The sequence below is a fragment of the Corvus kubaryi genome, unplaced genomic scaffold, assembly GCF_017639235.1.
Source record: "Corvus kubaryi isolate FWS band 111438036 unplaced genomic scaffold, C.kubaryi_AGA036_p1.0 64868, whole genome shotgun sequence".
NCBI classification, from domain to species: domain Eukaryota; kingdom Metazoa; phylum Chordata; class Aves; order Passeriformes; family Corvidae; genus Corvus; species Corvus kubaryi.
The window spans coordinates 1-65,920 of NW_024581572.1; the positions used below are offsets into that span (position 1 = coordinate 1).

Sequence of the window (65,920 nt, forward strand, 5' to 3'; positions counted from 1 at the left end):
GCGCTCGTGGTTGACTTCAACGTTCCTCTGGTGGCTTTTAGAAAAATCTTTGATATGAGGTTACCCTTAATGAACGTTCTGTCTGCTAATACAGGTAGTTTGCAGTTGTGTGGACTAATACAGCTGAGCCCCTTTCTCTTCTTTATCCAGTATATTTTTAATTAAAACAGCGTATTAACAATAATACATTGGTATGTAGTGTACATGTATTCAATATCAAACTGTTCTACAGCTTTTACTCTGTGATGAAGCAAATTTGGGTTGTTTTGTTGGGTTTTTCTAATTTTTAATTGGGTATGGGTTTTCAGAGATTTTCCTAGGAAATTACAGAGCTCTGTATTAGGTGGAGTACTTCAGCAGGTTTGCCTAGTGAGTTTTTCATCAGAAAATTACTGAACTCTTCCAGAAGAAAACTTTAAGCTTGGACAGTGTAACTGTAATGTAAAACAGCTGTCTCAAGAAAAGGAAAAACAGAAACAGGATGTTTAAAACAAAAGGAAGAGTAACCTTGCCTTAAAATACACTGTCGTTTATCTCCAAATTTAAGATTTTGTGTGTGTGCAGGGAATGTCTTTAGCCAGTGTAAAAATCTAATTAAATCTTCTCATGGCAGTGATTCAGGGCTGACCCTCTCTTTACTGGAGCACCTTATTAGAATAATAAACCACTCCCTGCTGAGAGCCACTGGCATTGACAGACAGGCCAGACACTGGGGCTGCTGATCAGAAAGGGTTCATCAGGCTCCTGTTGTCTGCAGGGTCTGCAAGAAATGTTTTATTGGCCCTTCCCTGGCAGCACTTTCGAGATGTCGTTTGGCAGAGTACAGATGCTGGCTTTTCACCAAGTACAGTCCCAGGGACAGGTGGATTATTTTGTACCACTCAGTCACATTACAGTGGACAGTCTTCATTTTTTCTTTGTTTGTTTTTAATAAAGGACTGTGAATGCATAGACTGTCCTTATTTTTTTTCCTAATCTCTGCCTATTTACTGTTAGAAATTATCTGACAATTTAGAATTTTTCTACTTTGAATAACCGATTTGACATTCCTTAAAGGAATTTGCTCTCCACGAGTTTTGAGCTCGATACTCATGAAGTGGATAGGGAAACGTATTTAGGAACTAAGCTAGGCACTGTTAATTATCATATTTGTACTTACCTTGGGAGATCTTCATTCCTTGGATTTCACTTGGGCACTTCTCTCTCTTAGTTTACCTACATAAACAGAATCATGTTATTTTTTAGTAGGCTGAGCTTTTCTCCCTGATTGCCCCAGACATGGTAGTTTTGCAGGGCTTATTCTACTTTAGATATGTTTGGCATTAATGCTAGCTTAGGTTTTACTTTTTAGGGAAGCTCTGCAGGTGATGTCAAGCGTTGCAGGTATAGGACTACACTTCTGAATTTCTGTATTTCTTACTGTGGTACTTGGCTTTAGTCCAGCTCTCAGCCCCATGAAGGACTTTAAACTCCAGCTCAGAGGCTCCAACATTTCAAAAGCCACAGTGAACTTAAAACCTCTCTGGTCTCTGCTGGGGCTGCACATGATCCTTGTGTGAGTGGAAATAACAAATGAGAGGGAATCTGATTACAAGAGTGGGAAAATGGCCAGAAAGGTGCAGTGAATTTCTGCTGTCGCTTTGCTGCCATGTCTGGACTGTGTTCACTGAGCCCAGGAGTTACAGCCATGATGAGCCCTTTCCTTTAGCCAACTTTCTTGTTCAAGGAAAGAGTTTTTCTCAGAGAATTTCCTCAAGGGAATTCGCCCTCCTCCCCCACGTTGACTTTCAGCGGAAGCCACGCAATTAATTTCCATAAGCCCTATAAAAAATCTCAACCTAAGGAACAGCTTGTCATGCTGGAGGAAGAAGTGATGAAAGCGTATTTTTTATAAAATAATGTTTTTGAAGGGCTTGTCTCTCCTAAATGTTTGTACTGGGAGAGTCTTAAGTTTATAAATGCCTAATTGTACTTGTTATCTTCAGTTTTTCTACTGAAGTGTGAAGATGACCTTGAAGGAGTCTTTTGATAAACCTCTGAGTTGTAAGATAGATTTTTATCTCTGTAGTATCACAGGCAGATCGAAGTACTTGGTCAGAGCATAATTCTGAAGAGCTAAAAACCAGGACTCGTTATGAAATTCCCTCAAGAAAACTTAAAGTAAGTGTTCACAAAATTTGAAATGGGTAAACGTTTGTGTAATAAATTGCAGTGGGCTGTACAACGTTTATATCTCATCTTTTCTGCTTTCTTCTTCACCTTTGCTTCCCTCTTAATTACAGAAGAACAAATTGATCTTAAGGATCCTTAGAGGCTGATATCAAGTATCCTAAGTACCCTTAGAACTAGCGATATTAAGACTTGCCTGTTCATACCACAATTTATAATTTTAACAAAGTGCTAGATCTTGAAGTGGATGATTTTTTTTTGAGTGGCCGTTTGAAGTCTATTGATGAAGCCTAAAATTTGAGTCTTTACTGGCTAGTTCTGTGTATTTTGGTCCTGTGTATGAAACGGTCTGCTCTGCTCTCCTGTTTTGATATATTAGCTATTCTCTATATATTAGATCCTTAATCCTCCCTTCCTCCCAGCCTCTGGAATTTGTGGTGCCTTCACTAAGTTCTGGGAGTTGATGTGCCTAGGAGAAGTGATCACTAAGATCTCTTCCTGCCAGCAGTGTCTGTCATGGTCAAGCCCAGTCTACTAAAGGTCTAACTGGGCACAACATCCTGTGTTTCCTGTTCATCAGTTGCTGCACCCAAAGATAAAATCTCTCTGCTTCTCATAAGTATAGAATAAATAATAGGTATCATGCATCATCTGTTGCTGTTCATAAAAGGAGGTAAGTACTGTAATTTCTGCTCTGTTGAGGGAGAAATAAAGCACACAGAAAGAGAGTGAGAAGGCTTTGCTGTTGCAGTAAATCTTCAGTAGCAGAGTTGAAAATAGCATGTTATAAAATGCTGAATTCTAGCTTGAGAAGGCTGAGCTCAAGTTCAGTGACAGTGTGGAGTAATGCACAGTGTCAGGATCCCATCAGGTGGTCAGTCCACACAGCGGGGCCTTTCCCAGATGGCAGACAGCCCCACTCAATTCCCTTGGGAATCTGGCTGGGCAGGTGGGCTAGAAACCATCCCAGCCCATCACATTGCCTCAAAGCAGGACTGAACTTGATGCCTTACTTTGAGGCCCTTGACAAAGCACCGTCTGGTGTTTACTGAGATCAGCATCAGCTTAACCACCCTGTCCCTCACTGCAGAACTCTGGGAGTGCAGGAGAGGGGGGTTCACCACAAAGCACTGACCCAGCAACCCCAGATGAACCCCAAGAGGGTAGAGGGGCATTATCCAGCTTTGGAACACCATGGGGAACAGCTCTGTGTGTATGCAAAGGCTGTTTTTCCTTTTTAAAGGACTCTGGCTGGGTCTCTTGGCTTGAGTTTCTCCTGAGGAATTCTGAGACAGCTCTGCTGTATGGAAACGTGTGTGCATGTGCAAATTTAGGCTGATGTGTGGGGCACAAATTGCTTGACAAGTTAGGAATAATTCAGGAGCAATCTTTGTAGATAAACACTGATGTAATAATTCTGATTCTTACCCAGGCCCCTGGAAATTACTTCTGTTAGCATTTATTGTTGGGTTGTGGTGCAACATTGTGTTTCATGAAGAAGTGGAAATATAAACAACACGTATGTGCTGTGGAGTTTTGGTTCTGAAATTACTGTACCACTGATGCTGCATGGTTAAGGGAGGGCTGGTTTTCCTCTCAAGGTGTGTATAAAGGAGTTAATGCTTTCTATAAAGCACAGACCAGTGCAGGCTCAGGCAGGATCCTGGTGATGACTGTAAAGTAGATGCATGCTTGCTTTGTTAACCAGTTTTCACACATTCTGATATCTGTATTCCTCTCATGATTACTGCTGTGAATTAAAGGCATTTTGAAGAGCATTCCACATAAGTACAAGGAAAGCTATTTCAGTGCTATAATAAAATAGCCCTGGGAATTGGACTGCAAGGTCTCTATTTGTAACTCCAAGTTTTCCTCATGAAAGCTACGTGTTTTAAGGTGGTGCACTGGAATTCAGTGTTGTGAACAGATGTCTTTTTGCTCTGTCTTAAAAAGCAAAGTATGTACCGACAACGTGTGTTTTCAGAGTGTGTTACAGAGGTGTGTGTTCATATTTAATGTAAATGTACAGATGTCCAGAGACTGTTTGATTCAGCGGCAGGTTTGCATTCCAAAAGCCTTCAGCAGCAGAATCTGTGTTCATTTGTGCCATCACTGTCAGCTCAGACTTTGAGGACATTCCAAGCAGGTCTGCACCACGTCACTTAGCAGTGGACTCACGGTGGCACTGAAGAATTCAGAATTGTGTTTGCTGTATAAACAATGCCGTTTAAGTAACAACATTTTACCATAAACCAATATTTTATTGTTGTAATAGAATGACCCCAGTGTACAGCATTCCTGGCCCATGATGTGTAGTGCCAGCAAGAACTGTGCTGGCACACGGTGCGTGCAGCCACACAGGGAGTTGAATCATGAAACTGGCTTAGATTTAAACTAATATGTCTTTTTTTTTTCAAGCCAGCTCAGTTGTGAGCTCCAGCTCCTACAGCACAGTTGAGGGGGCTGAATGCTGTGCAGGAGGGGATGTGTCAGTGCCTTATGTCACTATTGGTGCTGAAGCCTGAAAATAGTTGAATCACAGCCTCAGGTTTCTAAATGTCTTTGTAAATCCAACCCTTAACCACTCTGTCTTGGCTTCTGGAGAAGTGTCCAAACGATTCCACATGCATCCTTAAGTGCTGTACCAGGTTTGGCCTTTTGTGAGTGAGAAGTGCAGATGGCGAGTGTTTGATACAGCTCTGTGTGCATATGCTTTTGCAGCAGACCACCCTGTGTTTATGTGTAAACACTGCTAGACTATTTAGGCACATAACTTAATCTTTTGCATCCACTCAATAAGAAAGCATAATTCCTCTATGACCGAAATAACATCCGTAGCAAAGTTGAAAACAAGCGGATTTGTAAGAATCCACGGAAGTCTCCCTTCTCTCAGGTTTGGATCTTTCAGTGCTTTCAAATGTGTGTTGTCTTCCTTCTCCTCTGAAGGTGGAGTGGAGTTGGGCACAAATTTGTTCCTTAGGACCTTTGTGTCTTAGCAAATTAATTCCTTGCAGCCCACACATCCTGACTTCTTCCCACACCTGTGGATTCATATTGCCAAGGCTCTCCAGTGCTGAAACTCCCTCCTGCTCATTCTGTGGTTTAGCCTCAAGACTGAAGAACTGTGCACAGCTCAGATTTGCTCCTTCTGCCCTCACCTCACCTCCTGGTAGTTAGAAGTCAGGTAATTATTTGAAAGAACACTTTGCCTTTCTGACATGTCATGAATAAAGATTTTATAGCAGGAATGGAGGCATTGCAGGAGTAGCAAAGACCAAGTCAGTGTACAGATGAGGAGGGAAGAGAAAGATGAGCCAAGAGGATCCTGGCTGGAATCTTCCACCACGAGAAACTTGGAAATTGGGTGAGAAGAGAGAGGAAACTGCTGAAGCAGTTTGTTCAGAAAGGACAAGAGGACGGTGTTAACAACTGTATGAGAAAACAGCCTGGCAAGGAAACTCCTAGCTGGAGGAGAAGTTGCTCAAAACAAGCAAGTTAGTACTGGAGCCAGGAAACCGTGAGCATTTTATAGAGGTTCTACAGAAGTGAAAAGCAAGGGCCTGTGTTAACAATAATAAAAAAAAAACCAAGAAAACCTGTGGAATTTGGAGAAGGAGGCAGAGACTTCCAGGATTGTTGTACAGATGTCAGGGATGGTGCCAGCTGTCTAATTTAGTCTCGAGACATGAAGTCACTTTCTCAGCGTGAGTGGTGTTGAATTTCTTTTCATGCTCTTCATTGCCTATCCAAGCAGGAAGTGTCATCTCACCAAAGCTGGCAGAGGTCACTGTTTTAATAACTATTGTTAATTGATGCTTCTGAGCAGCCTTCTATCAACTTGAATTTGCTACCTGCAGAGACTTGCCTAGCAGGTAGCTGAATCAAATTAAAACTTAAATTCCATGATGAATAAATCACACTAGAACTGTGATTACCCTGTATGTGTGAAAATGTACTATTTCTCTAATCAGGCTGCCTGAAAACTATTAAGTCTCTTTATAAGTCTGTAGTATTTTAAATCCTGCTGCTGCTAAAATCTTTAAGTTGTATATTAAGTCTTGTTTCTGCAAAAAATAGCTGTTCCATAGGTCTTGGAATGAGTGCAGGCAAACGCTGTCCCCCGATGCCTCCATCAACCAACCCAACATGTGCAGCAGGGCCAGCTCATGCTTCTGAAATATCACACATGTGAAAAGAAATTATTAACTGGATTGAAAATATGAACTGAAAGCCAAAAAAAAAAAAATTAAAATCTGTGAGCAAGTAAATACTATGTTAGTAAGTGAGAGGATGTGTGGAGAGTTTCCCCTGTTCCTCTCCAGAATATCATGAATCCAGATTCAGCAGAATTGTAGAGTTTATTTTCATCTTATGTGTGGTGTTCTCCACTGAGTGTATAGGAAAGATTAACCTCTTTCATGTTACAAATGTGTATTTTTCCCCCCTTCTCTCTTTTTCTCCATCTTCCCAAGATCACCTAGCAAAATCTTCTTTCTTCCAAAATAAAATTATTATTATAATACCTATATTTCTAATCTTTAAATTGTTGTATTGAGTGGAAAAAATGAACAGCATGCAAGTGAAATACTGTGTGGGATAAATGCTATTTAAGTCTTGTCTGAGCTGCTAAACATCACGCTAACACTGGATTGCTGGATCTAATCCAGTAAAAGTAAAAAAAAAAAGGAAAAAGAGAGGTCACATTAGAGAGCGAAGCCATCTGTCCAGTGTGGAATTGAAAGGCATTTATAATGAATTACTTTCCTATATTGCTGTCTTTTGGGGGGCCTTAATGTGAATCAAAGAGATGGTACAAGACTATTTATCTACAGAAATGGTTCCTGAATTATTTCTGCATTGTCAACCTGATGTTTTAGCATGAAACTTCTCGGTGAATGTTTTGCATAGATAATTAGGCCTTTCTAAACAGTATTTTCTAACTGGCTTCAAAGGTGTCTTCTGCCTGTTCCAGGCATTGTTAATAGGGACTAAAGGATTGATGTGTACACTTACTGGCAAAATGGCAGAGAGATTTTGCAACTAATACTTCTATTACTTTGTTCTAGTGTTGAATTTTCTGTGTGTTCATAACAAGGCTTCATTTGAAGTGCAATGTTTTGAATTAATTTTAGTTATTGCTGATGTTCATTAAGTAGATTTATTTTGTTTTGACTTTTGTACTATTAATCTGGCATGTTTGGAAAAAATCACTCTTCTACATTAAAATAAAAGTACTGATTTATAGCGTTGACAGCCTTTGAGAGCATCTGATGGACTGGCTGGCTCTGCACATTCAGATGCAAACCCCTGAATGATACTATTAGCATTTTCTAAGTAAAGATTTTGTGTCTAAAATACAATTTTAATACCTCCTTAAAAATCATGAACCTCTGTCATGAAGGAAAGAAGAAGGAAAAATGGGAGAGGGAAGTTGGTACAAACCTGCTGTTGAAGATGTTTTAAAAATCTCCTCTCAGACCAGTAAAATTACATTGGGGAAATTGTTTCAGTGCTTGATAAGGTTTAATGAGGTGAAGTCCTGTTGGCTGAGTCTGTTGTTCTTTTCTGAGTAGGATGTTTAGGGATCTGGATTAGGAGGTCCATATGGATCTGGATTAGGATGCAGGCATTGATGAAGTTACTTAAAGCCTTTTTGAATAGAATGGGACTAACTCAGAATGTTGCAATGAGAAGTTGTTAAATGTTTTTTGAGACCTTGGATAGTTCACAATATGAAATTCTGTCTATAAAGAGTTTAAATTCTGTGCTGTAAAATGGGGATTACTGGCTGCAATCTTTTGCAGTCTGACTTCAAACCTTTCTGAACAACCTTTGCGTCCTGGAGAAGCGATGGGGAGTTTGTCTAGACACTATTCAGCCCTTCATAGGTGGAACAATGCCTGTTCTAGGACATGAAATTCCATATTGTGTGTAATTCTGAGAATTCCATTAATTTCTTAAGATGAAAATAGGCAAAGTGTCTGAGCAAATCAATTGCCATTTGCTTTTCCCCGCTTTGCGTTATTTCCTCTGGGTTTGTAAATGCTCATTCCAACCATCATCTTTTGTATGTAGGAGAGAACTGAGATGTGCAAGGGACGTCAGAAGTTAGGAGTGCTTGTTGGCAAAGTAAAATTAGACTTTTCTCCATCCTCAAGTGCTTTGCTTTTCTGAGACTGGGCAAGAGGTTCTGTAACATAAATAGGAACTATCGTATTTTGAGCTAAAACTGGACAGAGATGTGTAAATTTTGTAAGTGCTTATTTTGGCACTAAATTTATGTATTTCAGTTCTACAAAATAAGTTCCAGACAGCAGCTTTTTCTCTGACCCTCTTTCCAGACAGCCTCAGGAGTGCACTTTATCTCTTCTTTATCATGTGTTTCTCAGTTTTCTCTGAAGTCATCACCAGCTACTCTTTTACATTACTTCTCTGTGTCTGATTTCTCATGTCCATCCCTTCACAAGATGTCTTACCAGATATCCTCTTGGAAGGGCAAATCGACAGAAGAATTTTGCCTTAGATTAGGTTGCTTGTCATTTTATATTTGAGGGCCCAATGCAGTCACACTAATTGAGTCATTATATGTATGTTGTTCAAGAATCTTTCTGTTCTGATGAGTGCTCAGAAAAGCCTGATGTCTGCTTGAAAAAAGGCATAGGGGCACAAAACAATTCTATGTGTGTCAATGCTCTTTTATTCCATTGGTCTGGGATCTTCTCTGACATCCCATTGACTGGGAAGAGAAGCAAAGGCTGCCTGTGTGGATGGTCCTGACAGAGTTCCCAGAGTAAAACATCACATTTCCTGGAGCATGTGGTTTTAACTTTCCTTCTGTCAACTGGTCTATGAAAAGCAGTACAAAATAACAGACATCTAAGCCCAAAAAGTCGTAGTAAGTCACCTTTAAGTGCTTTCAGAAGGTTGTTAATGCAAATTAGAAGATTTCTGCTTTGCTGTATGTGTGATTTCATTTAAAGGGAAGATTTCACAACCCTGTGAATTCCCCGTTCTGTCTTACACTACTCACAAAGTAAAAGGTGACAGTTGGGTTTGAGTCAGATTTTAAGCCTCTTGGTCAAGACAAGTTTTGCATTTAAAAATAATCATATCTAAGAAAGGCTTTGAAGAATTGATTACCTCCAGCCAGCCTGGATCCCATTTTCAAAGGATGCGTGTACGTGTCCACTGGGATTTTCTGAAGGACGTAAGCAGATTAAATGCCTGAGTCCAACTGTTGTTCACATGATTTAAAATTACTTGCATTTTCCTTCCTTAATGCATTGACTGTGTCAGTGTCTTGTTTGCTGCAACTTCTTATTGCGTTTGTTTTTACCTTCTTACTGCCTAAAGCTTGGCAAATTGGAAAACTTAAGCTATGCAAAAATCTGCATCACGACATGTTCAGAACCACAGAATCTCTCCTTGCCTGTACCACAGCCAGTCACCCCTGGTCCCCCACAAGCAAGAGATTAATTTATTTGCAGAGCCTGGAGTAATGGCATTTATGAAACAGTATAAACTCTCCTGCTGTATGAAATAAGTCTGGGATTCAGCAGTGTTTGAAATGAGTTGGGTTTGTGCTGTCCATGTCTAGCTTCTTCCTCCTGGAGCAGTGTCTGATGAGCCTCCTCCTTCCCCGTGCTGAGGAAGTTCTTGGCTTCTGGATGTTTTTGGCTTTGCTTATCAGCAGCAAGTGCTAATGAGTCATTGCAGTGAATGGGGGAACTTTCTTCTGCACAATGACAAGTGTGGATTAAGGTTTTTGTGCAAAATTGTCATAACTCATTTCATTCTTTGGTTACTTCTAAGAGCTGACTTTACCAGCTGTGGAGGTGTAGCTTTCCTGATTTGGTTTTTTTTTTCCTGATTGTTTTAATCCTTTGCAAAGTAGCAATTGGAGCATAGCACCTCACTGTTGTTCAGGGGGTTTTAGCACTAACATTAGAACCTAATTACTTGGAAGAGCAAGAATTCAACATTTTTTTGCCTTTGTTTAAGCAGATTAAAGGGAAATTATTAGCTTTTTTTTTTTTTTTTTTTTAGTTTTACTGTTAATCTAACTCAGGCAACCAATTTTTCCAAAGTCTTTTTATTTTTTCAGAGCACATATGTGGATTAGCATGAAATCACTTTCATTTAAGAATTCATTCATGGATCTGATTGAGTTGCAGAGTTTGTAAATGGAGTGCACAGATGATACAGACTGTCCTGAAAACACTGCTAAAGCAAATACTTGGATTTTAATGTGTCCAGAGGAGTGGCTGAAGGATGGGAGGCATGTCCATGGGTTGGGGCGATGTGTCCTGGGAAACAAGGTCTCTGTAAGGCCATTTTCAGTGTTAATGGAGGTCAGCTCTTAATTTGATGCCAGGGAACAGGACAACTGTGTGCCAGCTCACCTTGGCCTGCAGAAACAGGGACTATACCCAGCAGAAAGGATGTTATTTTACCTTTGTGTTTGATTGCTCCGGAGAAACATCTGGAATTTACCAGCCAATGTCAGAGTCACCAGTGCATGAAATAAATTGGAACGATTCAGGGGAAAAAAACACCCCTAAGAATCATCCAAAGACTTTGATAAAACCTTTATCTGTTTAGTTTATCAAAGAGAGAGTAAGGACATGACAGCCTGTGAATTCCTACACTGGAAGAGTAATTTTAATCATGTGTCCTTCAACCCCCCGAGGAGAAAGTATAAAAATGCAATGGCAGGAGTTTGAGGCTGACAGATTTGGACTAAAAATTAAGTGAGTGAATGTTTTTAAGGGCAGAGTAATTGATTTTTTTCGAAACAACTTGCAGAGGGCTTTGGTTTGTTTCCTCTTATCAATAACTTTTTGAATTATTGCTTGCATGTGTTTTTGAAAAATATGCAGGTATCAGAGAGAAATTGATTCAGGGAAGTCCCATGAACAGGGTTAAAAAGGGTGATTTTTAAAAGGATGATTACTAAAAAGGATAAATGTTTTTTAAAAGCATAGTTTTTATAATCTGAGTTTGTGAGAGAGAGCCTGTGTGTTAATGCTGCTGTTTGCTTTGGTTGGTAGATACGTTGATGATGTGATCAATCGGATTGATAGGATGTTCCCTGAAATGTCTATCCAGCTCTCCCGGCCAAATGGAACCTCTGCAATGCTTCTGGTAAGTTGGATCATTGAATTCCTTGAATTCATTTTCTTAACAAATTGAATTACTGTCCCAAAAATGCAGGTTATTAAAGATTTTTTTTTCCAGAAACATACCATTCTTCATTTGTCACAGCAATGCAGCATCTTCCTTGCTCTTAGGCAAATAAGTGATAAAAAGAATTTCCCCTTTAAACAAGAAATCTATTGCTTTTTTTATTGTTTTTTTGTGATTGTAGAAGTATGAGCACAAACTCAAATATTCACTGTGGTTTTTGGCAGACTTGGCAATGAGTGAATCTTAATCATGATAATTAAGAAGGAAGAGAATGTTGTGAGGAAGAAAAGAAGAAGGAAACCAATATGATTTAAATTTGTTCACATTGCTCTTGGGTCAGTGAATTTCTGTTGTATGATGAAGTTAAGAATTTGCCTTTGAAGTAAATGAGCAGTAAAGGCTGGATTTGAGATAAACAAGTCCAATACATTCCACTTATTTCTGCCTGACCAAGCAAGATTTCATTGAAGAGGAACCTATTGTTCACATCCATTTTTACAGCTGTTGTGCTTACAGCATAAGAAGTCTTCAAAGCTCTAAGACAGCAAAGTGGAAGAGGAGTCCATGGCGTGGCTGCTGGGAGCTGATTTCCTTCTAGGGAAAGGCAGAAGTCACGTATTTTGCCAAATTTTAAATAAAACTAGAAAATAACACCACATACACAGATGAAGAACTGAGGCCAGTTCAGTCTTCTCCATCTCACATTTCTCATGGAAATTTCGCTATAGCAACTATTGCTGTGATTATTTTTAATTTTCAAGTATTTTAATTGTATTTAGTTTTAATTAATCAACTGTCTAACATCTCATTATTAACTTTCTTTGAACAGCCACAAACTCACAAGAGATTAACTGAGTCAGAGGTTAAAATAAACAGCTGGCATTAAAACATTTAATCTGCAATTGTTGGATTCACCAAGTGGAACAATATATTCCAGAAAATAATGGGATTCATCAGTGCAGTCCTAAGAAGTTATAAGTCTTACAAGTTTTTGCATTTCCTCTTAAGCTGACTTTGTGTTTTATCTATTTTGCTATAGAAAAAATGTCTGGTTTTGCTTCCTAACTTTGAAACGCTTTCCATTCTCTTGGAGCCCTTCTTTGCATACTGAAGTACCTTCCACTTTTGGTGGCTTTTTGAGGCGGTCAGGAAATAGATGATGTTTTTCAAGACTCAGGCACACTTAGGCAATAAGGTAAATTATCTTGGATGTGACCGCCAAGGAACAAGGTTAGGTGGTAACTAAAGGAAGCGCCCTTCACCAGCAGCAGTAACACAGTGAATTCCATGTGGCAGTTGCTCTCTAAATCAAGGACATTTTTGTTTCTACAAGATCCCAGCCCCATGCTGAACCAGTGGTATGTGTATTTTCCTTGGATCAGAGATCAAAAAGATTGTTTTTAAAGTATTTTTGTATGTGATTGTGTGATGGGTTTATCATTTTTTCTTTTAGCCAGGTTTTCCCTCTTCCCCATCTGTCTCAGTTGATGTTGCCAATATGGCACTTTCCATCTGGCCCTGACTGCTACAAAAGCTTTTGCTGTTTTCAGCCACAGATCCTTTAGTGAAAGAGGTGCTGCGGGATGGGCAGTGAGAAGAGCACCTCCCCCAGAAGGAGGGAGGTTTCTTCAGCACTTGTGATTTCTCACTCTGAACTTAGCCCAAGTTACATCTGGAGCTGCTCCCTTGCAGCAGTGTGCTTTACCACAATGCCAAAGGCTCCAGATAATGCTCATTTTATTTAAAAATACTTCACAGCCACATTGTTTGCCCAGAGTTAATTACCTAACTGTGTAATCTCAACCATGCTCATCCTTGAACTGTTCATAGCACACCTGGTGTCTTAGGAAGGTCCTTTATGCAAAGGTCCAGTTTTTGTAACATCTTTAAACACACTCATTCCATCTACCAGAAAAAAACATGCATTCATCTTCAAATACACTGGTAAGCACTATCCATATCTTAAAAATGTGTAAATTATTGGAGGGAGATGGGGAAGAAGGGGAAAGGAGGCCTGGGAGACTCTTTGAAACTTAAGAAACATTGGGGCCTTTGCCAAACAAATTATCTTTAGGAAAAAGACCCAAGAGAGAAAGTCTCAGCCCAGACTCTACAACTTCATGTGCACATGGAAATCAGTTTATGTCCTAAGCTGTAGAGGTGGGACCTGCACCGCTAAGATTCATTCTGGAAGAAGATGTCTTTCTCTTCAAGAAGGACATGGGGCTGCTGGAGAGGGTCCTGCAGAGGGCACAGAGAGGATTTGGGGGCTGGGGCAACTCTCTGACAAGGAGAGACTGTGGGAGCTGGGCCGGGTTAGTCTGGAGAAGAGGAGGCTGAGAGGGGATCTCATCAATCCATGTAAATATCTCCAGGAGGTGTCAAGTCAGTGCCAGACTCTCTTCAGTGGTGCCCAGTGACAGGATGAGGGGCAATGGCCATAAACTAAAACACAAAAAGTTTCACTTCAGCATGAGCAAGAACCCTGAGATGAGCTCCCCTGGTTAGGGCATGGTGCTAATAATGCCACAGTTGTGGGTTCAATCTCTTTAGGGGCCATTCATGTAAGAGTTGGACCCAGTGATCCTTGTGGGTCCCTCCCAACTCAGAATATTCTGTGACAAACTTCTGTCCATGGAGGGTGGCAGAGCTCCGGAACAGGTGCCCAGGGAGGACATGGAGTCCCCCTCTCTGGAGACATTCCAAACCCACCTGGGCACATTCCTGTGTCACCTGCTCCAGGTGACCCTGCCTTGGGCAGGGGATTGGATGGGATGATCTCCAGAGGTCCCTTCCAATCCCAACAATTCTGGGGTTATGATCTCCAGAGGTCCCTTCCAACCCCAGCCATTCTGGGATTCTGTAATAATTAGGAGCTGTGTGAGCCTGTTGGGCAGACTCCACTGGTGAGTAACCCTTGTGCTCAGCTGGGCTCTCTCTCCCTGACCAGAAGCTGCAAACTTCTGTGAGAAAATTTAACTGCTTCCTCCAGACATTTGAGGAGGAAAAAAAATGAGGAGGTTTTTTATGCTTTAGATTTATACACAGCAATTGTATCTCATTAGTCTGGATTTATGCTACACAGGCCAAACACATAAATAATTGAAACCTTTCAGAGCCATGTGAGATCCTCGGCTGATTTTAAAAACAGTTTATTGTGGAATTTCAAGGTGCTGTTTAATCCCAATCTTCACCAGTGATTTTTCAATTAATCTTTTAATAGTACTATGGATAAAATAGACTAAACATAGAATTATATCAGCTCTAGTAACTGTGTTATGCAAAATTAATTTCCAGCAGCAGCACAGGGAACTGTGGACTCCTTAAGGTTTTTGTGAGATTTTGTTGGTCAAATGCCAGGAATTGTAAATAGATAAACCTTACCTTGTATATCAAGAAAAAATTAACTAATTTTTAATGAATGAAAATACCTAGATTTTTCTCCTTGGATAATTAGTTGTATTCCTAGATACATTATTTTTTTTACTATAATAATAGAATTATTTTATGATTATTTCACACACCTTGTTTCCGTTATCAAAATTCAAAATATTTTTTGCGTGAAACAAATCCTATGTACAATTTATTCATTAATACCAGATATATTTTAGAAAACAGTAAACTTTAGCCCTACTTTTTCAGCTGACAAATATGAATTCCTTAGCATCATTTACTCAGCCAGGCCTACTCAGAGAAGAAGCTTATTTTCTTATCTACATCTGGGAACTACTTCATCTTTAAATTCTTTTTATCCTCAATATTTGTAAAGAACTACTACAGAAATTACAATCACTGGGTAAATATTTTTGCAGATACTGTTTTGCAGGAACCATTTTCTGTAATTTCTATTTCTAAAGCATAATATGTACAAGTAACTTTCAGTCTGAAAAACGGAATTGTTTCTGCCAAACTTAGGGCATAAATCATGATTTCTTCTTTCCAGGTTATCTTACAAATTTTTGCTTATAAAATTTATAAAATGAATAAAATTTATAAGTTTTTACTGCTGCCTAGCTTTTTAATAGATCTGTCATAGAAAAATATGAAGCAGGATTTTATAAAGTTTTATTCATTCTCCTTAAAACCAGGCACATTTGCATTTGAACTTTCAGATCTTGTTCCCGGCATTTGAAGCAGTCTGATTGTGTGGCAGTGGGTTGTATTAACTGCAAATAGGCCAGACATCTGTTCCTTGAAACTGAATAATTCCTTGTGTCTTGTTTTTGTTTATTAGTGTTTTACATAAAACTATTATTTTTTTTGTGGGGAAAATGGATGCTGAAATTTATTATTTGCCCATTAGGAAAGGCACCAGACTGATTTCTGTGCATGATGTTGGAGAACTGGGAGGAGGGGTTGGAATTTGCAAGGTGATTTGAAATCAGTATCGATGTTATATTGATTGGAAACAATTCAGTGGTGTTATTTCCAAAACAATTTCTCATTTCCAAAGTGCTTTGCAGTGTAAGCCTTCCCTCTTGCCTGTCAGGTGGTTTATCAGGAAACCAGTGCTCAGCAGGCACTGGATTAAAAGCAGGTTCATGGGAGGGATGGTGGTCACATTTGGTGGCTTAGGCACCTGATTTTTAGGCCTGTAGGATGAATATTCATTTAGGGATTTACTGCCTTGGAGACAGTAGCTTGGTTTTGGTGTTTGATGGAACTCCTGGGATGTTTCAGGATCTCCTGTGAGCTCGAGGAATCACTCCTGAGCTCACAGTGGGACTCATGACTGCAGTGGCTTCACAGTTTGTGCCTTAAGATGGAGAACCAGCATTAAAAAAGCATTAAAACCAGCATTTAAAGGGCATTAAGTGTTTGAGGTGACATAGGCAGGGGAAGAATGTCTTGAATTAACAAAGTACACGAGCAAGGGTTGGCAAGTAAATTGAACAAGTATTCTCTGCTTGTCTAATGAAGAATGAGGAAGATGAGGAAGAGTCTTTTCCCTGGGGAAAAGGGAACAAGCATAGAGAAAAGTAGAGGAAGACTTCTGAGAAATGGCCTCAGCTTTGCTTCCTCCACAGGGTTACTGTGCCCAAAGCTCCCAGGTGTGTATTGATATTCCCATAGGTTTATATTGTGGAAGATCAGACATCATTTTCATCCGTGTAAAATTCCTGGTGTGCTCTAATTGAGAAAGGAAAAAAGAGACAAAATCCGTTTGATCTTCTGTAGAAATGCTGGACTGGTGTGACCCTTCCATAAGTGTGACTGGCCACTGGCAAAATCTGTCCTTGAACCTTTGAACAATATTCCTGTGCCAATTTTTTGCCTTATTAAGAGAATAGGGAATGTTACTGAGGGAGAAGAGCCAGCTCATCCTTAATATGGTGGAAGCATTTAAAGCCCTTCATTTATGTTGACTTTTTATCAGGCACTATTGCAATTAGGTTAGACTAATGAAAGGTAAATTCCAGCTCTTGCATAAAAAAAGAAATCCTTGTAAAGAACCTAATTAGTATGTTTGTTTATTTAGACTCTAATGGCTTAATTGCATCTTATCTTGCTATTTACAAATAGGCATCATTAAAGAATAATGAGCATGTGAGGGAAAACGCAGCCATACCAGCAGCAGATGAGACATAAAAAATGAGGGAAAAAACCTCCAGTTGAAAGTCTGTGTGTGTTGGGGTTTTTTTTAAACTTTATTTTTAATGCAAAACCTTTTTTCCCAGCATATATAAATGTGATTTCCATGCATTGTACTGATTAGTAAGAAGGATCTGCGAGTGGGAGGCCGAGCTTATGGCTGGTTCCATGGCAAAGAGCAGGTGTCTGGCCTTTTGCTGGAAATCTGTAGCTTGGTTACATCTCTGGTTGGGTGTTGCCTTATTTCTGAGGTGAATAAAAACCCCCCACACACTTGTGCTCCTTTTTATAGAAGCGAGGAGGTGCCCATGTTAACGGAAAATAATGTTTTCTTTCTTTTAGCTCTGCATTGCAGAGCATCTGCAGCTCAAATCAGCAACAAATTCCCTGGAATGCTGAGGGGAAATCTGCAGCTTTGGGAATTTTTCACAAAGTGTTGGAGCTTGGCGTTGTCAGCTTACGTTTTCCTGATACCAAACTTAAATAAATTTTAAGAAAGAGCATTTGTTAATGTGTTGCCTAAATGGTTCATAAAAGGGCTTTGCACTTGATACTAGTTTCAGTGAGGAGGCAAAATTAAAGGGGGGATTTCAAACTCTTTCCTCCAGGCAGAGTTCTGGCATGGTAAATTAATTTTGATCCTTTTCATTTTGGAAACTCATTTGGACCCTGCTTCTGACTTACTTGGAAAGGTACTTTCTTCTTTTCCGATTATAATTGGTGTTAAATGGGAACTTTTTTTAGCAGTCGTACAAGAAATTATCTAAGTCATTCTCCCTGATTATTCTGTTTCCCCCTCTCCCTTTCTTGGCATACTGTGTCTGTCAGATGCTCCTTGAGATTTATCTTGGTGATAGACAAAATATTTTTAAAACTGGGATATTTCAAGAAGATTTTTATTTTATATGTCTTTGTCAGAAAAGCTGCATAATATTGCAGATTTCAGTCAGCTGCCTGTCCTACCTTCTTCTGGGGCTTGCCATTTTAGGAAGCAGGGGATTTATGAATAACTTAACTGTCTGAATTTAGTATACTTTAGTTAAAAGGAAGTTAGAAGTACATTGTTATTACACAGCCCAAAACAGAAGCTGCAGAAGTATTTAACTTGCAACTGTTCCATTTTCAGCTCACAGAACTGTGGGGCATATTTTTTCATTCATATTAATTGAATTTTAAAGTGACCTTGTACATGTATTGATTTGAATTAAAATTTTCTACATCAAGGACGAGTTGGCATATATCCTTCAGGCAAAATATTAAAAAGCCAAGTGCTGTCTTAACAGGATATCGACAGGAGAAGTCAAAATTTAATAGGAAAACTTGGCTTAGAAAGGAAATTGTTGCCTTTTTGTCACAATTGAAAGGTATCTTTTCTGTACAAGGAAAGAAATTTCTTTCAGCTGGTACCGTGGAAATGCAGTGCCCATTAAATAGGGACCATCTGGGTGAGTCTGGACCTCCAGGAGAGACCTGCACTCTTGGAGCTTGGAGTAAAACTATCAAATTACTGGTTTACCAAAGCCATTAGGTTTTTATTACCTTCTTTCAGGTGTTCTGTAGGGACACAGTTGTATGACTATGAGTGTAAATTACATTCCATACATAGAGCTTTCCTGAACACAGACTCCAAGTAGCCAAGTTCAGCAGGGATTGGAATAAAATGGTCTGCTGAAAAACATGATTTGTAAAATACAGTGGAGTAGAACAAAAACATTAAGCCCTGGAAACAGTTACAAATCTTGATTACTGGAGGAAAAAATAAAGGGTATTGCATTTACTGTGTACAATATGGAATGTGCTTCACCCTGAAAATAGCTGTGGAGCATAGTTCTGGCTTCCACATCTAACAGCACCCTCCAGTCTGGTGACAGGCTGTTGTTCATTCTTTGTACTACTACCCTCATTCTTTCAGTGCTGTTAAAATGATGAACTGTAATTTCTGTGAGCTACTCTTTTACGAAATTCTTGCTTCTGTCAGACTTAACTAATGATACAGTCCTACAGAAATCACCTGAAAGTCCCGATCTCTCTTCCAGCCAGAGTAAAATCTACAGGAATCTCTTGTCAAAACAAGAGTGGTACAAAAGAGGGAAGTTTTTGTTCCAGTACCAGGGCACTGTAAGAGCCATTTTAGACAACCCAGCACCGACCCAGCCAAAGTTTGGATTTCCAGGGTGCCTGGGTGCCCCCTGTAAAGGGGGGGGTGCAGCAGTAAGACCTTTCTCAGGGAGTTCACTGAGGTACCCAGCTATGGTTGGGTTTACACAGCTCCTTACACACGTGGGAGACAAGAATTTGGAATTTTGATGGTCAGGCAAACAGGTGATCAAGATATTGTCCTGGACATTGTGCAGGATGTGACATTTCAGTGCTGTGTTGGATTCTGGAAGTGTGGAGTGAACCACTGGAAGGGTATGAAGTCAGATCACCTGGAACAGGGCAGGGAGCTAATGCAGAAGCATTTGTGCAGGTAAGTCATGTCGGGAGGTTTGAGGCCAGCAGTAAGTTTATTCCAGCAAGCTGGAGTGCCACACACAGGATTTTTCAGCTTGTTACGTTCCACAGATCACTCTGAGGATTTTCAGGAACATCCCACACAGGCTTCAGATCAACCTCAGATTTATTTCTACCTGGCAGCAAAGGGAGATGCCATGAATGCACAATGTAAAGAGAAAGAGGAAAGAAGGGAGCATCAGCTGAAGTGTGTGAAGGCAATGGGAATAGGAAATATTATACATAAAGCTGGATCTGGGTGTTTGTAGGGCAGCCTTATCCTTCTTCCATTAAGATTTCTTTTTCTTTAAAAGGTCTTCTTTTCCTCCTTTTAGTTTTATTATGTATGGTTGATATCTAGTGCGGAGTTATAAATAAGAGTCTGTTCTCTCAGCAGACCAGTATCCCACTGAAGTGCCAATTTTAATAAGGTAGAAAAATAAATTGAAAACTGTTAACTCTAAATGTGCTGGCAACTTTTCTCAAAATTTATTCATTTCCTCCTCTTAGCAATTATGACAAAACTCTGTGATTCCAGTGGATGATCGGCATCATAGCTTAGGCACCTCTGGGTCATGACTTCGCATTTTTACCTTAATTAATACAGTGTCAGGTGCTGAAATAACTCTGCCAATTTTCCATATACGCAGACCAACTAGGTCTTGTTGAAGAGTACCCTGGCAAGATACTGCATTTAAACCAAAACTCAGAGCACCTGATAGCACAACATGGTGTTTCCATACATCTTCACGGTTCCTGGTGTGTGCATGGCTCAGGCCCTGATATAAGTTTCTGTCCTTCAGCCTGTCACATTTTTTTCTTCAGAAATAACCCATTCTTCTGACCCATTTTTTATGTTCTTGCAGTATTATGCCTGGGAGCCTGTCTTTTTGAAGTCTCTCATTGCCTTCCCTTCTTGTTTCCCTGTCCTCTCTCTTGCCCTGAACTTGTCCTGCCCTGTTGTTCAGACCCTTCTCTGCTGGAGTTCTCCGTGTCCCATGCCAAAGGCTTGTCATCAGTTCTTTCCAGGGTCTGTGGCTCTGTCCAGCTCTGTAGTGATTAGAGTTAGCTCAGGTTGGGGCTGCTGGTGTTGGAACAAGGTGATGGGTAGGAGTCATTAACAGAAGTTAGAAAGGAATAACATCCAACAGATCAATAAAGGTGCGTATTGACTGATTTCTTTGGGTGCGGATTTGTCTGCTGAGGTCAGCAGTAAAAACACATTTGTTTTAGTGTGTGTTAATCTATACAGGACGAAATGTTGGGAGACAGGCAGAAAATGAGCTGCTGCTGGTTGGGAAATATTAAAATGAACTAATTGTTTATTTTTTATGTCTGTTTTATGCTTTTGTGGGTGAGGAAAAACTCTAGTAATCTCTGCATAACAAAATACAAAGACAGGATTCTTGTTAGACACACAGCTGTATTGAAGTACAAGTTCATCTTTGAAATGTAAATTGATTTCTAGATTAAAATGCCTTCATTATTGCATTTGTGTCAATAAGAAAATTTAGGCTTATTTCTGTTGTTATACTCTGACTGACTCTCTATATTTTCCATTATACTAGTCTTATTCTTTTCACTTTAACACTTTCAAAGAAGGAAATGAAACCTTTGAAAATGTAACATTTTCACTTTAAGCTGTAGTTTCCTTTGAAATAATTTTACATTTTTATTGGACAGAAAATGTTTTCCATTAAACTCATGGCATGCTTTTACAAGCCAGCATTAGGAGAGTCCGATTCTTCTTTCAAATTGTTTTCCTCTAAATCGACTTGTATTGGAGAATATCAAATTCATCGAAAATAATCACATTTGCCCATTGTTTTTGACAAGTTATTGAGTTGTGGTGTTAATAAAATGGAGAGAATTGCTTGGCAGTGTCATGTCTGCACAAGGGAATTCTGTGAACTCATACATTTTCAGTTGCAAATGAATGTTTGTTCTGCACTTTATAGTCTCTCTCCTCCTCATAACACACACTGCTTTTAGATCTTTTATTTTGGTCTCTTTACAAAATATTGAAAACTGAAATTGCATCAACTTAAGCTGTTAACTCGATGGTCTTACAAATTCAGACACAGAATTCAGACACCATCGACTCACCCTCAGCTCGTTTTTGTCCTTCTCCTGTTCTTCACAGGTTACCTTAGGAAAAGTGTTGAAAGTGATCGTGGTGATGCGGAGCCTCTTCATTGACCGCACAATCGTCAAAGGGTACAACGAGAACGTCTACACCGAGGATGGCAAGGTGGGTTATGGCCCATCCAGCAGCACCCTATTGCGTTTGTACCACCTACTTACATGGCAGAAAACTGGGATCCCATTGCAAGTACACTGGAAACATAACACTGGCAAAAGACTCTGGATGTTTGCAGAATGTTCCAGTTAAAATTTGTCTTGCTTTGCTTGGATTTTGCATCCCCAAATCTCTTGACTTCTTTCTAAGCTCTGAAGCCTTTGCTTGAATTTCTGATTTATCACCTTAGACCCCAGTTGCTGTGTTTGTAGTGTCTGCTGAGAAAACATTTTAGCAGTGTACCAGCACATCAACAGCCCAAGGTTCAGCTTTCTCTCTTCTGAGAGCCATTGAGAAATCTTGGGCTGGTTTTTTTTGGCTTCATAAACAACCGAGAGGATCATTGGTAGCTGCTCCTCAAGAATTCACTTGCCAGCAGCAGCACATCTTGAACAGCAGCTACTACAGCAACTGTTACCTGTTCCCACAAGTGATTTGTTTTGTGAACAGTTCACCCTGCTTGAACCCTGAGATTTCCTGTACCTGCACACACTCCATATGGCTCTCCTCAGCACATCAGGAGATGTTAACGGGGCCTGACGGCCTTAGCTCAGCTTGGGTCTCTTTCCAGGGTGGAATGGTCTCTGTTCCCAAGACATCCTCCAGGACTCTCCGTTGCCAGTAACAGCACTAAATACCTCCATGTTTCACATTGTCTCTCTGGAGCTTTCTCTTCTGATTATGAAGCCTATTAAAATAAAAAGTTCATGATATCAAGATGAGTATTTGGCACCCATAGGCCATGTTATAATGAGGTGAGACTTCTTTTCCTTTCAAAAGTGATAACTGTGTTTCAGCACACAGAAGCACGTTGTGTGCTGACCCAGAGTTCAGCTGCTCTGAGTCTGAGCCTCAGTTCTCTGGGAAAGGCCAGGAGCTGAGCTGCTGAAGGAAATAGTGCAGCTCTATTTCCCGGGTGAGACATTCTCCCTCAAAGGGCGGCAGATTGGCCTAAGAAGTAGTAAAATAAAAATTGCTTAATTTTGATTTGCCTTTTTCAGATAGGCAGGTTTAAATACCAGTTTGCCGCAGAAGCAGCTGCTCTCTACTCCCTGTATATTTGCATACAAATACAGAGTTGCAGCACCAGCCCCTCTTCACCCCAAGTTCTGCATGGAAGTGAAATGATGGTCTGCTGAGAGAGCACTGACAGTGTGTGATGGATTCCTGTGTCACACTTCATTTGGGTGTGCTCGTTTTCTCTGATGAATCCAGTTTCCTTTGAAGCTCCCTTGAAATACAATAATGCTATATATGCTGAAAAGCTGGGTAAGGAGTTCCTTTCTGAAACTCAGCATCTGGCATTGGGATTCTGTTCAGCTCAAGGTGAACTCTCCTGGGAGCTGCACATTGTTCCTCTGCCATCGTTTGCTGCCAGGGGACAGCAGGACTTGCCAAGGCCAGCTCTGGGCACGGGGCACTAACCTTTGCCTGCTGTCAGTGGGGAGCAGTTCTGCTCCTCCAGAGCATTGCTGTTAACACCTGGCTTATTTCTTGCTTTAAGCCAGTCTGCAGGGGAGTCTGTTCTCTACCCATTTAGCTTTCTGTCCCAGCCTGGGCTCTGTGACTGCTCCTGCAAGGCTGCACAAACCTGTGACCTTTACGTGGCACTTCGCTGTTCCAGTGGGCATCCCAGAGATTTTGCAAACCTGAAGGTCTCCGTTTTAGGTATAAATAGGAACATTTCATTTGACTGAAGTAGAATTGGAGCTGGAGCCACTTAAATCATGAGCAAATTTGGCTTGGAAGATTAAATAAATGCGTAGCTTGCTAGTTTTGCCAACTGGAGCACATATTGACAAACAGTGAGCTCCTTTTTTTTTGTCACTAATTAACTACTCTGGTAATTGCAGAATAAGAATTAAGATTGTGCTCTCACAATGATTTGCTTTCCTTATTGTGCCTGCTAGGAATGAGTGATTGCAGTCAGTTATGAACAGAGTCCATTGCAATTCCTTCCCTGTCACAACAGATGCTGTTGGGAAGGTACTTCAGTGAGGTTTCTACACGATTCTGGCTTCTCAGTTGCTAGCCTGATAGCATGAAAAATGCACTAGCATTGAGGAGAAACACACGAAAAAGTAAGAAAAAGATCAGTGAGTATCATCTTTATTAAATAACAGAAATATGGAGAACCCTCAGGAACACAGTAGGAGGTGATGGTTTTTCCAGGGAGCAGTTTACACCGTCATTGTTGATTTGGGACTTAGCTTATGTATTCCTAAGAAACGTTTAATATTTGTAAACAACAGGGAGAAGAGGAACTAGGTGCTAACATGCAATTTGACAATGCTGAAGTGCCTCTTTTCTGTAAGGCACATTGAAGAAGGGACACTGGATAAGTCATTGTACTTTCTTTTCACTGAAATAACTGGATGAGGGTCTGTTGAGTCACCCTCCAAACTGCACACGGTGAAAGTCCTTTAAGTACAAAAAAGGGAAATTCAGTAGGAGACTTTTTCCAAGAAGAGAGGGGCTTGGGGCAACCAAATGTGTTCAGGGGTATTTAAAAAAGGAGAACTGGTCATTACTGGGAGAGTGGTCACACAGACAATAAGTGAGAAACAGACTGTGCACAGAAGTGGCCAAAGATTTACCCTGTGATCAGGGGAGTCATCATTTATTACTGGTTTTTAGCAAATTCTGCATTACTGGGAGGAAAAAAGGAAGAGACAACTGCAAACAGCAGGGCTGTTGAGACTCTTCTGGTCCTTCAGTCAGGCAAGTCTAGGAAAAAAGCCCAAATCTGTGTGTTTCTCCTGGTTGTGGAGCTGCACAGTGGCACACCAGCAGTTACCCAGGGAAGCTGACACTGCATTTTCTGGGTTGCTTTATCTTGCTGTGTGCTCACACGTTGTGCTGTACAGGTTGACAGGTGCTTCCCTGAAAGCCTCATGTGGTCTCTGCTGAAGTCTCATTAAATTGGGTGCCCCCTCTTGCACACTTAAATACTTTCAAAATTAAGGTGAAAAAGCAGAAGTTTTAAGCCTGCAGTGAGTAAAACAAGACACGCCATTCTGGGCTTTTATTTTCAAGCTTTGCTTATACAGACAGAATCACTGCATTTCTTAAGTGCTTCGTGTACCTCTCGTGAATTATTCACAGACCCTGCAGAATATGTCTTTGCCAAGCTGCCAGCTGCGTAACTTGGACATTTTTGGTGACACTTTGCAAAAACAATGAGTGAGATCTGGCACACTGACATGTCGTGGGTGCTGGACCTGCTCACAGTTGCTCTTGCTCACCATCCTAGCCCTTCATGTCCACCACAGACTGATGCATTTTAATTACCCTCATGATTTTAGTGGTGGCACAGTGCCACCCTTAATTTCAGCCTGTGACATGCTTGTTGTGCATTGAAATTTAACCATGGGTAGTAATTAATTACTTGTGTTTTCCTGATTCCTGAATAAATGAAGCTATGCAGCTCATCTCCACAGGGCAGCTGAGCCATTGGCCTGTGAACAAAAAACCATATTGGGATTTTTTGGCATAATAATACCATGCTTTTCCTTGGATGCAGAGACCGAGAACCACCTTGACAGGGCATGTGGGCACATCACTGCCTAGCCAGATTCCTATTTTGCGTCCCTTAGACTTAACTAAAGAAACATAAGTGTCTCTGTCGAATTCTCATGTTCAGGAACTTGGGTTATGTTAATGCTATGGCTTCATTAATTACCCCATATCAATAAGAAAAGGCAGCTTTTAGCCTCCTAGAGTAAGAGAGGAGAAGAAATGGTAGTATCAAAGGAAAGCTTCAAAGACAGGCAGAGCTGTCTCTCGGGTAATTTCTGATCCCTGCATTCTCACCACTTCAAAGCTGGATGTGTGTGTGTTTGGGTGAAGGGGGGGCTGAATCCGATTTCTCTAATAAGTGTTGGCACCGGACCTGTTTGATATGGGATGCAGGGAACATTCTGATTTGTTATCGCCTTTGAAATCGCTCAGACGACCTTCAGCAAACGGCCTCTTGTTCCAGCTGCTGGGGGTGGGTGGAGAGAGGGGCACTGGGGAGAAAAAGCCCCTGTTTAATTCACATGCAAAGGATGCCCTGAACTTGTGCTTTCAGCAGTTTTTTAGTTACAAATGTGTGTCTTGATTGAAAGTGAAAAGTTGAAGAATAATAGACCTATAACGATGCATTCTTTAATCTGCCTCTGCCTTAATCCTCAGTTTCAGGGGGAAAGGTGGGCACTCATTTAGGATGTATGCATGGAGCAGGGGCTAGTAGCTTTTCTCTTTTTCTTTTCTTTCTTTCTTTCTTTCCCTTTTTTCTCTTTTCCTTTCTTTTCTTTTCTTTTTTCTTTTCTTTTCTTTTCTCTTTTCTTTTCTTTTCTTTTCTCTTTTCTTTTCTTTTCTTTTCTTTTCTTTTCTTTTCTTTTCTTTTCTTTTCTTTTCTTTTCCTTTTCTTTCTCATGGATAACATCATGTCTGCAAGACAGACGTTCATTACTTTTTCAGCTTTCCCATCTCCATGACAGCTAATGAACATTGTGAACCTGTTGGACTCAAAGCAGCATCTGAAGTGGACTTTTTTTGAGCCTAACTAGAGAGGATCACATACTTGGTTTGATCACTGGAGATTAGCAGACCATCTATACATTCCAATTAAAACAACTCTGCAGTCAAAGAAAGCTGTAAATTACATTAAAACAAGGGTTTTTTAAAATATACATTAATTTTTTATTTTCAAATGTAGACTTTTCTAATCTGGAAGTGCAATGCTGCCTTCCCAGCAAACACAGGTGGGATAATACCATGTAAATCAAGCTTGGGTCCAAGTCTGGGCTGCACCTTATGAGTATTGGTTCTTGATCCCACCCCAAGAGCCAGGAAATGTTAAACGGTTTGTAGGGAGGTGCCTCAGGGTACTCGTGTCTGCAGCCTGGAAAAGGCATTGAGACCTCAGCTGCCTTTTGTCTCACGGCAAGGTCAGCGGTGCTGAGCCGTGAAACATCGATCCTGGACTGGCTTTTGAAGTTTTAGCATCACAACCTGTCCACACTGAGCACTGGGGACTCAGGAGTCACTGCTGTGCAGGATTTGGACATGGGCCACTTCACACTGCTGCTCCTAAAAGAATGAGAGCTTTTAGCATTCTGACCGTTTTTAGCATGGTGAATTAATCACTTGGATGCAGCATCCTTCCCCCTCGCTTCCCTCACCTCCCTTTAATGTGTTTTACTCACTTCATGTGACTTCCTTAATTTCAGGCTCTTTTTGTGCCTTTGAAAAGTCTCATACTGTCAGTTGGAATGTATGGGCACGTAAGGCAGAACTAAAATAATCAGTTGTACCAGCAGAAGAGAGAACCCCCCCTTGTGAGAACATGTGTGTCCAACCATGGTTTCAGGCACCAGAGGAGCTACCCCTGCTTCATAAATTCACTCAGAAGTTCTTCTGTCTAGACCAAGATTCCTGAGATTAATGCTTTATCAAACACCTTTCCCGTGACAAGTTCTGTGCATACAGAATTGTTGAGTACACTGGGATCTGTTGAAAAAAAAAAAAGTGATTTGCAAGTCCAGGATTGATGGAAGCTCCTCTTGTTTTTCCCTGCTGCTTTTCCTTGACAGAGTCCAAAATGTTCCACAGGGCTGGGCTAAGAGAGCATTAACATGTCAGCTGGAATTGTTAAACACGAGAGCCATTGGGCAAGGCAAGGACAGCCCTACCTTCTGGTTTGGGGGCTAATAAAACTTAAATTTCAGTTTTGTCCTTTTACTTTGTATGTAGGTGAGCACACATTTAAGTCATGGATGTGTGCAGTCATCTACAACCTTAAACTTCTCTCCGTATGATTTTTGTCTGCAAATGTAAATGCAGTTTCCTGAGGGATGTTTTATTTAGCCCCAGTAGACCCAAAGCTTTGGCTTAATGCAGCTAAATGCTCTTTGTGTCGTTTGTAACTGAATCACTTATTCAACACAAGACAAGCATAAACTTATAAAAATGCCTTCATTTTAGAAACAGACTCAAGCTGATGAATATTTGCATAGATCAGCCACAACCCCATACAAATGAAGATTTTGCTTTTTTAAAGAGAACTCATTAATTCAACAGGTCTTGTATGTATTTTTTTTTTATTGAAACTGTGTTGAACTATGTTCATTTTTCATTGCAATACAAAGGAAATCTTGTGTTATTAATTCCCTTTCTTGGAATCAAGAGGTGAGGGCAAGGGGTCAAAAGAGTGAACTCAGAGATACATCTTTGTTGATCCATTTTCTCTCCAAAGCTGCTTCTTTATCTGTAGTAATATATAACTTTTTTTTTCCTACTGTAGCTTGACATATGGTCTAAATCCAACTATCAAGTTTTTCAGAAGGTAAGTCTCACATCATTTCTCTCTACCTAAGGCACATATGTGGAATTGATTTTAAATATCTGGGCCGTTATTTTAAGTAATTCAGAATTTATTCTTTGTCATCACAACTTGCAAATAGCAAACAATAATCTGTAATGATGGAAAACTGTGAGTAGAAAAGAAGATCACTTCTGGTGTTATTTAATTTGGATTTATTTCCCATCACAGTTCCAGTCCATGGTTTGGAATAGGGAATTGGAGATTATACTACACTAGTCTTAAAATTTCATGAGGAATCTTTGAGCATTCTTTCTTTAGTTTACATCTTTTGGGGTGGAAAGGACTGTTTCACGTTCATTTGTATTTTGCTTTGTTGTTTTCATTGGGGTTGGTTGCCTCACATTCCTGAGGGCTTGAGTTTAATAAATCACTGGAACCCCCTTTCCAAAATGAGTTTGGAAATATTTTCCATGCTGTTATTTTTGCCTGCCCTTCTTCCCATGATGGTGTAAGCAAGAGGAGGGACTTCCTGGAATGAATGTTCTGCCATAAAGTGAGAGAAGACGGATGAGAGAATGGCAGCAATAAAAATATAACTGCTAGGAAGGTTAAAGTGTATTTTAGAAAGATCTATATCTTGCTAGTTTCAAGGAAGGGAAGATTTCTCTTTGAAGGCCTCTTGTCAGAATGCTGTAAGTTCAGATTGATCTGAGGTTAAATTCCAGTTTCCCTACCCTCAAGCCCCAGTTCAAGGAGCTGGAGGCTCCAGCTGCTTCACTGGCTCCTTTCATCCACGTTTGTAGTTTGTGAAACAAATGGGGGTCAGGGACTCGAAAGGGCATAAAAACAGGGGTCAAAAATGTGGTATCTTAGCTGTGTTTATGCAGCTCCCTTCCAAGATTTCAGATGCAGTCAGGAGGGGAAATGTTTGACCTGGGATATTAACCTGCTGGAGAACAAAGGACAGCTTTTGGGGAGCTTGGTTGCTCTCCCTTCTCTGCCTGGCATTAAAGTGAATTTGTGCTTCAGTTGATTCTTTACCCCAGAGATTAGTGGTTTTAATATTCTTTCTATTTTAGCATCAAGTAGGGTAATAGAGCAGGAAGTAAAACCAGCATTTGTTTATCAGCCTGCTTTAAAGTGATTTTTGCAGTGGAATAAATGTAAGGTTCTGGAATGACCTGCATCATCTCAATTTCCCAATGTGTGTGTTTGGTTGTATGCTCATTTGGGCATAAGATTGTCCTCCTGGATGTTTTGGTTTAGAATAATTTTGAAGGGTAAAGTCATATTGCTGTAATTTGTGTTAAATGATAACCAGGTTTTGATGATACAATGGTCTGTAGCAAGATAACAGAGTAGAGTAAATGTACAGTTTGCTGAGATGTCCACATTAAGAACTCGGAGTGCATAAATAGGTGGAGTAAATCTCCCTTCATGTGCAGGTGATGCTTTCAGAGCAGAAGCTGGAGGAGATCAGTGAGAAAACATAAAATACCCCTCTTACTGCTGCCTCTGTGGCTGCAGTATGGATAAATGAGAATCTTTGTTCTCTTCCTAAGTTCCTGTTGTCCAGTTTTCTCTTGATAAATACCAAAGTGTTAATACTTACCAAAAAATTAAAACCAACCCAGAAAGACTTCAGGGAAAAGGTGTCCTGTAACCAGTTTGAACAACTGTCTGTGGGGCTTTTTAATAGTAGTTTTATAGATTTTGTTGCTGGCTCTGTCACTTTGTTACCTTGGACAACTTCACCTCTCTTTGGATGTGTTTCTCATCCCTTAGGCTGGGGTAATATTTGCTGACTTCACAAGAGTTCTCACTGAATTGGTTGCATAGAGCTCTCAGATTCTTGCCTGAGAAATGTGATAAAAATGCAAGGTGATGGCACCTTCTAATCAATAGATTGTGTAGATTGAGCATATAGTTGAAGAAGTTAAGGCTGGGACCCACATCAAGTTTTCAAACAGGTGATAGGAAGCGCTGTGGTTCAGCATAGTAAATTCTGTGTGGTGCAGTGCTTGGTTTGATTTTCTCTTTATTGTCTAAAGCTGCACTTGTGTCTACTTGTAATAGCCAGGAGCAGTGATTTAGCAGTAGCAAAATGAAGGAAATAGATAAAACAGTGTTACAGAAACTATTATACTCTGTTACCAGGGTAGGATCTGTACTGCAGGATCTTCAGAACAAATGTTTTCATGCCACTAAAAAATCATGAGTAAATGTGTCAGAGCAAATCTGAATGTTCTTGAAATGTGTTTGTCATGGCAGTCACCAATATGGCAATGTGGAAGAAGGAAAAATAGGGATGAGTAACTGCTCCTCCCAAGGAGGAGGCTGGGAAGCCCTTTCACTGCTGCCTCTAAGTGTAAAATCCATTGCCCCTCTGAAGGACAGGGCTGTTCCTCTTTAAAACCCTGAGCAAGTTCCCAAACTCTGTCTTCAATGATACTATAACAACATCTGGAGCTCCCCAGATCCGTGCCTGGGGGAGCTGCAGGCCTGTCAAATTCTCCCAGGGCTGCAGCATGACTTTCTAGGTTAAGGACCTGAGACCTCTGATCTTCAATCCAACCCTGTCAAACGAAGCTAAATTTGTCCTGACTTTTTGTTTGCAAACGTTGGCTGTGTCAGCAAGGCTTTTCTCTCTCCTTTTTATTAGGCAGGATACCTGTGTGTGAGTTGATGGGGGCCACTCCCAGAGGGCCCGTTACTGTTCAAGTGTACAGTCATTTTCCCAGTTCCCTGGAGACTTCCTGAATCTGGTCCTGGGGTGAATAAGCCTTACAGGCACTGAATACACCAGCAGGGTTAGATCCAGAGAATGGAGCTGGGAAAGAAGGGAAGGGAAGGCTGAAAGGGCAGAAGCACAAGGAGCAAAGAAAAGGTTTTTCAGACTTCCATGTTGGCGTGACATTTAAACTCCACAGGAGCAGCAACTGTTTTCATCTTAAACCTCCTTATTTTAACACCTCATGTCTCATGATCCACTAACACAAGAAGAGGAATAAAACAGGAAATAAGGAAAGATTTGGGGGCTTAAAGCTTGGTATACGTGAAGGCTGCATAATTCCAGCCATTGTGCAGAGGGTTCAAAATTCTAATTGTAAAGCATGGTGCAATGTTCATAACTTTGCATTCAAAACAGAGGGAAGAACAAAGAATTTTGGAACTGCTGTGAATGAATCAAACTGGGAGATGGTATCAAACAGCTGCTCAGTTAAGAGCAGCATAGCTGGTGTTGCTGGGTACTATGATGAGGTTGGCTATTTAAATCATATGCAAAGGCTTTAAACCCATATATTTCGCTCTGATCTCAGAGTCCCATCCTTATTTTCACCTAGTCTTACCAGTTTTAGCAGTGCCACAAACTGGTTGTATTTTGGCTTGATCTGCTTCTCCCCAAAGCACATTTTAACCAGAACTTTGAGAAGCTGCTTGTGAGCTGTGTGATCCCAGAGTGATGGCATTTTCACCACCACAAGGGCACATAAGTATTGTAATGTATGAAGATGTATTCTTGTCAATAATCTCAGAGTGAGATCATATGCAGGATGAATGCATGCATGAGACAAACCGTGGGCTGTGCTGCTGCTGCTCAAGGAGAGGAGCTGGGCTGTTCCAGGGTCACCTGCACGGCTGCTCCTGGGCAGGATCAGTCCCTGCCTCTCTTCAAAGACCTCCCTGAGCGAAATGAAACTCTGTGACTCAATCCAGATAAGCAGAACAAGCGAAATAATAACTAAACACTTTGTGAGCTCTGAAAACAAATGATAAATCCTATGTTTCAGAGAAGTGTGGTGGTGTTTTCCTGAACTGGGAGTGGGGAAGGGTGTGTAAAGATTTGTGTGGAGTTCATCAGTGCCTGTTCCATCCATCATCCTTCCCAGCACCTCTCGGGGACCACATTCTGTGCTCTACATTCCCTCCAGAGAGACTCAGATGTGTTCCTGGAGAGAAGATTGAGTAATGGGAATCCTTGGAAATGAACAAAGGCATTCATGCAGTTTTCCATGCTATAAAAGATCTAAACACTAACAAAATAACTTCCTTTTTTTCTTTCCCTTAGTGCTGTGATCAGCCTCCAGAGCTCATTGCTACAGGCTACTGTTACGGCCATGAACTTACAAGGGTTTAGAAAAAGAAAAAATTAAAAACCTTTCAGGGGATTTAAAGAATCCCTTTATATTAGATGGAGTTGTCAGTGCCATGCTTGAGGGAATAAACCAGTAAGTGGCAAGGAAAGTTGTGGCTCTTAAAGGAAGTTCTGCACCTACTTTCCAAAAGGGTATTTCCTGGCAGTGAGATGGAATACATGGGGGGAGGGAGAGCTTTTATAATATAGTCATGTGATGGTTTTATTAGGCCAGGTGTGTAGCTATGTTCACCTGGTCTGTGGTGGAGCAAAGCTGTGCCTTAGGTCTTTGCTTATCCCAGTTACAGGAAGTACTTGCTCAGCCTTCTCCACCTGTAAATTGTATAACTTAATTTTTTTTAATGGATTTTCCAGCTTTGGAAATGCTGTATGACTAAACAGTGTCATCAAAGCCCAATAAAGCCATTTTTGGATGTGTCACCTTTGGAAAACTCATTTCAGCAGAGCAGTACTGTTCCAATGCATTACAACTCTTTCTGTGAAAAATTGAATCTCTTTGCCAGAATTTGTTTTTCCCATGTAACTGAAGTCTCTTTTCCTCAGTCTCCAAGTGCTTAGTTAAACAATGGCTATTTTATTTAGCAGAATTTTGCTGCAGGAGGTTGCCTTGTTTTACCTTTTTTTCAGACAAGAAACCCATATGTTTTTCAATAGATGAATTGTGAAATATTGAGCTCTTCTGCAAGATCTCTTGGAAATCCATTTCAAGGTCCAGAGCAGAGCTATCCCAATCAATGTGTGCTCCCCTGAATATGCTTCCCTGTAAAAAGAGGTAGAGAAATTAGAAAGTGACTGATAACTTAGATAGCAGTAGGTAAGGCACCACAATAAAAGTGAAGTTAATAAAATAAAATCCTGAGATGTACAAAATATCATCCTATAGCCAGAATAAATTAGTTTCTGATTCCAGCTTGGCTGGAAGAAAAAGTGTGTCCTTTAAGCGAGCTGGCACATACACAGTTTGTTTTGCTTTGCTTTGGTGTGAAATTGTATTGCCATTAGGAAAGCTGGGTATTGATCTTCTGGGATTTTTTCTTTTCCCCCTCCTCTTTTTTTTCTTTTTCCTCTTCTGTTTTAATCTTGGTCAGTTTGTGTTTTCTCTCATCGTCTTGGGGGGTGTTATTCTCCCTCACTCCCATGCCCTGAGCAGTTTATCCATGGCCCAGCTCTTTTCTGTTTGACATCACGTTCTTTGCTGGGTTAGGAAGGGGAGGGAGGTCATTTCCTTACTCTTCTTCCTCAAATTTGACACCCACTTTGATCTTTTTTAGATACCAGCTCTTGCTTAGGGTAGAAATCGCCTTCTTTTCGCGCAGAAGGCATTATTAGTGTTCCAGCAATGTTGGGATGGCTTTTATCTCCCCAAGGAATCTCATTATCTTTACATTACAATAGGAACAGCATATGGGCAACTTTGCCAACGTGGCCAGTCAATTTAAATTTGTTAATAGCAGTATTTTTTAAGCAACTTTTTTCAGTACCAAGAGAAAACAACTTTGTTGTTCAGGATTAAAAAAAAACAAAAACAAACTGCAGTTTGTTAGAAGTAGAAATACAGCAGAAGGAGAACGGCTGCTCATAAATATCTTCAGAACTTCCTATTCTTTGACATGTCTGCTACTATCCTATAAAAGCACCATCTTAAAAAAATTCAGATAGCTGGTGGGGCTTGGGTTGGCTTCTGAGCACCACATGAGATGTGTTTAAAAGAAATGGCTGGTTTGAGTTATGCTGTGCTATTAATGCACAGTTCATCACATTATTTCTCATATTTATTTTTACATGGTAACACATAAATGGCTAAAACGGGCCGAGGTCCATTTTGTGAATATTTTTGCAAACTCACCAGAATGTGCAAAATCCTGAAAGTTTTGCCTTCCAAATGTCAGAATCACATGTCCCTGCTCACGCTGAACGGAGCCGCTCTCAGCGCCGGGAGTGTGCGAACGATGGCAGCAGATCCTGGGTCTAAAATAGCAGGAAAACTCAAACAGGATTCGGTGTGGGACAGCCTGATGTGATGCACTGTTCTGTGGAGGAAGTTTGTACAGTGTGAATGAGAGCCTGGCTATTCATGGATTTATTCAGGAATATATCCTTTGGCAGATTCACCTCCCTGAATAGCGTCGAGCGTGAGCCTCTCTTTTCTCCAGTGAAACTTGGAGTGTTCCAGCTCCCAGTGCTGAATTAGACTGAACTGCAAACAGGGAACAACTGGAGTTAGCTGGGAATAGCAATGGGAATTTCAGTTCTCACTTTCTCTTACTCAAAGTTTGCTGCAGTCTGTAGACTGGCCCTGAGAAGAGCTCCACTTCTCCATGTTAGAACTGGAAAATACAATTTAATCACTCCCTATAAAGTCATGTATTTTGTTGGAAGCTTTGACATTACTGATGAGGACCATTGAGGTTTAGGAGTTGAAATCTGTGAAAGAGCTCTTTGTGGTTGTGTTGTTTTGAGTTCTTTATTGTCCAGCCTAAAGAGTTTTTCCAATAATTCTTGCATTCAGCCTGGAATTTTTAAGAAGCAGTAAGCTGTTGACTGTGCTGGTAACAGTTGACAGGCTGAATACTGCTAGAAAATTGTATTATACCTGCCAGAAACTGCCCCTTCAGAATAATTTTTTAAATGGTAGTTATTTAAAAAAAAATCTGTCAGCACTGGTTAGTTTTCCTGATTTTTCTTTAATTATTCTTGTTACTATAAATACACATTTTATATGTATTGTGTCCACGTGCAATTCCCAGATGTATGATCTTGTTATGGCTCTGTCTGGGAAATTAAAAGGCTTTTTATCAGAAATCTTCTAGTAAGGGAAGTACTTACAAACCGTAATCGTATTAATTGATTCCTGGTTTCAGAGGAAATGAAACTGAGTAATCCTTGTACTTCCTGGTTTGCTGCCTCTCCATGGAATTTACAGTTTTCTTGCAGGTTAACATTGCTTTGTCTGAAATGGGGAGTGAATAAAGGTATTTTCTTTCTCCTTTGGTCTGATGCAGGTGACAGATCATGCAACCACTGCCCTGCTGCACTACCAGCTGCCCCAGATGCCAGATGTGGTGGTCAGGTCTTTCATGGTAAGTGTGGTGGAAAACACATTTTTCCAGTTATATTTGAGGGTGTTTGCAGTGATTGACATCAGGCAGTTCTGATGCAGTTGTAATTTCCCCAGTTCAAACAAGCTGGACAGTGGAGATTGTGATTCTTGGTGTCTCATACCTGGACAGGGATGAAGAGCTCATTCCCATTTCCCTGGGGTAATTTGTGTTGGAAAACTGAGCTGTGAACAGCTCTTCTGTCCCAGCTCTCAAAATTGGCCTGATGATTCCTGTCTGCAAAGGTCTGGGTCATCTGTCACGACAGGAGGAAAAACTCCCCTCAACCAAACTCTTTCCTATGGCCCAGCCCTTTGCCTGTTCCTTCTGTGCAAGTTCTGGATGGACAAAATCTGCTCCACTGGAAGTTCCCTGGTAAGAGGAAATTCCCAGTTGGTGTATTCCAGCTGAGGCAGCTCGGCCAGTTTGGGAAGGGCTGGGCACTACTTCCAGAAGGTTCCATTTTGCTGTATCCAAACTTTGTTCCTCCAGCACATCAGCAGGTGTTTGGAGAAGCAAGGAAATACTGGAGTATTCAGATCTTTTCTTACTGAATAAAACTAATCTAATACTATTCTACCTTGATACACAGATTTAGGTTTATCCCCTTTAATTCTGTTTCTATTTAGAATCGTATTTGTGCAATAAACTTGTATAAGAAGCAGCCCTGTTAATCAGAGGGTGAGAACAAGGAATTATGATTCAGAATTCCTTCTACCAAGATGAATTTTGGCAGTGGAGGCTCTTGCTGTTCTCTCTGCCACAGTCTCCCAGTGGAGGATTTGGGGGGAGATTTTCTCTGCAATTCAGGCTTTTTCTTCCATTTCCTTCCCTTATGTTGCCCCTGCACCTGGAGCAATGCAACTGAGACTGAGAAACAAAAATCTCATTTTTCCATTCACTCTTTTGCATCCTTAATTTCCAGTGTGTAATTTCAGAGCAGTCAGGCTCCCCTCCCTGCTGTGCTGGATTGGTTATTTAATAAAAAGGCCACTAAGATGAGAGATTTGCAAAGTGCATCTTAAAATAATAGGTTTTGAAAGGTGAAAGCAACCATTACTGGTCAGATCCATGTTCAACATGGTCCTGAAAATGAATGTTTAATAGAACAAGTCGTTTGTGTGAGCCAAGGCCCTGCTGTATTGATCAAAGAAAACACCAAAACTTCCAACAAAGCAAAACCAGCACAAGTGTCAATATGTTGGGCCTTTCACCTGTCTCTTGTGCAATCCATGTGACAGGATGTTCTAAAGCCCTAATTTTCTGATGGGAATGAAGAACCCATTCCTTTCTTTTCTGTCAAGAGATGTCTCAAGTGCACAATTTAACTTCATTTACCTATTTTTGTATTATGGTTATTATGGCTCAGAAAATTCGATTTCTCAGTAGTGCAAGCAAAGCCCATCCAAGCTGAAGTAAATAACAGCAATTTACTTGTAGAGTTGTGTTGCCCTTGTCCCCATATTTACTGCTCAGCCCAGACAAGATCTAGTTCTTCTGGAGGAGAGTTATTGACAGCCCAAGGTTTGGTTGCTATAGAGAAAACTCTGATGAAGATGGAAGGATTTGTTTCAATAAACTCAGCTGACCTCTTCTTCAGAGAACAATTTTCTCTTATCGATGTAATTCAATAGGACTTTATATGACAAGATTCATGTGCATCCTTCACAGGATAAATCTGCTGGTCTGGGGCTTTTTTATCTGTGTATCTCCTTGAGTGGCGAATTGGGTTATGTAATGCTCATTGCTGCGTGTGACAATGGGAACAACCCATTTCAGAGGCAGGAGCTTCATGAGGGAACATCTGAACTTACACCACTGGCCTTTTATATATATATATATGTAGTCATCAGTGTAATCAGGTTTAAAATGGCTCCGTGTTTTTATGACCAGTGAGTATTGATCCTAAAATCGCATTAGAGAGGAAGTTCATTAGCTGGATGTGGGAGTCCTTCTGTCTTAGCTCTGAGGAGCCCAACCTGCAGTGGGAGTGCAGCAGGGGGTGATAGATGGCCATGGCAAGAGACAAACCATTGCTCAGCTGGAGAAGGCACCATCAGGAACAATCATATCCCAGTAAAAATAGGAGGCATTGCAGCACCCGCCTTCCCTCACGATTCTGGAGCTGTGAATGCCTGCTGCTCACAGGGCAGGAATTTCTATTAAAAAATTTGCTTAAGTGACTAAAAAAGCAAGAGATGATTAATAAAGTGGAGAATTCATCTCTACAGTGACCTTGTAATCTTCAGTGTGCTTGTGTTTATAAAATCAACCTGCGCCTCACTGGGGCCTGGCCAAAGCACATCCTCTGTCCTTGCTGCTCCTGTGTGACAAGAATGATGACAAAGGGAAACATCCACATCCAGTTTTCTTTAATTTCTCTCCCTTTTCCTTTTAGACCTGGTTAAGAAGTTACATAAAGCTGTTCCAGGCTCCGTGCCAGCGCTGCGGGAAGTTCCTGCAGGATGGCCTGCCACCCACATGGAGGGACTTCCGAACACTCGAGGCTTTCCATGACACCTGCAGGCAGTAGGAGCCCAGACCCTGCCACCACGAGGACTCAGCACTCTGGAGCTTTGGGACAGCACTGATGGTTCCACTCCTGAACCTTTCTGTCCTAAGCAGTGAGATTGCTCTGAAACATTTGACTCTGGAGCAGCCATCTGCGAGGCACAAGTGAGACTGATACATCTTGAAGAAGATGGGAAGGAGCTGTGTGTGATCTGAAATGATCTGCCTGGGAAGATGTGGCAGTAATTATCATTATGCTAAGCTTTAATGAAAATATCCATTGTACAGTTTGCATTTTGTGACAGAATTTGCAATGCTGAAGACTTTTATAAGTTTGAAATAAATTTTGTATTCCCAAAATTTGTGCTGTTCGTTTCGTTACTTGGTCAACAAAACCCTCGGGTTTGGTGTGGATTTTTCAGTGCTGCTCTTTCCTTTAGGAAAACTGGAAACATTTAAACATGCTGAAATGTTGTGGGGGGGTTGTTGCAAGGCTGCTTATATGAGTGCTGGGATTTTTACTGTGGAAGAGAAGATTATGGCATTGATTAAACATGGAATTTCAAAGGCATGTGGCAGCTTGGAAGATGCAATGTAACTTTCTAAGGCAGGGGGGAAACAGATGTTTTCCTTTACTAAAATTGTAATGAGAAATGTTAACAAAATCTGCATGTATTAAGTGGTTAGAAAACGTGTGATGAGCAGTGACAGTCGTGTTCTACAACTGAAAGTAGTGAAATAATTCAGCCCTAAAGCAGTTTCTGCAGCACAGACATCCAGTGTTTCCTAAATGATTTAAAATGTACATGGAACACGCTGGAGAAGAGCAGGATCCCTCCCAGCAATCCCTGAGCTTGGAAGGGATGGGAAAGTTCATCCTATGAGCCTTGGCTGGTTTTGCTTCCCCCAGACACAGGGAAAGGTCCCTGGTCCTGTCCCAGCCCTGGGGCGTAGTGGGTGAAGTGTCTTCTCTGGTATTTTCTTGACTCCACATCTCCTGTGTCACCCCCTGACAGCCAATTTGATTAATTCCACTGTCATTCTCACCTTGTTCCTCTACAAACCACAAAGGTTTCAGTAATCGGCTGATTTGGGAGCTGGGAAGGGGAACTCTGGAGGTCCCTTGTCACTCCATTAATTGTCAAATAAATTGACAGTGCTGCAGAGTAATTTTTGAGGTTCCTTCTGCCTGTGGACAAGCTTCTGTAGCAGGAGTGGCTTGTAGGAAAGAGACATTGAAAGAAAATGTGTGTTTATGACTGTGGAGGCACAACATTGTGTGTGGAGAATGAGTGTGTGTGAGAATGTTGGTAGTGAGATCTCTTTTTTTATTTCCCATATTAGTAGTAGTAATAATACTCCAAATCACCAAACAGAAGAATTACCACAGCAGTGGGATAATGGCCATTTCAAACCCAGCTGCAGTTGAATTACCTAATGAAAACTTTTTGTGCTGTTATTTGACCCAAGTAGCCTTCTCAGTCCAAAGATCAGCCAAGACAGAACAACGTTTGCATCTTGGATGAGCCCAAGCCTTGGAAATAATCGGCCCCTTCTCCATCCCGTTGCTGTGCTAATTAGAAGGCCTGGCTTTCTGATAGCATAAGCATTTTTTTTTTTGTTACTATAAAGGTCATAATATGATATCCAGCCTGCTTTAGGCACTGCTGGCTGCTCCCTTCTGTTTATGCTTAAATAATGGTGTAGAAAGCAAATCCTGAGGTTCACAAAAGTACCGTGTGTGGAATCGTGTCTTGGCATTTGGAGATAATTAGTTGCAGAAAACAGCGTTGTCCAAGTCTGTTAATTGAGCCTGAAATTTTAAACCTGTAATTGGGGAGTCTGATGGAGAGTCACACAATTCACCACAGGTACCTCAGTACACAAATAATTTGTCTTACTGAAGTGCAACACAAACCCCTTTGTCACATTCCTTCCCCCAGGAAGCGCAGCAGAAGGATGAGGATCTTCTCCCCTCGCCAGAGCCTTGGGAGGAGCAGAGATTTCTGTCCCCACAAGCCTTTAAGGGCAGCAGGTTGGAGTGTTTTCATTTGGGGCAGTGAAACTCAACTCAGGAGTTCCAGCAGTTTGGATTCAGCCTGTGCTCGTCCCTGCTCGTTGTCCTGGCAGTCCGTGTGCCTGGTGGCAGTGCGTGGTTATCCCTGCGATGTGGATCTCCACGGAAAGCAGAGGCTGCTCTGAGTTCTGAATGTGAGGGGTGAAAACTGGGAGGTCACTCCTAAGTACAGAGCCATTCTCACAGTTACAGAATTCCTGTGTTCCTTCTCAGCTTTGTCACTTGGATGCTGGGCATTCTAATTATTTCTGTCACCCTTAGAAAGGATGGGTGACCAAAAGCAGTTTAACTGCAGAATGAGTGACTTTGCTCTTTACCATTAGAGTTTGTTGCAGTTATTAAAGCAGTCCCAATCTCTAAGGCAAACACCAAGGACCGTGATCCGTAAGGAGTGATTGGCTCTCACCTCTCCCAGAGCATCTTCCAGGCTTCCTTACGCTCATTTCGGCGAGGCCAGTGCTGCTGCGGAATCAGGAGCAGCCAAATTGAGCAGAGAAAGAAAAGGGAGGTGGTGGCCATGCAGAAACAAGAGCTGCTGTGGTGGCTCTGGCTGTGTGAGATGGAGCTGCATCATCCCAGCGTGGTTGTTTCTATGCAGGATCCATCCAGCTCGCCTCCTGCTGCAGGACAGGTGCAGCCCCTTGCCCTGGGCACTGTCACTTGGTGTCACCCACCCTGAGCCCAACGTGCTCCTCTGGGAAGAAATCCCATTCTGTTTTCCCCTGTGCAAACCCCTCCCGCTGTGCTCGTGGTGCTGGCGAGTGCTAAAGGTTACAAAATCCATCTTTTTGCTAAGAAAGCAACGTAATTAATGTGAAAGTTTCTCTGGTGCAGGGAATCCACAGCAGATTCGCAGCCGCTCCCCTTTCCCTCCCCGCACCCCTCCCCAAACCACTTTAATTTCTCTGCCAATATTGGACAAATGTAACAGGCTGACTTTTTAATTTTCTACTCCCAGGTCTCCCTTGTCCCCTCATGCATTTTTCATCACAGCTCATGGCTCCCTCCCTGCCTGCCCTGTGAACAATATTGATCGACTGATTAAGCCATCAAGCCATGGCAAACAACTTTAATTTTCTAACCAAAGCCTGTTTGTTCTCTTTCCTTTCTTGTATATTTGTTGCCTTTTCCCAAAGTTTTTAATGTTGGCTAGGAAACAAATACATTTTTTTGAATTAATCTCTGGGTTAATTGGTGCTGTGCACCAGCCAGAGGAATCCACAGGGAAGTATTAACCCAGGGGTGCAGTAAGAGAGTGCTGTTGGTGTGTTCCCATTTCAAAGCTAAACCTTTTGGAGAAGGGCTTGAAAAAGACGTAGGAAAAGTTTCCCTTTTTGGCCTCTCACTTTGGCTTTAAATTTTACAGAGCAGAGTGGAATCCCATCACAGCACTGCAGCACCCCTGGCCACACCAACATCTCCTGGGCTCTGGGTGCCTGCCTGTCAGGGCTCCTGCAGGTTCTTCAATCCCAAATTGACATCCTTGGCTAAACCCTCTGAAGGCTCACAGGTTTCACCCACCCCACTGCTGCTGCAATGCTCCAAAAGCTGCTGGAATTCTGCAAATGTGAGAGCCAGCTTGCCTTGTAGAGCACTTTTAAGCCCTGATGATGAATCCTAGGGCTGGCAGGTGGGCAGAAGCATCTTTCTTGCGAACTCAGTACGTGGTTTCAGTGAGGCTTGTCAGAATCGCTCTGTGGGTTTGCAAATTGCTTTTCAAGGTAGAAATGCAGCTTAAATATGAGGATATTTGTCTGTCACTGGCAGCCTCTGGGCTCTGTGTTGTGCTGTGGTGCTGCAGTCCCGTCTTGGGTGCTGCTCCTTTGGGTAGCACTGCCCTGTCAGAGCAGGAATCGGGGGTTCTGGTGTGTGGCAGGATCCCCCATCCTGAGCATCTCCACAGCTTGTTCTGGAGTCTCCAGAGCTGTGAATTCCAAAGATGTGGCAAAACCTTCCAGAGAAACTGGCCACACTCCATGGAGGGTTTGCATGAGGGCAGTGCCAGGACTGGCCCCTTCACACCGCTGTGACTGGACTTTCCAGCAGTATTTACCTGGGAATCCATCGCTCCTTGCTCTACCAACACCCCAGAGCTTAGCCCCTGGAGGTGGGAGATGCTGGCATGGAGGGGATGAGGCAGGAGGCTCAGGGTCCCATTCCAGTTCTCACCCAACACTGCAGGAAAACCTCAAGTGTTCCTCCTGCCAGCCACACCTCCGCTGGTGTGACCCCGGCATGGATCTGTGCATGGATTTAGCTCACATCTGTGCAAGAGGGTGGCAGATCAGCCTCAAGATGACTCTCAACACAGGTTTCATCAGTGAGCTTGGCCCTTTGGTCCATGTCCTGGACTCCCTCCCCCAGCACTGAGCAGGAACTGTCTCATGGGGGCTGAATCCCACAGCCCGAGCCGAGGTCTCCGATGCCCCGGACATCACGAACGCACCACTGCAAGTCAGGGCTTCTGTTCTAAACTCACCTGGTGTCCTTCAGAAGAGGAGATTGGCTGCAAGTACACCTGGGAAGGGTCGGCTTCAGCTGGGTTTCTTCACATCAGACATCAGCTGTTTTTTCCATGGTTATTCCCTGGTTGGAAGCAGCAGGGCAAGGAGGGAATTGGTTGTTTTGGGAGCAACAGCCCCAAAACAAAGCTGGCTCTGAGTCACTGGGGTTTGTGTCTCCTCTCTTGCTTTGAGGGACAGTGATTCCAATAGCAGATAATTAGGTCTCATAAAGACGTGTGTGTCATGAACTTGTTAGATTTTGTGAGGCTGTCTTTTTTCTTCCCCTTTAAAAGCAAATGATCAAAACAAGAGACATCTCCAGACGTGCTCCTTGTTAACACAAGGAGAGCAGTGACCCTCTGGAAGGGCAGGGGTGTGTCCCTGCAGCAAGCAGGATTTTTTATCATCTGGCATGTTACCCTCTGTGAAGTTCAACAGCAGCACTAATACCTGATTACCGGGTTTGTGTCATAAAAATGAAAGGGGGATTAAAAAAAATGAAGTATGGCATAGGAATGTAAATGGGCTTTTATTGTCTGTTGAGGTGGAAGAACCCAGGGACAGCTGAGCATTTCTCATTTTATTTACTTTTTTATGTTAATAAGGAGGCTAATTTAAAATGGGAGTCCTTGTAGTTGGTAATAGACAGGGTTGTGCTGATTAAAAAGTTGCTCTGAAAACCAGAGGGCCGGGATCAAGGACAGAGAAGTTTTGTTATTCAGGTGCTGAGACTGAGCATTTTGGGTTTAAAGGTGCCCCATGCTCTGGTCTTCAACATCTCCCAACAGTTCCTGCAAATCAGCTCAGGAGTATTGCCAGAAAACAACAAATACGTGAAAAATATTAATGGTGAGATCATTTCGAATTCATGAGAACAAATATTTGCGTCGAGGACGTGATTATGAGTGGCGCTCAGGACAGTAATGCAGGCTGGGATTGATGTACCCAATTACAATTAACCCGTGCTGCCAACATCCCAGCTATCGAGTTTCACAACAAGCTGCTCCCTCGGCATCCGCAGGTGAAGAATTATGAGCAGGAAATTTCGGTGTAGCCTTGGTATAAAAATAAAGCTGATGGAGAAGAGCAGCATCCTGTGTCTGTGCAGCGCTGCCGTGCCCTTGTCTCTCACCATCTGCACCTCCTCCCTGCGTTTTGGGTTTATTAAGGTATTTTTAGCCCTTTTTCTTTCCTTACAGCCTCACTACTGTTGACAATTCCTCTTTAAAATGCTGAAAAGAAAGCAGGAGTGCTTTTTTAAAGTGTCTTCAGCTGGGGCTGGGGGGTGACAATGGGCTGTGGGTTCCCCTTGGTTCAGAACAATCCGGAGAGCAGCCACAGGCAGAGGTGACCTGTGGCCACTGCTCATTTTCTGCTGGATGAAAAACTCTGCCAGGCATCGGTTCCCGGAGCTGGAGAGGCCAGAACCCGCTGGGGGACCTGAGGGGAAGGGAAATGTCAGATGAGAATGGCAGCTCGGGAGATTTGCTGGCTGGTGCCGCATCCCAGGGAGGGAATAAAGGCGGTCCCGGAGGGGGACGGAGCATCCAAAGGCGGGTGATGTCCCGAGATGCTGAATTTGAGCAAAAATTGCTAAACCACGACCTTAACAGGAGGCTTAATTAGATTTTGTTTTCTTCCTCCGAGGTTTTACCCAGCTCTCCTGTAAATCCTGCTCGTGATGAATTCCTCCTGAGCCAGGAGGTGACTCTGATGAAATGCTCGCGCTCGCTTCCAAACCCTTCTTCCTCAACTTCCCAAACCTTGGTTTTCTGACAGAAATGTGCTCCCAGCTAAGGGGAGGGAGAGAAACTGTGCTGGTCCTTCGCATCAAGGTCTGCTCTGCTGAGGCCCCATGTGGTTCTCTGAGCTTTGGGTGGTTTTTCCTCCCCTGGACCTGTGGATGAAGGAACTGATGCTGCTGCAGGATGTGCTCCTGGCCTCAGCTCAGCTCAGGTGCCATCTGGGTCTGAGGCCGTGGAAGGTTACAGCCAAATTAGATTCATTGTATTAAGTACTTTTCTCCTACAGAAACACATGAGGAAATTAATCCCAGAGTATTCAACAAACCCCGCCAAGAAGCGGAGCTGCCAAGCTCTCCCGGTTTGCTTTTTGTTTTCACTGAGCCCCTTGCTGTAATTACAAACATCCGTGAAATTAAAACTGCAAATTGCTGAGGTAGGAGAGTGGAAAGGCCAGGCTGGTGAACACTTAAATTGCTGTGACAGGACATTCTTCCATCCTTAAAGCAGTGGTGGGGGATCAGGAAGGAAGTCCTGCCAAACTCACCTGACAACCGTGCTGGGAAAATACAGGTGAGCTCTCCAATATCATCACAGCTGATCCCTGGAGAGTTTGCAGGTGTGCAGGGGCTCCTGGCCTCTGCAAGGCAGAAATTCCCAAACTTGCTCAAGAAGCTCTAAAACCATGAATTTTCCTCACAAATTTAGCTCTAATCTTTGGGTATAATCCCACATTTGACACCTCAGTTTCCTGTTACATCAGTTAAACTGGTTTATTTGCTTCTGTTAAAAATCCTTTTGGTTGTTTTACTGTTAATGGACTGTTACAAAACTCAGCAGAAAAGTTGGTATTTAATTTTCATCTATGAATATTTCTAAGGATTTTCTTGGGGGAGAAAGAGTGGTTCACCACTGCTTAAGAAACAGCCAGACATGGGCAGGCTCTGAACTAGAAAAGAGCTGAGTTATCTCTTTTTTAATACAAGCCACCTTATAGCACAGGGTGGAGAAATCAATACACCCTCACCCTGGTTATCAGAAGTGCTGAAAATATTCAACATTAAACAGTGGTGATATAAAAAAACCTAACACCCTCAGCCCTTGAGATTAAAAGTTGGATTTACTCTATTTTTCACAAGTCTGGTGCCACCAGGGCTCTGCCCAAGCACTGTGTGAGAATTGCTGGATAGAGAAAGCAAAGCTTTTGAAGGGCATTCAGAAGGCAAAGTAATTAATTTTTTTAAAAATGAAACAAAACAGAAACAAAAAACCCACCTCAAAGTCGCTGGTCTTTAAGCTGCATTTTAAATTGTTGCTGCCAGCCAGAGCTTTTCTCCTGTAAGGCTCCTAGCATGCAGTAATGTGCTTTTGGTCTGCTCAGATGCCATTTGAGTTTTGTTGTTTTATCACCTTTAGATAAAACTGGTCCATTTAAGGCTCCTGTTTCAAAGAAGTAACTTCGGGATACCTGGCATTTTGTCTTCTCCCCCTGTTATTTCAAGGAAACCACAAAAAATAAAGAGTTTCTTGGCTTTTCTTCATTGCACTCAAAGGCCATTGGGGCTGAAGAGTCTCCTGGCTTGTGGCATCCTTCAGCCTGAGTTCTGAGGTGCTTTTGGCACACGTGCTCCTCTCTATCCTCCAGGTTTGTACTCAGATTTCAGCAGCTTTCCCCCTGTGCTCAGTGTCTCCTGAAATCAGGAGAACGATCTCCTCATTTTCACTACAACAAGCAATGCTGGGGTTTTACTCATCATGGAAAACTGCATTGCTTTAAAATGTAAATTTTGAAAAAGAGTTTATATTTATATCTTTCACCCCTCAGGTATCACAGGCTTTACAGCCCCTGTTTAATCGTGGATTGATTGATGCCAATGGGAGTTTTCCACTGGCTTCCCTAGGTCTTGGACAGGTCCCAGGGTGCAGCAGTGCAACAGGGGGATGCAGCAGCTGTTAAACCTCACAGGGTGATGCTGTAGAACAAGTGGAGATGCTTTGTCAGCCTGAATAAAACACAGGGAGCTCGTGGGTTGGATCTGACCCCTGAAGTAGCAGGAGGTTGGAGATAGGTCTGGGCAAAGAGCCTGGATTCCAGTGTTGATTTAATGACCCCTCCAAGGGCGTCCCTGCAGCCTCTGACTGAGCTTGGGACATTCTGAAGACGGAGGCTCACAGACAGAGGGGACCTGGAGGATGGCCCAGGGACCCAGGTGTGCTCCAAGCAGTGCTGGATGAGAAGGGAGGTTCTGTCTGATGCTCACCTCAGTCATTGTGCGGGAAGGGGAAATGAAGCCTGATCATTCTGGAGGGGAGAGAGAGAAGGGATCCAACCCTCAAGAAGAGGGATCGGGGGTGATCCATGGGGAGACCCCACAGTCTTTGCATTGTCCCATGGACAAGGAGGTGTCAGGCCCCCAGTACAGGCTGGAGGAGCCCTGGCCTGGCCTCTTCTCCAGCCACAGTTTGCAGGAAGCTGTTTCCCCATCAGGATCTGCTTACAGCCCTTGAAATGCCTCCACACCGTGCTCGTTGTGTGGGGGGCACGTGCTTGGGTTTGCCCACAGAAATATCCATACGTGGGGTGTAATATGGACATAAATCACATCACTTTTTGTAACGGGCTTGATCAATCTGTGCTGCAGATCCCCCACTCCCCCCATCCCTAATGATCCGTCTGTCTGCGGCACAAGATTAATAGCAGCCCGTTGGAGAACATTAAGATGACATTATCTGGAAAGAGAGCAAACACCATCTGAAATTAGGATTGGGATGGGATTGACAGTCCCAGTTTCTGCAGGAAAAGGTGAGTGACTCCTTGTTCCCATTAAAAAGCCCCTGGTGCACAGGTTGGCAGCAAAGTGTGGGCAAAGTTTTGCTCAGGGTGGCTCAGCCTCGGGGCCAGGATGGGGCTGGAGGAGCCAAACGGTGGCACAGCTCCATGGAATGCTGGAGATTATCCAGAGCATCACCCAAGAGTTTCTGAACACTGGGATTTCACACACATGGGACTAACAGGTACCTTCTCACACACAGCCCTGCATGAAGAACTGATGGATTCTCTTTTAAAGATCTAAAATCCAAGGGGCAAGGCCCCAAGAGAGGCTTCAAAGCCACCACCCTCCTGTCACACGCGTTCCAGAAGCTCAGTGCAAGGAGCAGACGGAATTGTCCCAGCCTTCCCTCCTCTCCTCTGCTCCCTCTCCATTCCCAGCTCTGCCCCTCGACCTGTGCACAAAGGTAACTCCTCCATGTCCTCTACTTGTCCTGCTCTGAACTATTTGGTTGCAGCTTTTTCTTCTGAGCTCAGTACTAAAAATACTTTAAAGGTAAACCCTGGGGTGGCTCATTCCACCGGTTCACTCTGCTCCTGCCTCCTCCTTCCCCAGCAATTTCCCCACAGCCGAGCTGGCTCTTTTATCCCACTGGAAACGTGGTATTGATCTCCCCACTTTACAAAGGGAGGGGAAACACGGCCCCTTTCATCTTCTCCTTGCACAGACTGATCTCCTTGTCCGTTTTGCGTCTGATGACGGGAGGGTTTTAATCCGAAAGGATTGGAAATCTTTGCCTTATCAAAGAATCCCCCTGCTCGGTTCAGATGGGGGCTGCAGCTGCAGTGAACAGGTGGGAAAATAGGGAAGCAAAAGGGATGCCTGGTTCAGGAACCACCCCCAGGTGTTTGTGGGGACGGGACTGCAAACCGAGCCCGGCCGAGCATCCTGTGGCAGAAACCCTCATGCAGAATGGCACCAGCCATGGCTCCAGGTGAAACCCAAACTCTGCCTTTGTGTAATTCCCCCCCTCCCTCCCACTTCTTCATTAACTCAGTTGTTTTTAAGCGTGAACGCCGGGGCTGTAAATCTGAGGCCATTTCGCAGGTTAGGTGAACTGTGAAAAGCAGATTTGCACAATTTGCAGATTGCTTGTTGAGGTGAGAGCTAATGCTGCTGACTCACGAGCTGAGCTGATGCTCTTGGCAATCCTTCCCCACTCTCCAGCTATTTCTATGCAGCCCTTCACCCCTCTCGGGTTTTGGCAGCATCCAAAGTTTACTCCAAGAACAGAAGTTTTCTGAATCCGGCAAAACCACCTGTTTTATCCCCGAATGATGCAAATGCACTGCAGTCTCTTCCAGACCCTGGCCCCAAACATGCTTTTCAGCAGTCTTAGCTCAGACCAGCAATTAGTATTCAGGCAGGAGAGCCTTGGGAGCGGCAGGAATGCCTCGCCTCCATCTTTATTCATAATCCAAAGGCGTGTTTGCTCTCCGGGCTGGGGTTGCTGCAGTGCCGGAGCAGCCGGCTCCGGCTGAACCCTCTTAGGTCCCTCTTAGGTGCTCCAAGGCTTTGTTGGTTTTTTAGCATTTCTGGATCCTTTCTGAGCTCAGGCTCTTGCCCAGCCCGAGAGGAGCAGAAACCCCTCCCGGCTCAGGGGGAAATGCTCGGGCTGAGGGGCAGCAGCACCTCCCATCGTGTCTGCTTGGTTTTCTCTGCCCATCACAGCCACCTCCTGTTGCTCCTCATCTCCTCTTCACGCTGACATAAAGCTGCCTCCGGGTACGAGCTGTGTTTCCATTGATCACTTGGAATTCTGCAGCAGGGCAGGGGAGAAAGGTTTTCCTGCCCTGAGCATCACTCCCACTGACCCTGAAGCTCCAGGGCCTCCAAGACTGAGGAAAAACACTTGTTCTTCCAGGGCTTTTAGACTGGCATTTGTGCAGAAATGGGGATTTCTTTAATCCTGGCTTCTCACTGTGGTTTGCATCCTCCTCCCAGTGGATAATGAGCTCGGGAAGTTTAGCAGCATCTCCCAGCACCTGCTGTGTCCCTGGGCTGGGATTTTCTGGGAGGAAAGGATGAGGAGATGTGATGCTTTTGAGGAGCAAGTTTTGATCTCCCTGGCTGGGCCACCACGGTGTCCTGAGCTGCCACAGAAGAGCTGCCACGAGACAAACACCTCACAAGCTCCGTCCTCACACTGCCCGGGGAGAGGCAGTGATAGATTAATCTGAACAAAGTTTGATCAATAATTTATGCTGGTGTTTTCACTCACCTGGGGCTTAGACAGACTTTGATATGATTTGATGGGGTCGGACCCACCCTGCTTTAATTAAACATGATGCTGAAAATTAAAAGGAAAACCTATTGGCTACTGGAACTGAAATCAATCTGTGATCAGTAACAAGAGGCTGATTAAAGAGGTGATGCCCAGGAAGGAACGGGCAGGTTCAGCAGACGCCTCCTGAAGGCGAGATTAGCGGGACATATTGAATGTAAATACAGCTATTGGCATTTTGTCACGGCGTGGCCTTTAGCAGCCGAGCTGTTTGTGCGCCTTGATGAATGGCTTTGCACCAGGGAGGGAGCTGCGGGAATTCAGGGCTGCGCTGGAGGCTCTCCCGGAGCATCACGGGGGGGTTGGATGGGGACAGCAGGGAGTGGGGGGAGCAGCAGCAGAGCTGAGCTGAGCCCCCTGTGCCCACCGCCCCCTGCCCGGGGAGGTTAAGGCAGCGAGGAACGCAGTTTGTCTGGGGTTTTGGCAGCGAGTTGCCCACCTTTGTGCAAAGGCAACCCCGTGTGGGACCCCAGGCATGGCAGGGATGGGGTCTGGGTGTCCCGGGTGTGCTCCTGCCTTTCCCTGTGACCTGAGCCGTGGCTGGGCTCTGCAGGAGCAGACCCCGCTCGGACCGGGAGCAGCGGGCGGGTTAATGACGGAGCCAGCGCTGGGCAGGCACTAATTAAGCAGCGTCGCATTCGCCCAGGCAAACGGAGATGCTCCAGGAGGAGAGGAGGTACAGGAACGAGGCTGAAACCAGAGCTGACAGCACAAAACTCGGGGTGTGCAAAAAAGAGAGACGGAACGCAGTGCATTCGCTGAGAGCTCCTCACCCTGCAGCGGGGCAGCCTTTCAGGGGGCCCGGGGCCACCCCTCCTGCGGGAGCTGCTCCCACTGCTGTGACGACGGAAGAGCCTGGGAGCACTCCCGGCCACAGCTCAAAGCCTGGAGCATCCCTGAGAGTGGGGACATTGCCCACCTCTCTTTGCAGGGCTGGATTTTTCACCTGAAAAGCAAAAGGAAAAGAAGCTGCAACGTTTCCTGTGTTTCCAGCCCACCCTCGCCTCTGTTCTATACCAGAGAGGCTGGGCACACATGGGTGGCCCCATGTGTCACTGTCCTTTGCTCTCCTCTGCATGTGCAGCTCCGTGACAGACCCTGCAGAGCCCTGGACAGAGGGGACGGTGGGGACAGGGATGGGGATGGGGACAGGGACACGGATGGTTCCTTCCCTCAGCTGCTGCAATTGCTCTTTTTTAACTTCCCTGCCAGTTTGCAGGAGGAAAGAGGTCCAGGATTTTAAGAGTTTCAGAGGGTGCAGGCAGGAGACAGAGTCCCCTGGGCAAGGCAGAGCTGGGGATAAGGTGCCCTCGAGTTGTGCTGTGCTGGGGGAAATGGCTGCATTTGGGGGCAAGGGGGGAAGCCTCCCTAGGAACAAGGTGACTTACTTTCCTTGGAGTAAGCCTTTGCCATCAATTATAAATAAACAGGATCGTGGAAGGAGCTCAGAAATGGTTTGTGTGTGATGGGCACCACGGCCACAGGGGGACAGGGACAGGCATGGGGCAGGTGAGGGACCTGCTGGTCACTCGGGGAGTTTGGAAGCTGCTTCCTCGCCCGCCTGCCTTGTTGGGGCTTTGATTCCTCTGACAGCATGCTGAAGGATTGATCTGAGCGGGGATAAATAATTCATGAGCTTTTTCGGGTTTTTTGAGCAGCTGTGAATTCTGAGACGTGAGCTCTGCACAGCAGACGCTGTTGGGACTAAAAGAACAGTTTGAGGAGAAAGCTGTATATTTTTGTTGTTGTTGTTGTCTGTTGCCGTTTATAATTTTTAATCTCCTTTCTCCTTCTCTCCTTTATTTTTTTGTTCATTGTTTTCTTCCCACACACGAGGCCGGTTTGTTCCTGAGGCTCTCAGCAGGCGGCTGTGGCAGAAGCAGCGTCCCACCGCGAGTGGATGGCTCCCCCAGCCGAGGGCACTGGGCAGATCCATGCCCTCTGCCTGCAGGGAGATGCTTCCCGAGGGTGTTCCCTGCTCACAAGTGCACCTCAGATCCACCTCTGGCCGCTGCCACCTACGGAGTCTGTGCTGCTCCAAGCCCTGAAGTTCAGGGGGGTTGGATAATGCCTCGATTCCTGTCTCACCATCAGGGATCCCCTGGGAAAATGAGAGTGGGAGCAGAGCATGGAGGGGAGAGAAGCTGAGGACCTTTCCCCAGGGGTGTTTGGGCACAGGGCTAGAAAAGCTGGTTGACAAAACAGCATCTGCCCAGCCTGGGCTGCCAAAACTGCCCCCTGCCCCGGGTGAAACCTCTGTGACAACAGACAGGTGATTAAATGGTATTTAATGTTTCCCAGGTTATCTGGTAGCATTTGTTAGCTGAGACCCCTCCTGAATCTTTACCATCAATTTAAAATCAACCGTGCAAAGATGTGAACGTTGGAAGGAGAAGAACTTCCAGCTTAACCCCCTGATTTCACTGAACACCCATGGGCTGACTCCAAGAGATCCCAGGAAGGGAAAATGGGGTTCAAAAAGGAAAGGAAAAATTAATGATAAAAATATTCTCTTGCAAGTCAGCCAGAAGTTTTATAGCTGGGTTCCCAGCGGAGGCAGGCGGTGCAGGGAGGCAGCCACATCTGGGGGGATCTGCTAATGCCAACACAAGTCAGTGCAGAAAAATCTTTGTGGTAGAGAAGTTTATTTAGGAAAACAAGAACAAGAGGCAGTCCCTGCCGTGCTGAGAGGTCTGTGAAGCTGCCTGGGAGCCCCTGAGAGCAGCGGGCACTGCTGCTGCCATTGGCCTGCCGTGGAGGGGAGGAGGGAGGTGAAGCGGGAGCTCTTTGCCTTCCTGCCCCCCAAACCACCCCAAGCGCTGCTGTCTGAGCCCAGAAAGCCCCTTCCTGGGATGCAGGGCTTGCAGCTGAGCTGGTGGGGGGGTTCTGCAGCCTCGAGGAGAGAGAAGAGCTGAGACTGGACATGTGTCCCTCATGCTCTGCACGGCTGAGATCTTCTCCAGGGGCAAACCCTCACCGTGCCCTGGGAAAGGGATGGGGCTGGGCCCTCAGTGGCTCCACAAGCACTGTTTATGCCTTTCACTCCAGGATGGGCTTTTCTTTGTCCCTCCAAGCAGCTCTTGTTGGCCAGAGCAGCAAAACTAGTGCAAAATGTTTATGGGGATGTGTCCGTGTCCCAGGGAGGAAGGTGTGGTGGAGGTTTTCACCACGTCACCTGACTCTTCCAGGATTTCATTTGTTTGCTGTAGCAAACATTGGACGTGGGAGGGGATCTTCAGGGACGTTGGGGTCACCATTCCCAGGAAGTCCTGCAGGTCCTTGGCTCCCAGGAGCTGATGGACATCTCCCTGCTGCAGCTCCTGAGCGGGGAGAGGATTCCACCCTGATGGGCACTTGGGGCTGTCTCATCAGCCATGAGCAGTTTCAGGCTGATGAAAATTATTCATGAACTTGTGCCGAATTGGATGAGGACTTGATGAATGGGGGGGTTGGGTTTTGTGTCAAAATGTTTCTTCATAATCCTTAAAAGATGGAGTATCTTGACTCTTTGTTTTGAAATGATGTGAAAGTAACTAAATTTGGCCAACACTAATTTCATAGAGAAGGAGAACACCTACACAGCGTGAGGCATTAGGTTTAGTGGCAAAACATTCTCAGTATTTTTTTTCAATTGCTTATTTTGACAAGGGATGGAAATAGGAAGCTTGGGGCGATTTGGTTTGGGGTTGGTTTTTTTTCCTGAAGGCCACAGTAGTTTTTATATGCCTGCCTTTTGCTGGGTGGGTGGAGGTGCTCGAGAGCAATAAAGCAATATTTGTACTTTAATTCTTGGCCTGTTCCAGAGAGGAGGAGGAAGATACTTCAGCAACAGTAAGTTATCTCCAATATCAGCCAATTAATTAATCAGTCTCTGGGATCCAGCTGCCAAGGCAGTTTAGCTGGATTTTGTTTCTCTTTGGTGGCTTAATGATGCTCACAACTTTTCCTTTGGACGAGGTGATGGACCTGCAGCAGTGAAAACTTGATGTCAAGAGCTTGGATCTGCCCATTCCCACCCGGCTGCCACAGAGGAGGCACAGCTGTACCAAGCAGAGGAGATAAACACTTGAAATGTGCGATGAAGGAGGCTTCAAACATCTCTGCTACCTGCAAAATAGATTTCTGTTTCCAGCTCCCCTCCTGAAAGCCACAGAGATCACAGGGAGAAGCTTGGAATAGGTGGAAGTCTATGGCGAGACATTACTTATTCATGGCTTAGTGTGTAATCATCCCCGTGAAGAGCTGGGCTGGGAAGGGTCACTGTAATTCAGATGGATCCTGCTCACACATGTCCATGTTGGGTTGGTGGAGCCCAGCACTGAGCAGGACAAGGAGAGTGGGACACTCACATTTCTTGCAGTTGGAAAAACACAGGGAGGGGCTTTTCTTGGAAAACACTGCTTCAAACGTGGTCCTTGTTGAAGAGCAGAGCAGCTGCCTGCTCTGTCCCAGTGCAGAGAGGTGAAGAGAGCACCTTCCCTTGGAGCTGTGTCCTTGAGGGAGGTGCAGCACCACCACGCTGGCTGTGACTGGGAGGCCTTGAAGAGGTTCAACAGCTGAAAAGCAGGAAGGGAGCAGGCTCTGTCCCACATTTCCAGGGTTCCTGTAGGAGCTGAGGGGTGCTGCAGGATGCACACGGTCCCTGGGTGTGCTCCTCTCCCCCACCACTGCTGCGAGCGCCAGAATGATGAGCACCGGCTGCTGCATCCATCCCGTGCGATTCCCGTGCTCCTGGACAAGTTGTTCCTCCTCAGAAATGGTGGCACAAAAGCCGGTGGGAGAGGAGGCCCGTTGTGGGAGGAGGAAGCCGGTTCCATTAATCAATAGGAGATCAAATGCTCCCGGCCGGAGCGCGCGCTGCAATTACGAGTATGAGATTTGCGGGTAGTTAGCACATCGCTGCTAATTAATTTGCTGTGTTACAGGGTCTGGCAAAGGGCTTCCGGCGCCGAGTCTCCTGCAATAATTCACCCAACAGAGAAAATGAACCATAATGAGAGTTGATGGACAGCTTCAGCGGGCAGGACTTCATCCCATGTGGGAATGCCACTGCATTCCGAGCTGCTCCTGAAGCTTTCCACTGCCCCAGACACCAGTGTGGAAGGAAGGAAACCTCTTTTATTTTAGCCAAATCTGTGCTGATTATTCGGGGAACCGGAATTTATTTGCTGTTAGCACCTTTGACTTTAAAAGTGCCTCATAAACCTGAACAACACCCACAGCACTGCTGTCAATCAGACACGGACACCTCCGTCCTGCAGGTGGGAAGGAATGGTGGTGGAGATGGGATCCCCAAATCCCCCCAGCACAGCAAGAGCAGGGGACTGTGGGGGACCCTGTGTCCTCCTGATGTTGTCCAGACCACGCTGGTTTCTGGTGTGGTCAGCAGAGATGGGCACAGGGTGTCCATGCCTGAATGTCACCTGCCCTGTGCAAGGTCACCTGTGCTGTACTCGTGGTCCTCGACCATCCCAGCTGCTTGCAGCTGTCACTGCACAGCAGATTTTCAAAACAAAAATGCAGGAGAGAACTGATCCTGGATGCTCAAAGGATGTCTGGGAGCAGACAACCTGCTCTTGCATGCCTGGCTGTGGCCTCTCTGGGGCTCCTGTGCTGGCTGGGACCCGGGGCTGGCTGCTGGCACTGACTCCTCCTGAATGGCCCTGGGTGCTTCTCGGGGCCTTGCACAAGTGCCCAGTCTGCTCCTGCCTGGAGCCAGGATCTCATTAGCTCACAGTCCAGCGTTGGGCTGGTGCTGCATGTCTGACTGCATTTGTAATGCTCCTGCCCATCGTGGGCCTGGGAGTTGCTTCTCCCCCCAAAAGCAGAGGATGCTCAGGGGCTCCTGTGTAGATCGATCCAGAGAAGGGGCCTGAGTGCTTCCAGGAATGGGACTGGAGCTTGGTTTGGGGTGAATGTCACCCTGAGGCATTGGGTAGCAGCTATCCTAGAAGCCACTCCTTCCACCCACTCCCAGAGGCTCGTCCTTGCTCCTTTGATCAAACTGAAGTATTTATTCTGTGTGCCCCCAGATGCTACCAGCAGAGCTGTGATGTGCCGTAGCCCAGGTGTTCAGGACAAACCCAGGTCACTCTGCAAAGCTGGGTGCTGGGGGTCTCCATCCCCGAGGGATACCAGGCTGGACCAGGCTCCCTGCTGCAGGCTGTCCCCTGACCTCGGTAAGTCACTCACAAGGTGGGTCCTGGGGAAATTCAGGCTGGACAGGGCCTCGGGAACAGCCTGGGTTCCTCTCCCCTTCTTTTGTGTGCAAAACTGATAAAGAAAAAAAGGAAACAAACCCCAACCATAAAACCAAATCAAACCCAACCAGTTCTTCAGCTTTATTTGGATGGAGGCCCAAAACACAGTCTGGCGAGGCCCCGCACGGCGCAGATGGAAATCCTATCTGGGGCTACTGACTCACAGCACTAAAAAAAACCTGTTAGTCAACGTTCAAAAGGGCTGGAGCTCCTGAAGAAACCCTCCATGGTCCCCAGGGGGATGCTCCACTGGGACTGCTATGGGTAGGGGACTGTTCCCTGGGAGTTGCATCCCCCTGGGCTGCTCCAGGGGTGATGGGTGTTGAGCACTCAAAGCCTCAGCTGGGTAATGATGTGGATGTTATCGACCAAGATCTTCGCCTCCCGCTCTCCTGTTTACTGATTTCCCATCCCTCCCCAGTGCACTGCATTTTTTAATCCATCCAGGTCATGGCCTGCTTGAGTGGGGCCAGCCATGGGGTCAGTACTAACGATATGCTAATGAGGCTGGGGCAATCAATTCCCCCTAATCAGGCAATCGATCCCCACTGCAGGTGCTCCTGATCTTGGGCTGTGCAGGAGCAGCATCTGATTTTATTGTTGAGGGGTTCTTTCAAGCTGTCTGTCACAGCAGAAACAGACTTGGAGGAGACTTATAAGGCTTATAATGAAAAAATTATTTCAAAAAAATTAAAAAGAAGGTTTGGGGATTGGGAGTGCTGTCTTGCTGGAGGTGCCTGCTATGAAATAGCAGGGTTTTAGTGGGTTGTTGGTCTCCTGTCTGCTGTAGTAGCCACAATCAGATGTACAGGAGCAAGCAGGAACAGGATTTTTGATCCCCTGTAATATGTTTGAGCCCTCTAATAGGTTTTAGTGTCAACTATTCTTAGCTCAGGGAATTTCCTGAGCCTGGTATTGTTTGCCCCCATCTCATCGAGTTCCTCCTTCACTCTCCCCTTCAGTTTTTTTCCACCCATGGATAAGAATTTCAGCAGCTCAGCTGATATGGGAAAACCCATTTAACCATCTCTAGTCCTTGAAACAGGAAAGGTCACCTGAATCGTCCCCTCTGCACCTGGAAAAGGAGACGGCGTTGGGAAGGCAACTCTGCAAAGCCTGCACACGCTTCCCACTCCTTGGGTTTCAGTGTCTCATTGCAGCTGGAAAGGCTGGAATTAAAGTTGCATGTGTGTAATGTCACACAGTCCCAGCGTGGGAGTAGGGATGTGCATCCACCCCAGGCCTCCAGCACGTGGATTTAATGGCAAACACTCTCACACTGAACCCAAACAGTTCCTCCCTGGGCTCGTGGTGACACTCAGCTCCTGGCACAGCCTCGCTCAGCCGAGCGACGCCAGGATGGCACCAGGGCTGGACCCGTTCCTGGGCCCCAGCAGGAGCTGCAGCACTGCCACCCAGCAGGCTCGCTGGGTTAATTAGAGGTGTTGGGATTTATGCTTTTGCTTGGGGCAAAACCCTCTCTCCAAAACAGCCCTGCCGTGAATTAACCCGGGCGGCACCCAGAGCCCTCCACGGATCCACACAGACGCGTTCACCGGGGCTCAGATCCCGTGTTCTCCCTCAGTCATGCCCAGTTACTCCCAGGGAAATAAAATAAGGAGCCAAACAGCAATAAATGCACTTCAAAAGTGACCAGTACCTCTGAAGTGACAGCAGCTGGGGGCAGAAGGAGAAAACCAGTCCCTGGGAGGGAAAAGCACTGGCAGCACCAGACAGAGCTTGGGAGCAGGGGATGGCCAGAGGTCCTGCAAAGATGATGGAAGAGCTGCTTGCTTGAATAATGTGGTGGGTGGCAGAGATGGAGGCAGCTCTCAGGGTGCACCAGGAAGTCACCAGTGCTGCCCACGGTGCCAGCATGGGGCTCACCAGCAGCATTTGCCCTCTCTGGGGAAAGATGGCAGGGAGGTGTTTGTGTTATAGGGAGGTGAATCTTGCTGGACACATCTTCTGGCAGGTCAATTAATTCTGCACCTTTTTTCCCCCTGATCAACCTGTCAGTTCCAATATTATCAGTAATTAGAACACATGTCCAGAGTCCTCTAATGCAGTGTGAGCCGTGAGCCGTGCTCATCCTGGGCTGATCCGGTTGCACATCCTGGCACCCTCACCAGCATTCCCAGTGCCACGGGGCACACTCGTACCTTCGGCGCTCAGGTAACCACGGGCTGCTCCCGGTCCTGCCCGTGTGACACAGCAGCTCCTGCCAGCGCTGCTGAGTCAGCAGGATCCTCGCTCCAGCTGAGTCAGCAAAAGCACCTTCGGTGCCGGGCTGTGCCCCTGGGAAAGCGGGCGCTGCATCCGAGGGGGAACAGCCACAAACGAGCTCTGGCAGATGAAGCGGTGGCAGCAGTGAGATGCTTCTATCTGTCCGATGTCATCTGTGGCCACACAGTGATCCCGGTGTAGCGCCAGCACGGAGGGGACCGGACGAGAAGTCGGCCCTGCAGGCACTTGGTGACAGGGGATGTTACAGGTGAGGTTACAAGTGAGGTTAAGGCAGTTTTGGTCCCACAATCACCCCAGGACTGGATTTACCGTGCTGGGCTCTGAGGTCCCCGAGCACAGACTGAGTGGGTGCCACCCCAGCAGAAGCTGCAGGGCTTTTCAGGGCTTTTTTCAGTGCCCCAGGTGGGGCAGTGGGATCCCCAAACATGGGAGTCACTGCAGCCATCGAGCTTTGCACAGAGCTGCAGCCCCAGCTCAGCCCCTGCCCTGGCCAGAAAGCAATGGGGTGTTTGGGGGGCTGAGCTGGGCACAGTCACCTCCCCTCCAGCACCCCCTGTGCCAGCCTCTCCTCATGTCCATCCCCTCCTGCTTCCCTCCAGCATCCTTGTCTTGGGATTGGCGTGTCCCTGGTCTCGCTGCAGCTTGTCATTGTCACCAGTTACAGCTGGAATTGGCATCGCCCCTCTCAAGGCCGGGAGGAGTTTTGGGGTTATCTCTGCGCTCTCCCCAGGCTCCACTTTCCCACCACCACGCTCCCTTCATCAGCAAGAAAACTGTCTTTTCCTAACTCTTATTAAGCCCTAATTTTCATCTTATTCATTACTACCAAGTCATTAAGCTGGCAAGGAATGGAATGAGGTGAAATGAAAAGAATTGAAAGAGACCAAAGAGTTTGGGGTGGTTGGGTTATTTTTTAAAAGAGAGCAGACAATAATCTCCCAGGATTAAGCAGGTGAGAGCAGCTAACCCTGTGGAAGGGCATGTAGGACTCAGAGACGAGCTTTCTAATTAAAAAGAGGCATTGAAGAACCCCGGGGGGCATCTGTCTGCTCCTCCCTGCTCGAGGAGGTGACAATGAGGACACCGGGCACTGTCGACTCCAGGACCGTGAAGCAAATCCTCCTTCACTTCAATAAAGCTCAAATAAAAGCTGCTGAAATTGGGGGTTCTGGGGACATTGTGAGGCTCCCAAAACCAGCCTCTGCCACAGTCTGTCAGTGCCACACTACAGCCCTGAGCTTTTATATGTATATACACACACCTGTATATGGGCGGGTAAACATTTAGGAGTATTGCTTAATATATTGATATGTTAGATATAAACATGCTAATATAGTGATATGTATAAATACATTTCAATATATGTCTGTATGTATAAAGCCATTGCTTTCAGGAAACAATCTTTGACTCAGGGCTCCTGGCACAGACCTGGCTCATCATCTCCTTGCTCTGGGATGGGGCTTGAATTTCCCTGGTGAGCATCTGGGAGGTGCTCACAACCCAGCTTTGAGAAGACCCGAGCATCCCATCCCTCAATGGGTTCCTAACACCCCCATTCCCAAACCCATCTCCCACACAGGCTCGCAGCCGCTGGGCAAACCCGAGGGATCGGCTGCTGCCTGGGCATGTCACACCAGTCCGTGGCTTTTTTCTATTTTTATTGTTGTTTCCTCAGACTGAATTAAAATAACAGTTCTACAGAGAAATGTCAGAGCTGCCAGAGGAATCCCATCTCTCTGGTGACTTCATTAGCGCCAGTGCCTCCAGTCAGCAAAGTCACGGGGCTTTATTAGCGCGTGGTGGGTTTTTTTCTCTTGCCCTCACATGCAGAACCCTCATTAGTGGGAAGATGGAGCACTAAAGAGTCCCGTTAAGTTTCCATCCAGGTTTGGTTTCATCTCCTCCTTTCCTGACACGAGGCCCCACCACCTCCAGCTTCACCGGCAGCAGGAGCATGTGCACATCTCTAATCACCTCTCTTCCTGGCCTGGTGTTACTGGTTTTAAACTCACCTGGGCAGAAAGGTCTGAGTTCCTGGGGTCCTGATTCAGCTGGTACCCAGCAGACTGGGGTTTGTTTCCAACCCGCTGCTTCCAGCCCTACTTCACATTCCACACAGCCCTGGGTGAATTGTGACCCTGCCAATCTCTCGTTCATTTTTGATGCATTCTGGATTGTAAGAGGCTGTTATTTTATGATGGATTAATGATGCTGTATTTGCTTTTAGCCTGTTTTATGGTGCCCCAAGTGCCTTGGCTGTAACTCTTCTGTTTATTTGTTTTATTATCCCAACAGGCTGCTCACAGAGATCACTGTGGAAACACCCCCTTTCCCCACTGCGGGCTCCCCCAGCGAGGCTGGAGGAGATATCCCACCCCAGGTAAGGCACAGCTCACCTGTGCCGTGGGAATGGTGCTTTGGAGCTGCACTTGGGGGATCAGGTGTGCTGGTTGGGAGGTAGGGGCTGCCTGGGCAGGGAGGGGATACTGGAAGCAGTAGCTGCTTTAATTCAGTGACTCTCTCGGTGCATCCACCCATTGTCTGCAGGGCTGGGCGTGGGCACTACCCTGGAGCAAGAGGAGCTGGAGCAAGGAGCCAAGGGCTAAGGAGAAGAAGAGAGGAGCTGTCACTGCTGCAGGTCACATCCATTTTTTGCCATCCCCACAGCTGGAGCCTTTCTCTGCCCTCACCTGGGTGCAGGTGTGCTGCTCCTGACACAGGCTGTGCAGCCAGGTAAGGTCTGAAAGGCAAACACAGGCTCGGGGTTCTCCCATCTTTGGGGATGACCTTGGGGGTCGTCCTATTGTCCCACCTCCCCTCCCCTCCCTGGGCGGTTCCCCACTGCCTTCCCTCCCTTCTCCTCCCCTCCCCAGGGGCTGGAACATTTGCACACAGGTATCTGAGTGCTAATAACCCACATTAACACCTTGGGCTGGTGAGTGTCACCACCAGGGGCCAGACTCTATTGCAGCTGAAAGCCTGGAAATTTCCAGTAGCAATTTCTAGCAAATTTCCTCCTAATTTCCAGTAGCAAAGATCAACTGGGAGCTTCAGGGATTAGAGCAGTGGGTTGGAGGGGGAAACAAGAAATGAAAGAGGAAAATAAACATAAAAGTCATAGAAAACAAATAGCTGGCAGTAATTCCATTAAATCAGATGTTTTTAAAAGGAAATATTAAAATATTAACTATGTAATTAAGTATTTATTAATTAAAAAAGAAGCCAAGCTGCATTAAGCTGAGCAAAGCCCAAATCATGTGCAAATTCTTGTTTAGCTCAGCTGCCAACTCAATGGACCTTGATTGTGTCTCCCAGGGCCTTGGGCTCGGGTCTGTCGAAGGGACAGGGAAGCAGATTTGTGCTGAAGTTAGAAGACCAAAATCCCCTCAGCATTTCCAGTTTCCAGTTCTCCCAAGGTAAGAGCTGCCCGTGTTGGCTTTTCCAGTGGCTCCTTCCTGCAAATCCCCACAGCTGCCTGTGGAGCTGGGCTGGCGATGGTTTCCCTGGCTGTGCATTGCTGCCATTCCTCCAGCTTCTTGGCAATCCCTCCTCTGGTGGCATCCAAGCGTGCTGGGACCCATGTGCTGCTGTCCTCGACCTCCCAAACTGCAGGAGCTGGGTGTGGAGGTGAATCACTAAGGGACAGACTGGGATGTCTCAGCAACTGGTTTGGGGGAGACCTCGGTGTCCTCCTGCGAGGAGCTGGTGTCCCCAGGCCTGGGACTTGTGTGGCTGGAGCTGGTGCCAGGGTCACATTGAGCTCTCCCAGCCTGGGGAGCACGAGCTGTCTGGTGCCTCTGACAAACTCATCTGTCACCGAGTGAGGGCCATGGGCTGCGAGACGCCGCAGAAGAGAGAGAATTAAAGAGGGAGAGAGAAAGAGCAATCAATACATTATTTAGCAGCAAGAATGCAAATGACAAAAAATTAATGAGGCCTCTCCCCCCACCCCGCACCCTTCCCCCAGCCCTCCTTTGCTGTAAGATTGCTGACAAATTCTCTGGAAAATATCAAAACAGCCGGAGGGTGTAACCTGCCAGAGTGATGCACCATTATCTATTATTGATGGAAACCTTGACAAGTTCCCTTTAAAAAAAGGAGAGAGAAAGGGAGGGAGAGAGGGGAAAAAATTGCATCTAATCTTTGTTTTAAAGCTACAGTTGCTCATTTTCTCTTCCCCGAGGGCAGCTAAGCAACAGAAGTTGTCGTGGTGGTGTCACCGTGTCGTGATGCTCCCTGAGCCCCAGCGTGGCCGGGAGCCTCCGGGCTGGGCTGGGCTGGGCTGGGCTGGCAGGGAATCTACAGGGTGCGTATGGAGGAGGAATATTTGTTTCTTCCCCTGTAAAGAGTCTTTTAAGCCTCATTTAAAGATGAAATAGGGCTGAGCTGGCAGAGACGGCACTGGGGATTGTGTCTGGGGAGAAGTTGGGGGCTTGGGGTAAGAGGGAGGGAGAAGATGATCAAAGCAAGCCATGTGGCAAATCAGGGAGGAGAGAGGGGCTGCGGGACAGGAGGAGGAGGAGGAATTCCTGGTAGAAAAAGTGAATGGGGGGAAAAATATCCAGCAAGTCCCTAAAGTGTATCAAACCCCGTCCTGAGCAGCAGAGAGGCGAGAAGCCACGGCAGCCAGCGCAGAGCCACTATCAAACAGGCTGGTGAGGGACACACTGCAGGGATTAATACTTAATAAATGTCACTGGCCTCCTGACAGCTCCTCTGCTTTTGGCCTCTTACAGCAAACCAGCAAAACCCTCAAATAAACCATGTGGAGCAGGTGATCTCAGCTGCTCCTGTTGTCCCTTCACCCTGAGCCAGCTGCAGCCTGTCCCTAGTCCTGCTGGTGCCACCGTCCCCCTGCCACACAGGGGGCAGCCGGGCTGTGTTGGCTGCAGACCCCCCTGTCCCACCCAGCCCTGGGGATGCTGTCAGCTGCAGGGCAGGGGGACAAGCCAACGGAGCCCCCCCAGCATCCTTCCCTCCATCCCCTTGACCCTCCTCGAGCACCCACCTGGCCCTGAATTTATAACCTGCTTTCCTTTCTCTGCTGTGCCCTACTGACATCCCTTGCTGCTGAGGAGGTGTGCAGCTCTAGGGAGGGAGAGCTGTTGTTGCAATGTGGGCAGGAGCTGTGGGCTCCCACCTGTGTCATCGTGCCTCAGTTTCTCCAGGCACAGGCTCTCACTTTGAGGTCCAGGATGAAGGACACCTCGTAGATGCCCGTTATTATTATTCACTGTTGCTTTTTTATAGGTCCTCAAAAGTCTTTCTCTCATCTCACAGCCAAGTCCCTCAAGGATGCTTACGGGATCTATTCCAGGCACATGCTGAAATCCAGCTCCTGTTTCCCCATCAGTAGCTCTAGGCCTGTCCTCAGGCTATTTAATGTGGAAGGTACAGGAATTACCCCCAGAGATTTATTTCCCACCCCACTGTCCTGTCTTCAGCTGAGTCCATGCCAGAGACCCCAGATCCTGGGCAAGACAGTTTGTAGCTTATTAAATTTAACCCTGGCAAACACTGCTGTTGTTCCAGTTTATGCCCACTGGCCTTGAAGATCCTGCTGAACTCCACATTCCTGTGAATCTTCATGGCAGGGCACCCCGCAGCTCTGCCTGTTCTTGGTTTGAAAGGCACCATCCTCAAATTGCATTGAATGGCTCCTGTTTTGGTGCTGCAGGGGCAAATTTGTGCTCCCAGCCACCTCCTCCACCCCAGTGCTTTGTACGCCTCTGCCATGCCCTCCACGTCTTCACCTCTATCCCGTCCCCTCTTCTTCTAAAACTAAATAAGTCCTAAGTCTTTTTACTCTCTTCTCATGGATTATTGATACTATTTGTTGCAATTCTTTGGATCTTTTCCATTTGTGCTCTATCCTGGCTGAGATGATGGGGTGATGATCAGGCTCTGTTGAAGGTGAAGTTTATAAAGTCACAGCAGCAACATTTGCAGTTTTGCCACCTCTCCCTGCTCTCTCCAAACCCTCTCGCTTTGGGAAGGCGCAGGTCCTGCCCATCACATTCCCTGCTCCTGGACCTCCCTGCAGCAGTGCCAGGCTGCTTCCCTATGGGTTTATCTTTCATGAAGAGCCCATCCACCTGCAGAAGGATCTGTGGTTTTCTCCGTGTGTTTTGTTGCAGTAGTTGAGATCCGCAGTCGCGTTTCCCAGCCCCTGCTCTTTTTTGAGTTCTCGGTTCCTCAGCCGCTGCTGGGACTCACAGAGCTCTTTTGAGTCCCTCCAGGCCTTGCTGCTGCATGGTCCAGAGCCCCTCTGGACCCCCCAGACACAGAGGTGATGCTGCTGCTCCCCGTGGTCCCTTAGCAGCATCCCTGTGTAACGGGGAGCAAACGTGTTTTCCTTCTTTGGCTCGCTCCAGCTCTCTCCCAGCACATCCACAGCCTCAGCAGCTCCTCGTGTTTGCAAATCCAAACCCACCAGGGGGTGGTGCAGGCAGTGCACAGGCTCCCGTTTAACTGGGGAGGTGGCCCAATTTATACAAAATTATTTTGGTCCTTGGGAGATCTTGTAAGCCCAGGGGGTGGCAGGCAGGGCTCCCCACTGCCTTCTCTTTGTGCCCTACTCTTTGGGGTCTTGGGGGGACAAAGCCCCTTTGTCAAAGGGCTCTCCCCACTCATCCAGCTCACCTGGATACTTATTAGTTAAATATTAGTAGTTGAATCACTTCATTTTTTTTGTTATTGGAAGGCAACTGGGCTGATTCCCTGATTTTATCCCTTGGGTTTTCTTCAAGTTGGAGTTTGGCTTTTACTGCTTTTCCAGCTTGCTGAGGGGTTATTTTATTCCTGTTGCAGCCACAAGGAAATGAGTCTTGATGTCCATCTGAAAGGTGCTGCATGCTGAGTTTTCTGCCATCCAGACCATAGCAGTGTCAATTTTATCAGAAACTGAGCTAAACCCTGCCCACCTTTAAGCTGGGGAGAAAACAAGATTTGGTCCCATGCTAATTGTACTGAAGGCTGAGTGACCTTTTTCCTTTCTCTCCTGACTCCTTGGTTAAATCCAGCCACCCCTAAGCATGCAGGAAACATCCCCCAAATACCACAGCCTGCAGGGAAGCACAGAAGGCCGAAAGAAGCAAAACGAGGTAACAAAGCTGGGAAGGCAATTGGAGAGGCGATTGCTCATTTGAGGCTGCCAAAGAATTGCGAAGCTCCAGCTCCTGCAGTGGGACCCCCCCCCCAGCCCAGGTAGGCAGGCTCTCAGCTGAGAAGGAAATCAGCATTTCATGGAGCTGAAGGTCACCCTTGGGCCAGCTGTGGGGGGACAGAGAGCAGCCGCCGTGGTCACCATGGTGCTGGAAATGTCATGTCCAGCCAGAGCATTGGTTTTGCTTTTCTATTGTCTGTTGTGCTAAAGAAAGCTTTGTTGGCAAATGTACTTCATGGGAAGTTTATCTCCCTGCTGCTGACTTTGTGCAAAGCAAAACAAAAAAGAAAGAAAGTAATAATAAAAAGAATCCAACATAAATTCCCAGGTGGAATCAGGAGGTCAAGTTAAAAAAAAAATAAGGAAGGAAGAAAAAAGACACCAAACAACCCATCAGCACCAGCTTGATGATGAAGAGAAGCACTGTGGGCTGAGGAATAATGGTTTGAAGTTTGCATCGTTATCAGAGAGATGTGCCCCACATTTACAATGCTCTCTGAAATGTATTGGGGCTTGTGTGGTGTAATGGGAGGGACATGGGGGTCGGTCAGTCCCTCCTTCAAGGCCAGGAGGGCCAAAATGAAGACTTGCATGGGACATTGCAGTTTGTCACCCTGCACGAGAGGGACCTCGGAGGGGCTGGGTGGGAATCACTGGTTCATGCTCATATCAACTGCCAGGCTGGTTGCTGTACTCATTAATGAGGTCCTGAGGTGTCTGTGCCTTTCCTGTCTAATTGCAAAGGTGAAAGGGCCGTTTTACAAAAGGGGAAACTGAGGCACAGAGAGGCCAGCCCACCCCAAGTTATCTTTTTCACTGAAAGCAAATGAGTTTCCTCTCTGCTGTGCACATCCTCCGTGCTGGTGCCACTGTCTGTCCAGAGGCAGCGGTGCCTTACCCGAGCCTGGATCTCCTGCAGTCTTCAGGATTCAGCACGTCTCACTCCTGACCTGCCACAGGCTCGTTTATTCGGTGCTGGGCTCCCCAGGTGAATTT

The 65,920-nt window shown here is 45.1% G+C and overlaps 1 protein-coding gene and 1 long non-coding RNA gene across 2 annotated transcripts; both read left to right on the top strand.

The window, feature by feature from the left end:
* Nucleotides 1-11,178: 11,178 nt before the first annotated feature.
* Nucleotides 11,179-38,174, top strand: LOC121672709 (mediator of RNA polymerase II transcription subunit 27). The gene is made up of 5 exons (XM_042045486.1): nucleotides 11,179-11,313; nucleotides 21,584-21,691; nucleotides 28,029-28,070; nucleotides 35,208-35,285; nucleotides 37,702-38,174. The coding sequence occupies exons 1-5, from the start codon at nucleotides 11,194-11,196 to the stop codon at nucleotides 37,834-37,836; spliced, it is 483 nt and encodes a 160-aa protein (XP_041901420.1). The 5' UTR covers nucleotides 11,179-11,193; the 3' UTR covers nucleotides 37,837-38,174.
* Nucleotides 38,175-59,975: 21,801 nt separating this feature from the next.
* On the top strand, nucleotides 59,976-65,245 carry LOC121672710. The gene is made up of 4 exons (XR_006018954.1): nucleotides 59,976-60,139; nucleotides 60,307-60,492; nucleotides 61,075-61,175; nucleotides 64,782-65,245. It is a non-coding gene; the product is annotated as an uncharacterized LOC121672710 (long non-coding RNA).
* The last annotated feature ends 675 nt before the right edge of the window (nucleotides 65,246-65,920 follow it).

Bases quoted from the DNA above. Each gene is read 5' to 3' on its own strand.
- LOC121672709 (XM_042045486.1), top strand. From the start codon at position 11,194: ATGCTGCTGTTTGCTTTGGTTGGTAGATACGTTGATGATGTGATCAAT. The intron at 28,071-35,207 runs GTAAGTCTCACA...GGTCTGATGCAG, and splicing joins ACTATCAAGTTTTTCAGAAG to GTGACAGATCATGCAACCAC. The intron at 35,286-37,701 runs GTAAGTGTGGTG...TTTTCCTTTTAG, and splicing joins TGGTGGTCAGGTCTTTCATG to ACCTGGTTAAGAAGTTACAT.